Source organism: Charadrius vociferus, unplaced genomic scaffold (assembly GCF_000708025.1).
Source record: "Charadrius vociferus isolate BGI_N301 unplaced genomic scaffold, ASM70802v2 scaffold59, whole genome shotgun sequence".
Classification (NCBI taxonomy): Eukaryota; Metazoa; Chordata; class Aves; order Charadriiformes; family Charadriidae; genus Charadrius; species Charadrius vociferus.
The window spans coordinates 4,367,000-4,437,782 of NW_009661371.1; the positions used below are offsets into that span (position 1 = coordinate 4,367,000).

The window sequence follows — 70,783 nt, forward strand, 5'->3', positions numbered from 1 at the left end:
CAAAGGCTCTGCCTCTGCGTCCGGCCTGCAGGCAGCCTGGAATGGCCCGGAGGTAATCGGCAAAGAAAAAAAAAATCAAACTGTTTCTTTCTTGAGATTTATACACACACCCGCAGAAGGGCAGGGAAGGCAGAGGGATTTTTGATTTTTGCCTGGGTTTCTATTTTTATGAGAGAAATGGAGGCTTTGTGAAAACCTGTGACCAGGGAAAAACAGGCAAATTGTCCAAAGTGACGGTTGCTACATAAATGTTTAGAAATAACTCCAGTCTTCTTAAGGTCTGAAGGCAGAATGTGTTTCTTCCCAAAGTATGAATATCACGGTAAATGCTCTGAGGCAGACCATCTCTTTCAGCCACTTGCGTTGACCGAGGGATGTGAAAACCATCAACGAACTTTCAGGGCTCCTCAAGAGGCCAGATTCCCAAGCAGATGAAGGGGCAGCATGGACACATCCCGTGCTCACTGGCATCGTGAAAGCAAGGTGTGTGTTGAGGCAAAAGCAGAAAGGGCAGAAAAAGTGCTGGGCTTTGACTCTTGCAAAGTTAACAATCCCTGTGGCAATGCTACTGGTCAAAATGAGCCTCTCTGTTCCCTGGACTTGTCTAATCCATCCCAGAAACCACTACATTCGTTCTTTGATTCACTGTATCCTCCAAAGGCTTCCTCCTCTAATTCATGTCATCTTTATATGTTCGGACTTGAGCTTCATCAAGCTGGGTTTTCATCTCTCTCTCTGCATGCTCTCAATATTAGATGCGTCAGAGGGCAGTTGTAATTCCCAGATCGAAGGAAAAGATAAAGTAGCATTGATATTAATAACACTGCAGTCCATATGCTGCATTGTGATCATTCCCACAGCCTCTGTGCAGATGTTGGATAGAAAAGGTGATCAGTACCGAGTGCTGTTGCACATTGCATCTGGGAACCCTTAACAGAAGGAAGAGACATCTGCTACCATCTGGGAACACTCAGTGAGGAATCAGTGCAACCACACTAAGGCATTTCTCTCTCTGAGCCAGGTCATGCAGCTGTGTCAGGGATTTTGCATGCTCCACAATGTCAGAGGCCACCAGAGCTTTGAGTCATCTGTAAGTCACCAGGCATCTGGCCATCGTCACTGGTGGAGATATTTTTATCATTACACTTAGCATAGGTCAGGTGCAGTGGTGTAGGAGAAGTGATCTTGGTGAGGCAGTTGCTAGCCAAGTGAGTATGGTCTAGAAGAGATGTCTTTAGCAGACATCAGAGTAAAGTGTGCTTTGTTGGTGTGTGTCCCCCGCAAGAGCTGTTGGCAGCTTCCTCTCAGGGAGAAGCAGTGATTCATTCTTCCAGGAGCAGATTTACGCAGTCCCTGCAGTGTTTTTCCTGGCCAAGTTGGAATAGTCTAGATTCTAGATTAGTAATTCATGTTACAGTAGTTGCTCGGAAGTCCCTGTGTGGCAGGTACTTTAGAGGTACAAAGAAAGAAGCAATCCCTGTGCTAATTTGGAGATGTGAGCTGAACAAGAGAGAAATTAAGCAACTTTGTCAGTGTCAGTAGGAGATTCTGGAAAATATGTGAGCTGAATTAATAGCTCCCAAGCACTGCAATAGTGTAATTACTATGCATATTAATTTATAGTCATTGACAGATTGTAAAAAACAAGCATAGTGTGACTTCTGTCAATAATTTACTGAGTGATTTTATGTTCAAATTAATGTATTACGTTACACACTAAATTGATAGATAATCTCTTTCAAAGTCAGAATTACTTTAAAAAGCCCTCCAAAATCTCTGTTTTCAAGCAGTAAAATTGCCTTTGTGATTCTCTAATGCTTTGTGATCGTGTAAGTTAAGAATATTTCCTGTCACCAAAATATCTCTTCTATTTAGACACTTTGAATCGTTTACATAGCAAACAATTGTAAAGTGGTACATTGAAAATAGGCACTATAACTGAAAGGTCTGTTAAAGGTTTTAATTCAGATATTTATTTTTCTGCACATACAGCTTTGGCTACCCAGTAAAATTAGTTTGAATATTATCATGAAATAAACATGTGTTGGGAGTGCTATAAACTTGAAGCCGTTGGCTTCAAGTACAGGTCTCCACCAAGTACCTCATGCTTGCAGGAGTATGACACTTCAGCCTAATTGAGCTCAAAGATCAGAGAAAGTGATGTGGATCTTCTATGTCCAGCCAGGTATAAAATCTTCGTTTTCACCTTCCCTCTCTGACTAAAGAAGCTATTATTGATAAATGCACCGAAATGCATATATCATTCTAAAACTTGTACTCTGATGGGAGACACAATAAGCAAATTTATTTCATAATCATTCTAGCCTGTCAAATAGCATTCATGAAAGAATAAACTGTAAACTAAAGATTATTTATAATTGTTGCTGATTGTGTAAGGTGCGGAAATAGGTACACATTCAGACTAAGATTTTTTTGCTTTTTGTTTAATTTTCTCGCTCTTTTTTTCACCTCCAAATCTGTATTTGACACTGTGAAGAAAACGGAAGCTTGAACATGTTCATTCCACAAGAAGGTGAGTGCTTTGGCTCAGTGCCGAGCTGCCTTGTCCGAGCATATTAAAAGCCATTTTGGTTTGCATAAGTGTAATCGTGGGTTTGTGGGGTTTTCACTGGACTGAATTGTAGCTTCAAAATATGGTCCGGTGGAGTATTGATGGGATTCAGCTGACAAGCGACTGAAACACACACCTCACCAGCTTTTCAGAAGAGCTATCAAGAAGCTTCCAATATGCACTTTCTTGGTCACAGCCTTGGTAAGGATGCTTTCGCTGCTTGCGGTGAAACAGAGCAGCCGCTCAGCCGTTCCTGTGCTGTGTGACACACGGGGTGCATCATGTGCTATTCCCATGTGACCTGGCATGTCAAGCATGTCACCTTCATGAGAGAGACATGAGACAGGGGAGAGAGAAATAAATCTGTTTTCTCATCATCAGGCTTATTGTTCCCCATCTGCACCAAGTCTTTTTCTGCATAAAGCTGAATAAAGAAGTCCCAGATTAAACCCATACTGAGCGGTTACTGACTCTGAGCCGATTCCTCTAAGCTGAATTAAAATGCAATGTTAAACAATGAAAGAACCATATGTTCTTGTCTCAGGATGTTTTAAAAAGAAAATTGTCTACACAGAGCTGACATAATATGACAGAAATTGAAAGAAAAGTCATGCATTTACTCATCACCAATTTTCACATACGCTGATCCCTAAAGAAATGATTTAGCTGAGAACCAAGCAAAAATAAGCAGACTTTTTATCTATATATTTTGGCTCTGCTTAGAACATGTTTTAGAGGCAAATAACCAGAGTTGCCTTTAGGACCTCGGGACATGAGAAGTTGTGGCAGAGAGCGCCTACGACTCCTGATAACAGTACAAGCCATGGCTTGCAAGAAGGAGAGGCCCAAGGCGTTAGTTAGCCTCTGGCCGCTGTTGCCACAGTGCTGGTGCGGGATGTCAGTTTTGTTGCTGAACTCCTGCCCTCCCTTCTGATACAAATGTATGTCCTGTATATTACTGCAATTTCACTTAAAGGTATAATGCTGTTTATCCTAGTTGTCACCAAAAGGTATTAAAATATCAGTTATGATGACTGTATTCTTTATTATGTAGAAAGCCTTTTTGGTCTGCATCTAATGGGATGGATGGACTCCGAGGTGAAGTACATCAGCATGGGTGTAAAGACGAGATTGCAACCAGCAAATAGCAAGTCCCACAACAGATTTCGCCATTGAAAATCTGGGACACGAGGAGTTCCAGCTAGGCTTTGGATGGAGTGCCGAGCAGGAGGCTTAGAAGTACAATCTACCAATGCTAACAACTCTGTTGCAGAGAGGAACCAAAGCAGGTTCTGAACAAGAGTTTGAACATTCACAGGTATGTATGTCTTCAGGCTTTTCTGGGAGAAAAAGTAGTGTACCTTTGCTTTAGGAAATTTGACAAGATAGATAAGTTAACAGTAGTGACTTCAGAGGACCGTAAATACCTATTACCTTCACACAATCCTATTCTTACCATATTACTCCATATTTATATGATGGTGATTAAAAAGAAGACACCCCTTATCTGGTCTTTCTATTTTTAACACCAAAGGCTGTTGAAAATCAAATGTTTCATTACATACATCAATACTTCCCAGTGTTTTTGAAACAATTAAATGAATATTTCCCTTTAAACTGTCTTTCATTTTCAACTGACGATATCTTCTATGCAAAAAGACAGTGAAACTGCGTGTCTATATTAAGGCAGCACCTTTGTGGCACTGTTCCGGGGCTGAGAAAAGTTGCTGCAGCAACAGTGCAAGTTAGGTAACGCTCCGTTCAGTGAAGGATGAGTAAGCTGGTTTGCAGGGGACTGCAATCCCAACCTCTCCGCTGCTGTCAGTTTCTGTCCCTGCGTGCAAAGGGGAATACAGTTTACGATAGGTTTTAAAATTCTCTGTGGAGAGTAATTTAGACTTACTGTGCTAAATAGTAATAATAACAATATGAAGAGAGAATAATGCTAGGCGTTTCTTGACATCACATTTTACTTGGCATGTTTGAAGTGGCAATAGAAATCAGCTTTTATTTCTTTTGCAGAATCCAAAATGTTGCTGATGCATTGCAAAGGGTAGCAAGAGTCATCCATGTTCATGTAATTTACACAGCATGCGTCACCGTACTAAGCAGTAAATCATTAATGAGCATGCTGGATTAACAATTTTTTTGTTAAATCTTCAGAGTTTACCTGTTGTGGCCTCTGGTTTCTTTTTGTGGTTCCTCCAGAGCCTAGTTCTGACAATGGAGGTTTAGGAGCATTTTGGACTTGTGCGTTCGGGGCTGAGCAGGGTGGAAGGGAAGCAGCCACAAGTTTTATCCAGGTCTAACTGACGGGGAAGCTCAGTGTGACTTAGGAGACTTGGCTTTTCACCCAGCCTGCCCTGGCTATAAAACGTAGTTCCTCCATTTTCAGAGGAGAATCTTCAGAGAGATTTATGCTCTATGAAACACAGAAAAACTTCTCCGGCCATTCAGCTATTCCAAGATTTGAATGATTCTTTTTATGTATTGACAACTTTCTAACAAAGTCCCATACATTTCTGCTTTAAGAATCTGTCTCCTTCTCTGGCTGAAGTTTCATCCATTACCTTGTCTTTCCCTGCACATAAAGAGTCTGCCCCTTAGTCAGAATGTTATGGAGAAGGTTTTGATTCTCCTATGCCTGTATTTCCTAGAAGAGCGAGGGCTGTAGAAACACTATCTTGCTGTAAATGGTCTTTGCTTGACGGATGGTATGGCTCTTTTCTTTACATCTGCTTATATTTTATACTCACGGGTTAGTGAAAAATCACCACGGTTGCTTTGCCAGGTGTTCTTTATAGCCAAACTCTGTTTGGGGTTGGACAGCACGTACTGACTGTGAAAGTTATTTCATACTCCTTTGTTGAATCTGCTGTGCTTTTCCAGGTTTGGGTTGGGTTTTTTTTTGTTTTGTTTGGTTTGGTTTGGGTTTTTGGGTTTTGGTTTTTTTTTTTTTTTCAGAAATAACCTTCAGAACAATACAGTCTTAATGTTTTGTTATAAATTTCAGATCATAGTGACTGGCAGACACATTAACAGAAAATACTGAGAATTAATATTGCTCTGAGCATCACACAATATGTAGGGTGCATTGACACTACCATTTTTGCTTGGATCAGAGTGCATTTTTGAAGTCATTCTCCCGGTTGTCCTCACTAACTTCATCTTGCTTCACATTTTGCAGTGGTGTCTGGGCATACAAAGTGGATCACTTTCAGATGAAACTAAAACAGATGTTTTTCAGAAACATATTCAGTGCGCTCCAGCCACTGACACCCATTCTGCTGACAGGCTGAGAGAGTTGGGGTTGTTCAGCCTGGAGAAGAAAAGGCTCCAGGCAGACGTTATAGCGGTCTTCCAGTTCCTAAAGGGGACCTACAGGAGAGATGGGGAGGGACTCTTTATCAGGGAGTGTAGTGATAGGACAAGGGGGAACGGTTTTGAACTGAAAGAGGGGAGATTTAGACTAGATATTAAGAAGAGATTTTTCACTCTGAGGGTGGTGAGGCACTGGAACAGGTTGCCCAGGGAAGGCGTGGATGCCCCATCCCTGGAGGTGTTCAAGGCCAGGCTGGATGGGGCTTTGAGCAACCTGGTCTAGTGGAAAGTGGCCCTGCCCATGGCAGGGGGGTTGGAACTAGATGATCTTTAAGGTCCCTTCCAACCTAGACCATTCTATGATTCTCTGATAGGACCAGATTACAACCAGTCCAAAATAAAACCCTGTAAAATGTCTGTGGTGTGGACATTGGGCTCTGTAAGACAACTGGTTTAGTCTATGATTCTGCCCCCACTGGTCAGCACTACTTGCTAACGCAGATATAGCCACAGAGTGGCAGCCATGGTGTTTGCAACTTTTAAGTTTCTTAAGACTGTTCTGTGAGAAACACGGTCCGGTGCTTCTTTCCGGAGCTGGACGCCTGGATTGTCATTCACACTGATTACTGTGTCAACCATGATGTCTTTCATCTTGTCCAGCCACACCCTGCTATTCACTTCCCTTTCAGTGTACTGTCATCGCTGTCCCCTCACTTTTCTGTCCTTCAGCTTTGATTGAGTAGATTGACCTTAATGACCGGGAACATCTGGTGATGACGGTGGAAGTAAAGAATCAAAAGCAGTAAGGACATCCAGGCTGAAAGATTTATGTTGGGTGTTCAGTCTCACAGATGAAGTGGTTGAGAGCCTTCAAAGTGGTGAAATGGTGATCCCTTCTGAGAACAGGCCTCCAGACAGGGCCAGTCGAGCATTACAAGATTCAACCTGGTGTTACAGAGGGAGCAGCTGATGGGACAGTCTGGCCAGTTGACAGTCTTCTCTCGATTTTTATTTTAAAGAGGTCAGCTTCTCCAGCCACTGAAAAGCTGGCTCCGAAGCACCTCTTCTGTCCTCCACCTCTTTTGCCACTACGGGATGTTGAGTTTGCAACCAACTATTGTAATCACAGAATCATGGAATGGTTTAGGTTGGAAGGGACCTTAAAGACCATCTAGTTCCAAACCCCTGCCATGGGCAGGGGCACCTCCTACTGGAGCAGGTTGCTCAATGAACCATTCCAACTATTTTAATGATCTCCACTCTTCGTATCTCACCTCCAAGTTTGCTGAAAAGAGCAGGAAGCTGTTGTTATTCTGGTTTTGGGGTTGTTTTTGTTTGGTTTTTTTTGTGCACCAAGCTATGAAGCTCCCTAGCTGGTTAAAAAGGAGCATCTGAAGTTGAGTTCTCTTGGTGGGTGCGTGGCGGTGGCATCCTGCTGGTGGCCAAAACCACACGAACAAACCCTCTCCTCTGAATTGAACAAAACAAGCAGAAAGCTCTGAACGACCCCCAAATACTGCACCATTATCTAATTATTTGGTGAACAAAATAGACCGATTAAAGAGCGATGGGCGAAAACGGGCACCGTGCCAGCAGAGCCGCCTTCCTGCAGAACCGCTCCCGCGTGCCCGGTGGGAGGCTGGAGTCCGAGTTCAGATTGTCGAAGGGAACCGCAGGGCTTGGGTGTCTCTGTGCCGGGGTCTCTGTCCCGACGTCACAGGGACCGGGACGAGGAGAAAAACCAGATTAAAACTTTCCCGGATGGGGAGTTGTCACCGCGTAGATACACAGTTATTACCGGTAGTTATCACTATCGGAGATATAAAATACGGACAACATTTTTGCGCACAGCCGCGCGTGCAGCCCCACCGGGATGCCTCAGTCCCCGCGGCGGCACGCGCCCCTCTCTGCCCTGCCCTGCCCTGCCCTGCCCTGCCCTTCGTGTATATTTTACTTTAATGAAGGACTTAATACTGAAAAATTATAATATTCCAACACTCACCTATAATTTTGGGATATCACCACATAATTCCATTATATAATGTGCCCATGCCCTATAAAACACTCTAGCTGCTCTTCGTTGTATTGTTTAGCTCTCTTACCTGTTGTGCTTTGTTTGGTTTGGTATGACACTGCTGAATAATAACATTAAAATTGTGTGATTGTTGTATCGCTAAAATATCACTGCTGTTGGTCAAGTACTAATGAAAAATGAATGCAATTCCTCACCAAATTTGGACTGTCATTTTAAGAGCAGTCATCTAAAACCAGGCAGTGTTTAGAAATGCATGACTACAATGTTTACCCATGAAGAAAACAGTGTTTCTTAATATTTCTAAAGAATCATATGTCTCTTTTAGTAGACCATACCAGTTTTTTTTGTGCAGGCCAATAAGGGTCATTAAACACCAATGGGTCTCTGAGTCCTTCTTCAGAGTCAATGACATTGTAGGCTTCACCAGGGATCTCATTTTCCTTCTGCACAAGATCTGCAGGGCAAGGGAGGCAAATGAACTATGAAAAATATAATCTCTGCTTTTACTGTTGCTTTTTTCATCATAAAAATTCCATTTATTCAAATTCCATTAAAAAACACATTTGCCTGCTGAAAGCATAAATATATACTTTTGTTACATTTACAATTTTTCATTTTAAAACAGAGTTTTGACATTCTTCTGTGGGAAAAAAAAAAATTCTCTATAATAAATATTACACAAGCTTGTTATACAACCTTAAGGACAAAGCAAGTGGTTAACAAAGTAAATTCCTCTAGAACATTTTCTCAGAGGTGACAGGAAAATATTTCATAAGTACCTGAGGGGATTAGTGGTCTAACACTCATTTTCAGAAGCGACTTGAGCACCAATGGGGAGCGGGGGGGCGGCGGGCCTTCTCCGCCCCGGCACTCGCGTGGGGTGGCTGCGGGGACCCGCGTTCGGGTTTCGGCAGCACAGGAAAAAATAATGATTAGAAGAAAAAAGGCTTAATTATTGTGACCTAAATGCACGTGCACAGCCTGGTGAGCCACGGGGCGTTAGGTACCTTTCACTGCTTGTGGTACCGCAGATGCTTAAAGGTGAGATTTAGTGGCTGTGGCTACTTCAGGGCTTGAATATGTCATCTCTGTCTGATGCTGAACTGGTACTGTTCTCTAAACCCTCGGGGACAGCGTTTTGCTCAGGCTGGTGGTTTGGAGCTTTGTTACTTTTAGCATCTGTTGTGCTCACAAGACCGACCGGGTCCTGGTGAGCGCGGTGACTGTCACATGCGTGTCCGGTAAGCACTGTGTCTTTTTTTTTTTTTTTCTGTTCGGCATGAGTTGACTGGTCTTGTGATCAGGTTATATACAGGATTGCATTGGAATATGGGCTTCGGCTGCTGAAGGTGCTCAGAATGGGAAGGGAGAGGGGTGGAAAATATCTCGGTCCACAAAGTGCCATAGTGCCAAGTATGAAAAATGACAATCGTAGAGCCATTATGATTTCGAAGACGGTCTGTGTGGGCCATGGCCGTATGTGTGGCCAAAGTTGCAAGATCACAGTGAAAAATGGAGTAACCTCAAAATGGCATTAGGATGTTGGGGTTATAAAGTGATTCCTTTGACAGCGGCAGGACACAATACTGGTGCTGCATTCATGCCAGTGAACAGGGCTGATCAATTTCAGGAGGCTGTAAAGTCTACACGCTCTACTTCCTATTTACTTTTTGTAGCATTTATTCACCTTATGAATGAAATACCTACTTTAATTTGAAAGAAAACAAATACATTTTCCACATTTAAAATGAGTGACAATTCCCAACAAACTCTATTTCGCCTTGTACTTAAAATCTTAGCAAGTACTCTATATCAGAGACCAACGCTGTTAGTTCTAGTTTTAAGGTTATTGGATTTGCCAAGAGGCTCCATGAAGGCAGATTCCTTGTACAGTGTGTCCCCCATTAAATTCAGTAAGATTGCTCCATCTGGAGTATTTTGCCAGGTTAGGGCTTGTATTTGTTTTCTTCTTCTTTCTGTTTCTTAGGTAAGATATCCCATGGTCAGTTTTCAGTTTGAATAACATTTAATGATGTAACACTTCAAACAAAAACTGTTATCATTAAAATGCTATTGTAGGTACCCATCACTGGTTTTGTTCCCCATTTTCCCCCATTATCTTGCTATCTGGTTAGTTTTTGGCAAACTTAAGGTTATTTGAGGCATTTTGCATGTGATTTTTTTTTTTTTTTTTTTGCCTGTTAGTAGTGCATTAAGTTGCTTCCTTACGACTTCTAAATGTGCTGCGGTGCTTTTTCTTTCTTTCTAGTGATCTGTTGATGACCTGCAGGAGCATACTTACTGGGTCATAGAAGCTCTACTACAACACTTTTAGTAGACTTTCTGTTGAAGAGTAATCTCCGTTTGAACGGAGAGAAGTGATTGGGCCTAAGTAAAAGGGAAGACGTAATCCTTTGGTAGCTTCTGTAATAAGCATATGCTGTTGGCCACTGTTAGAGGTAAAGTGGCAGGATCATTTTCTGTTTTCATGGCAAGCCTATATTTTTAAGGATTTTAGTTATTTTTATTCCCCTTTCACATTTTGGTTCAAAAACTGCTTTCAAGTAACTTCTTATACATTTTTCAAGTATGCTGTTAGGAAGCTTTGCATTTTCTAATCTTGCTAGGAACACCAGGAGAAGCTCTGTTGTAGAAAGCCATCAACCAGGCTTGAGATTTGCCTGTAACAAGTACTGCGTGCGCTTGTTCTGTTGTCCCCTTCCCTTTAATAGGAGCTAAGGCTCGACCAAATGTCAGTGCTGCTTCCTCTCATGGGCTCTGAAGGAAACAGCAAGCTACAAGGTCCATGCTGCTTACCAGGATGAGCTGGCACAGCCTCAAAGAGAGAAAGAGACATGGTGCCTGTAGCTGAATGTGGAGCCACAGGAAATGGTTTCTTGGATGTATGAGCATTAACATCTTAATTTGGATCAGGAGTGCTCTTTTAAAGAAAACCTCTCAATTGTCTCTACTCACTGCACTTTGGCTCACGTAGCCAAGTGGCTTCGGTGCATAAACTGGATTCCTGTTGGATAGAATGAAATTAGAAAGTGTGCTCCAACCACTAATGGGCATTCAGTCCCTGGGACCAGACTACAGCTGGTCAAAAGTAAAACCCCAGAACACATATAGTGTGGGTGTCAGGTCCTTAGCACCAATTTATTCCCTCTGTGGATCTAGTCCCGTTGGGCTGCACTACATGTTCATGTAAATACAACCCTTATTTGCTGAGTGAGGAGAAAGTAAACATGAGGTGTAGATGTTAATACAGAGGCTATTAGGATAGTAAGACTTTCTACTGGCCTGTGCCTCCCTTCAAAATAATGGAAGTATGAAGTGGTAGAGGGGTAGTAGTTAGAATTGTAGAATATCTTAATTCTTTTTTTTTTTTTTAAAGATAAATTCTAAACCAGTTGGAGAACAGATGGGTATTAGTGACATGATATGGTATTTGTTCTAAGCAGTTTTATACACAGATCTTCAGCTTCTGTTTTCTATTACTACTGCTTTTTGCTTCCCTTAACTAAAAATATCTATATGTGTGTTTGTGTCTATATGTATAGTGCATACAGAAAAATATATGTACATATGCACGCAGCTTTTAACAGAGACACTTGAGTGACTGTAATTCAATATATTTCTTTTTAGCCTCTAACACTCTGAGGAAATCCTAATTACTTTGTGTGCGAGAAATGTGTATTTGTGTGGCTAAATTCCCCTAATATTTCTTATTTCCTTATCAAATGTTACTTCCCTTACAAGATTGATTTAGAGTAGTTTGTACAGATTTTTGGAGTGCTAACAGGGTCACGTGCTCAGCAGAATGGTGGCTATTACTGCAAAACCAAAGCATCCTACTCCCCGTGAATTTAAAATTTTGGGGCTGACGTAGAGTATTTTATAAGCACGTAGTATCTGAAGACTAGAATGTCTCGAGTGCTAAGCATATATTTGAGTAAGGTGTTGGGGGAAGGCTTTAAGGAAATGGATATGAGTTGCAGATAATTTGATTGTACTTAAATTTGTATCAGTTCCTGTGTAACTGTGTTTACCTGATTCTCGAATGAGAATTCACATTGGTGCTTTTCTGTACTTTTCAACATTAAAGATTGACATTATCCTTAAACTGAGGGCTAAGGTTTCACACTAGTTTCAGTCTTTGTTAGTTTTTTTGATGAAGTACCTATATCTAGGGATGTAAGAATGAAAAGAGATGCCTTGGGAGTTTTTAGAAGACTAAAGTGCTTCACTGCTCAATGTGTAATGTCTGCATTGCAACGTCTGATCAGATTTCTTTGATATTGGTATGTTTAGTGAAGGGATGTCATAAAACAGGGAATAATTTCATTTTATGTGGATTCTATAAAAAGAAAAAAAAAAAAGATTGTGTTATTTTGGCTGTGTCTGAAGCTTGCAAACGGGCTGCTTCTTCAGCTTTAAGTATCAGCTGCTCCTTCTGGTGTCTGTAATGGAGCGGATGTCATGTTGTAACTGCAGGATATCTATCTGGTAACAGTTTGTTAGCTTTGGTATATGAGATCATTTGTTTGGCAGCTGATACTAGTAATTCCTCTGGTCATAGCGCTGAAATGCTTGGTGAGATCCTACTTGCTAAGCATTATTTCACAGCATTTATTACCAGCCTGGCAACATTCCACCTTCTGAATAAGGAAAGAAAGTGGTAGTGAGGTTTGAGTCTGCTTGCATGTCAGATTGTTATATCTTTCTTAAAATGAAACACACCTCAGTAAATTCTTGTAGCCTAAGTGGGTTTCTCTTGAGCTTCTTGCAGCTTTGTAGACATCCATGCAGCAATAATGCTAGTGAGCGCCCGTGTACGTCTTCACACATGGAAATATCATTAAGCATCTAGTTTTAAACCCTTTAAAAAGCATTTGAAAGAAAATCACTATCTTATATGCTGTAGGAAGGGCAATGTGGCCCAGGGCCAGATCTGAGTATGGGGGCAGGGAAGGTTAAACAGCAAGTCTAAGCCACATACCTCTTCACTGACAGCTGAAGGTGAGCCTTAAGGTGCAGTATTATACCTCTACTCTGTCATTAGCCTTTCCTCAGTAATGAGAGCTAAAGAGTAAGTTCTGCAGAAAGAGATTTATGACAGTCTCATTCAAGAAAACAGCTTAGGAAGTGATTGAAAGTATGGTCTTTTGACATGGGAACCACACTTCCCCAGCTTGGGGCTGTTTCGAAGGAAAACGAGCCAACCCCAAGTCCTTTGGCTTTGAGGCTTTGCAGGAACCAAGGCCATTCTTCCTCTGAAATCGTTTGGATTTCTCCTTCCCTACACACTTCCGTCACTAAACAACCTCTTGGCTTCCTCTAGCTTTCCACTAACTCTTGTTCTCTCTTAAAGTTACAAGAAGACACACAGCCCTCACCCCACCCTCAAATGGCTAAAAATCTGTGTGGAAATACACAGGCTGCTGATGTTTTGAAAGACATGGATATACCTTGGTTATTTCGTTTTAGTCCATGAAAAGATGCATTCTTGCCTGACTGATCAAATTGGTTTTGCCACTGGGTTATCTTATTTCTGATTTACAAGTAACATCCATATGGCATAACCAGCTATTAGTGTGTTTCCTACATACCTGACTCTTAAATTGATGTGCAACTGGATAGTAGCTGTTTCATTTCTTCTTCTTAGGGTATTTTTAGTGTTTACATGTCCAAAACTGGGTAGGTGAGTACTCTGCCACATACTGCACTCAGTAGAATGTGATTTGGGGAATAGTGGCAACAGAAAGTCTTGGAGCTACCTCCCCTTCTTGGTAGCACAACTTAGAGCAGAATACACTACAGTCCACAGGCACAGCAATGATGCTAATGCTGTAGGGGAATATGTGTCTGTTGACATAAATGGATTTATGTGAGTGAGAAAACAGGGCTTCTTGGGGCTGAAAAATGTGGACATTCATTCATAAAAGCTGAATTTGTAGAGAAACATTTTAAAAGTTGATGCAGAGCTTTATTGCCCATAGAGCCTGGCTTCATGTAAACTTACATAAACTTTGTAACTTCTGTTATGTAAACTTAGTTGAAGTAGCAGAATAGCTTTATTAAAACTTGAGAGGAAAGGAAGATGGAAGAGGTTTGACAAAAACATTGTAATTGTAAGTCATCATGTCATCCCACTTCGACATTGTGGGATGTAGGTGTTCCAGCGCACAGTAGTGGCCTTCTGCTGTAGCTTTGGTCTGAACAGTGAGAAACACCAGGCTGAAAGCCCAGAGAATAGATGTGACAAAATAGCTGGGGTCAAAGGGGCCAGAAAATTGAGTAATTGTTTCCATAAAAGCAATTTATTTCTTGTTCTGGCATTTCAGTAATATTGAAGCTGCTGACGACTTTCACAAAGAGAATTCTTTGGATTAATACTGACTATGTGTGCTACAAATCCTGGTGACATACCTGTTCCTTTAGGTATTCCTTCTGACACTAATAGTCATGTGCTTTCGTCTGTAATCTACTTTGCAACTTGGTGACGTTCTGGGATGGCTTCTGTAGAGAAGACTCAGTTTTATAGACATGTGTTGTGTTTCATATTTGTCAACAGTTCTTTCTACAAAGTACACCCTTGATTAGGAGCACAGTGTCATCTTGCATGCTGCTTAGACAAAGTGTTATAAGAATGTTCTTATGCTATCTTAATTATCAGTATTTGCAATGTGAAGGTTTCCATGGGTACACTTGTTAGGCAAAAGATGAGGATTGCAGTTCTGTAGGGTGGTGGTTAACAGGCTGGCTAGAGAGTAAGCGAGGAAAGGAGGTTTTTGAATTGAGGACTTCTTGCGTGAGGGCAGCAAACGTGTCTGCGCGTTTGCATGCGCTTCCTGCGATAGTGTCAGATTAGTGCTGGTCTGACTACCAGGCATGTACCTGGCCCTGCAGCTTTGCCTGTCATGAATCATCTCCTCTGCCTGTGCTCTGCCTCTGCTTAATCTTCAGGTTCTTCTCCATTCTGCTTTCCCCTTTATCTTAACAGTGCTCGCTGCCTTTCTTGCCTCACTCCATTTGCCCTATTTGTATGCGTTTGTCACTCGAATACTGCAGCAATGTCATGTTTTTATATACAAGACTGAGGTCACAAGACAAACTTGGACTCAGACTGTAACACAAAGCATTCTTCAGAGGCACCGAGAGGACTAGCCTAGGAGTTTTCAGTTAGAGTGCCGGTGCCTTCCCCACTTCAATTAGAGCAAGTTTGGGTGCTTTTACATGACCAACAGCTGAAACATCTCCGTTTTGCCAGTCAGTATGCTTCTTGGATATTGGTGAGATTCTTAGCATTGCACTGATAAATGGGCACGAAGGTTTTACGTCACACTTGCTGCTGTTCAGACTGACTCATGACTTTCCTTCCATAGGCTGTGCAGAAGTGAAACTTGAGCTGTGTATGATGTAATTATTGAATCAGTATGGAGCTTTCTCTGCAGCATGTTCTCACCTCAGTGCCATACACTTCAGCTTTTCTCCTCCAAGGAACTCAGTGGAGTTTCACGCGTGCTAATGAAATCAGCTGTATTAAGTAAACAATCTGACAATATTTATTTACTTTTCTAATAGAGGTGCTAACAGGTTGAATTTGGTATTAGCACTTTCAAATTAGAACTCTGAACACTTTACTGCAGTATCACACTTTATATTTTATAATGAAGTCGGGAAGTTTCTTGCATATTTATTATCATGAAGTTTACTGACTTTTATGAAAGAAAACAGTGGCTCGAATGAACTCTGTGCTCTGGTTTTGTGTGTGAAGTCTTTGCACTGAATTCTGAATCTGTATATTATCCCATACCTAAAATGGCTCAATTTTGAGGACTGGGTATATGAATGCACAGTTTCCGGGGTACAAAAATCTGAGCAGGGTACATCACATGTTGTTTTTGAAGGAAATGCCAGAGAGAATGATGTACAGACTGTTGAATACATAGTTCTAAGCAGGTTGTTCTTAAATTGATATTTTTTCGCTGAATGTGGATCATTTTACACAATTTAATGTTGTAATGTTAAAGCCCTCTGTGGTCTGGAAAAGACAGTTATGTTTTTTGTTTTTTTTTTTTTTTTTTTAAATCTGCAACTCAATGGAATTAGCTTATGTTCAGAAAATTTTCTTTTGTCTGTCTTCTGTTTTTCTCTGTGGGCACATGAGCTCGTCCCAGCTAGTGCTGATCATCTGAGTGCTTGTATCTGTCATCTTCCCTTGCCTTTATTTTCATGTTCCCCCAAAATGACAAAATCTTCCCATTTAACACTCCGTGCTCTAGCTTGCACTCTAAAATGGCTTGTGCTTTTTAAGACACATCCTCTTATAGGAAAGGTCATGGGCTTTTTGTTTCTGAAGCCTGGGTTTGTTTAACGTGACTGGGTTGAACAAGCTGGGCAGAGACCCGTTAAGTTACTGGAGAGAAAAGTTGGTGACCCACTGCAGGCACAAGGAAGAAGCAAGTTGGTGCAGAAGCCACTTTGCCCAGCTGTACAGCAGTGGGGTTTGTCCGTGTGTGTTAAGGCTCTGGTTTTGGCAAATGGCTGCAGTGGTACAAGATGCTATTGCATTCTCCCATGCTGTGCTGAAATTGATTATTGGCTGGACGTTTGTCGCTTCCACAGTAGCGTTGATAGAAAGTGTTGGAGCCTTCCTTGTTCATGTCTGTGTAAAGGTCAGTGATATAACCATCTCTTGCGGTAGTTTGGGTTAAGCTGTCAGACTTCATGCAGAAACAGTTATGGAAGGCTCATGTTCTAGTCTTCAGCTGTGTTGAGAAGGTTGTAATAAAGAGCTGGGAATTGGTAACCACTTCAGTTCACTTGGCAGACAACTGTAGTGACATGCATCTGAGCTCTTACTTGATTTTTGGCTTTTAGCCTGGAGGAAGGTTGCTCTCGCATGGTAGCCAGCCTCAGGAGCGCTATCCTCTGTCTTACCAACCGTTAAAAGAGTTTCTAAATCACATCAAGTTAAAGAGTTGGAAAGATTAACCCTCTCTGATTACAAAGATATTTGACATCTGGCTGTGGATATATAGCAGGCTTACTAAGCGCTAAAACAATTTCACGTATGATTCCAAGTTACGGTAACTGTAAAATGCCTATGTATAGCTGTACTGGATAATGGGCCCAGGGGTAGGTATGCAACAGAGAGGAAAATGAGAACAGAACAGTGCGTTTTGTAGTGGACGTGTTCTTTTCGAAGCAATCAGTCAACTCAATGAACCTGTGTATGCATTGATACTACATCTGCCTGATTTCATTGTTTTCAAGCAGAAAACACCTGGGTGGAATGTAAAAGATGACTTGAACCTCTGAACTAAACCTTGTTTACTGCTTAAGGAAATAATTGTATATTTGTATTGAAATGTGATGGCACATGTACTAGAAGTCCGATGGAAGCAGTGACTTTTCGTTTGCATTGCTGAAGCACTAAAAGTTGGCTGGAGTGTAGACTTCATTAGAGTGGTATCCTTGGGCCCTGTTTTGACGAAAAAGAAAGTGAGAGTTTTGTTTGTTTTTTAGTGAAGTTATCCAGAATCGGTAGTAGTTAAGAAGGCTCATAGTGAGTCTGCTCTGGTAACCTTCATCTCGGGAGAAAGTCAGGTGCACTATAAAGAACTTTCTTATACAGTGTTTTACTGGGGAACACTGCAGGAGCTTTACCAATTCTTACCTTCTCGTGAGGAGAAAGGTTTCTAATTTGTTGAAATAGATAATTGCTCCATAAGCTTGCTGACTGAAATTTTAGTTAGTTGCTATCACTGAATCTTCAATGTGTCAAGCATTTTCCTATTGCATGACAAGATTGCAACTGCCTCTTTTTCTGTGATTTTTATTTTTTTGTCCAGATATGTCATGATTGACACACCGCGATTTGGCAGCCAAAACTTAGTGTGTTACTGGGTGTGGTCAACTGTAATTATGTATAAACCTGGCTGTATAAATTTTTAAGTCCAACATAATACCAGTATTTTTGAGAAAGCGTTTAGGATCCTAGGTGAGTAGTTGGAGCGGTTGGCCTGCTTTAAGGAGGAGGCTATTTCATAACTTAATGACTATTTATACATTCAAAGTCCTACGCAATTGGTGGTAAACACAACGTAACTCTCTTGCAGAGTGTCTTGCAGCAAGGTTAGGTTTGCCCATGCCAGTCAGCTGCAGGACTGTGGTTTATTTGGTTTTGTGTGTAGTCTTTTTCATTGAGAAGGTATTATGGTATGAGTGATTTAATTACCGTGATCTTCTGCACAAGGTTCTAGGATGTAGTTCCTTCTTCCCTTTCCAGTGAAACTTGAAAATAAATATATGTAAGCCTTCAAGATTCGGTGCTAGTTACTGGAAAGCTACCTTCCATGCTGTCTACAAGAGAGGGTTAAGGAAAGTGTTTTGAATGGAATAGACAAATGATCATAACAACAAGAGGAGCAAAACATATTTTTGGCTATAACTAGTGAAAAATGCCGGAGCTGACGTTATATCCGTCCATGTTATCACTTCATTCAATCTAAGTCAGGATTTCCTGGCATTCATCTAGACAGAGGCGATGGACTTTGCTGTTCATGCTATAGCGACTTTTGGGTGATCAAGCATGGCTTCTTGTGTATGTGTTCTTTCTTTCCCATATCCTTGCCAGTTGGGTAAATCAGTAAATTTTCATAAATATTCAGTGTACTTAGTTTTTCATTCCCTTCCTGATTATTGCAGGCTAACTTTTCAGTTACAATCTCTATTTTAAAAGAATCAAAAACCGTCTTGCTCTTACAACAGTTTAACATACCCATTTACAAAGGACTCACCAATATTGTTAGTTGATCAAAAAACCTGGGCTGCTTCAGCTCTCAGCACTTCTAGAGAGCCACATCTGATAACTTTGATTTCATATATTAAGAATTTGGGAGGATGCACCTAGAATCAGGTAACGTTTAATATTTTTTTTGTGAAATTACGCTACTGAATATGCATTTTGGGGTTAGTTGAAACTGACCCCTTCTGAAGCAATGTCCCTTGGAAGAAGGGCATGAGGTCCCTGAGTAGCACTTGCGTCTAGCCCTGCTTGAGAGCGTTCTCTTGTGCGGTGGGAGTGTGTGTTCAGAACAAGGATGAGGAGGGGATTTGCACTGCTTTGCACACCCCTGGAGAGAGTACCCTAGACTTACTTGGCTGAGAAGTTTGAGAGAGAATGCCACGTCCTCTGAGGTTTACAAAGTCCTCTTGTGAATGTAGCCTTCTCATTGCAGGACTGGAGGAAATTTGTAAAGAAGTTGTTTCTGCTTGTATGCAGGTGTGTTTAGGTACTTTGAGCGATGGTGTTTGTGTGTGTTTTAGCAAAAGGAGTATTTTTCAGTTAACTAGAAAAGAATTGGGGGGGATGTTGAACATCAAACATTGTGTGTATCTCTGTATCAGTTGGCATTAATTTCTAATAAATAATATTGTTTCTTTGACATGTTTTTTATTTTTATAGTTTAAAACTATGCCTTTGAACAGGCTTGAAAGCTGCATACAGACTTTTTCTTATTAAATAAAAATAAAAAAATAGGGCTTTAGAGAAGAGGGAGAAGGAACAGGAAAGAGCAGGGAACCAAACCCATGCCTCAGGATACCATCCCTAAGGTGTGGTGGTGATGCCTGTGCTAGTCTGCTCATTTACGCAGGAGATATTAAGGTCTGAGATCTGTCAGTACTTTCATACAGTGTGGAAATACAACAAGAGCTGGTACAGTGTTTTAAGTACCAGATTCTGCCTCGTATTATTGCTCAAAGTTCTCCTTCAGATGTGTGATGTGTAGTTCTGCCTTCTGTTCAAGAGAAGGTGGGGAAAGGCAGAGGCAGTAAAGCTGGTAGGATAAGGGATTTCTATTCATCTCATTTTCTGGCAGAGGCAGTTCTCGGACGTGCCTTGGCAGTGTCTGTATTTAGTAGCTGTGTTCCTGGATGCTGGCCCAGTCACATGGCGCCGCTGGAACAAGTGACATGGGAATGATGCGTTAGCCGAGAGCCGGCGCTGCGTGCCGGAGGAGGTGGGGTGGCCCGGCCGGCCGGGTGGCCCGTGGCCCGTGCCCCGGCCCTCGACAGAGGCTCTGGATCCCAGCACCACTTGCTCCCAGCCAGCTGCTGCTGTTTGGCTCAACCTGTTTGGCTCCAGCGAAAGCTGGAAGTTGGTTACTGGAGGTGCCTTTAAAAAGATAAACAGGAAAAAAAAAAACCCACACCCCAAACCCTAAAGAGTGTTAAATGAACAAGTAAACCTTCAGTTCTTTGAAGTGATAAAGATTATTACTATGAAACAACTTCTGCAAAATACTTGACTTAATTTAAATCAACTGAGGTTTCCTAGCTGTTAGAAGCTGGGGGGGGCTTGGGGAGAGAATGGGGTGGAAGGGAGAAAGTTGATTAAGATCATGCAAGGCTTTCTGTATGGAGGAAAGGACTAGGTTAGGTGATGGATCTAGGGTGCTGACCTTATTGCATACTTTACCTTTCTTTGTTTAAACTCCTAGTTTAACAAAGATAAACAAGCTTTTCTGAAGGGTAAAGCACAAATATGTGCATTTTTTTTCATGCAATGGCAAGTCTTGAGCTCTTCTCTTGAGCTCTTCTCTTTGCTAATGAGGAATTCTATTTCTGGGGCTAGCAACTGAGAGCCTTCTCTGTGCTTTTTATGGTAGTACTTCAAACACATCATTGTTGGCTTTTTTGTTTGGTTAGGTGTGGGGTTTGTTGTTGTTTTTTGGTTGGTTGGGTTTTTTTTACATTATCACTGGGACACTGTATGAAGCCTCGCTCCCAAACTTCTGACTTGTAGATAAGCCAATGAACAGTGTATCCAAACTTATGAAAGTTGGCTGAGTTGTGAAACACTGGTTTAGTAGGCTGTTCCTGATGTTTGTGGAAAGCTGATGTGTGCAATTTATGGTGACTTTAACTTGGATGGATCTGGTTGTTAGCCTTTGTCAGGTGCGTGTGGGTTTTGTGGTCACTTTTTTTGTGCATGCGAGTGATGGTGTTGCTTTCTAGCAACAAAGATAGTGAAAAATGCTTCCAGCCTTGTAAAAATACAGTATATTCTCCTTCCCTAAGCAGGGAATCTGTGGAATTCTAACTTCTCAGTGAACAAATATATCCAGTGTTGTTTTGCAGTAACATAGAATTATCTTTGTTTTAAAAAAAGTAACCTTTTTGTACAGTGATCTGATATACAGAACTTTATTTTTCTCCACTACATAGCTTTCTACAGGAAAATCTGAACTGAGAGAAGTGCTGCAAATAACATGTTCCTTCACTTGTTGCATGACTAATCTGCAATGTATCCCGCCTAACTTGTGTGAAACTAGTAACTATGTATCATGCTTGAACAAGGTGGTTCATCTGAGGTTAATAGTGCTTTACCATATTAGGAGTACTTTAAATCACTGTGGAAAAAGAATGTGGTATGGCATCAGCACAACTCTTCCATATCCAAGGTTTTAAAAAGAGGAGCAGCAACACAGGGTAAATACTTCAAATTGGGAAGGAGGAAGGGAACCTGCATCTTCTATATAAGCTATTCAGGGAAATTCATCATTAAGCAGTCCAAAATAGATTCCACTTCACCTTTAAACATGTGTTTTGGCATTCATCCTGAATGTCTGGGTCATAGGCATTTTTTTGTGTATCAATTTTGCTAAGTGTATGTTTTGCAAAAACAAATGTTTATTGAAACAGCAGGTATGATTCAAACTTTCTGTTTTCCTAAGTGTCTCTAGCCTGCTTGTAAAAGCTGTTTAGGAAATAAAACCTTACGGGGTGGGCTCTGCAAATATTCTGTTAGCTTTGAAAACAGTGCTTAAGTTCTAGTGGGTAGCTGTAACTTGTACAGAAAATTATTCTTAATTAGATAACTCCATCATATATATCCCCTCTTTCCCCCACCCCAAATTTTCTTGCTAAAGTATTACCTTGAGTTGAAATCATTTAGGCAGTTGTCTCGCAGGGGAGATGAAGGACAGGAAGTGACCTACAAACAGAGCAGGTGACATGCTGTCACACAGCCTAGAAAAAGAATCATTAAACTCTGCTTCCCAGGGGATTGTATCTGGAGAGCAGGACATTTGCTGCTTCTTCTATATTATCCACTCCTTGGACTCAAGGGTGGGGTGTGGGGTGTCCATATGTGCCTTCCCCCCCCCCCCCCCCCCCCCTGTTCTGTGGGGTTTTGGTGGTAATTCCCCAAGTATGTTGGGGTTTATAGTACTCCACAGATGACCTCATCTACAGATGAGGTAGTGTCGTGAAGCACGTCTATTTAGTGAGCTTACAGGAGATTCTAGTTCTGGTCTCTGAGGTGAATCCAGTATTGTGGTCATTCACTGAAGGTTTCAGAATTTTGTTTTTGTTTGGGGAAAAGATAGAACAGAAGCGAGGGCTGTCAATTGCTGATCTTAGTCGAAGTGTAGGAACCTGGCCATCAGTTGCTTGTTTCATTTGCACTTCAAAGGTGACTAGGAACCCTGCTGTTTGAAGTAGTCCTCCTCAATGAGGTGAGGGCGAGGAGTCACCCTCTCCTAGATGGTTTGGATAACTTGAGAACAGGCCAAAGCTTTTCACTTGTTTCCCTTACTTGGGAGGAGGAGTGATTGTGATCTAGTACTTGTCACTACTCTGGGAATTGAAACTGAGCTGCTTTTTGTTGCTATAGGCTTCTCTCTGCAACTGAGCAAGTTGTTCCACCTGACCTTGCTCTAGTTTTCTGCTTGACTTTTGTCCAGTGTTTAGAGGTTGGGGTTTACTGAGATTACAAAATCCTTTTAAGAAGGGTGCTGTGCTATTTAGCTGGTAGCATGTAGCAACAGGTTTTGAAATCTTACTGTGTTTTCTGACTCTACTGCTGTATTTCTGGGTGACCATTAGTGAAGTTATTTTCCCTTTTCAGTCTGGAGGGGAAATAGCACTACGGCTGTCATCTTATAAAATGTCTAAAATTGTACTGATGGGGGAAAGAAAGCTGTGTAAGACATGACAGACATAAGCAGATATGTATGGGTAACTTCTTTTTAAAGCAGGCATGGGGAAAAGGACTCCTCTGCAGTGGAATTACCTGAGCCTGAACAAAACTGACAGGTTCCTTTGTTCTCTTTAAAAACTTAAATGTTCTTGGTCAGAAGTATTTTATTAGATATTTCTGTCATTAGTATTGCCCTTAAATTGTTTTGATAGGCACATGACTATAAATTCTCATCAACCAACTTGATGTTCTGTGACAAACTTTTTTTGGTTGTTTCCCCTTCTGCTTTTTTTAAAAAGCTTTTCGAAATAGTGGTTTCAGATTCTTGGCCAAGCGTAACTACTGCTTGTCCTTCAAAGTAAAAGCATTACAGTGCAGAATATCTAGTGTGTTTCTTGGTGTTGGTCTTTTTTTTTTTAAAGTGATAACCATATGGCAATGATGACAGATTCTTATTTGCTCCTAAGCTATATGAGGTTGCTAGGGGTTGTCAGATGACACTTGCTCACATGAGAGCCATTAACAGGGTGTTGTAGCCAGTGTTAGAACAACCTTGCAACTAAGGGCGAGTCACTGCAAAAGCAACTATGCTTTTTTTTTTTTTAAGAGGCCATATGGTTCAGTCTTGTGACTACATAATTGCCAGCTACCTAATCACATACCAGGAAACAAACATAGTTAAAGTCAATATTAGCTGTTGTATCTGCTACAGCTTTGTGCCAGGCTTGGTAGGAAAAACTCCTAACAGCAGCAAGAGCAAGTCTACGATGGCTTCTGAAACTTGAAAGTCATGTCTACTCCTCTGTCTGGAATAATTGCAGCAGTACATTAGCTACAGCCTTCTTTCTGCATTAATGGCTTATAGAATATATGAAGATCTCTTTGCCTTTTTTTCCCCTAACAGGAAATTCAGCAGACCATATTCCTGTCTAGGGAAGAAAGCTGATGGTAAATTGCCATCGTTAATGGTTGATCTATAGTAAAGAAATCCACTTGAGTCTATATCTCTTCAGCGGGTATTTAGTTTCTTTGAGGGAGCTTTACAAGAGGATTTGTAGCAAAAGAAAATGTGTGGGGGTACACCAAAAGCTACAAATGGCACAGGGGGACAAATTGAAAGAGCAAGAAACAGCAACGATGTGCCACTTGGAAATAATCTCTCTTGTACCAAATTGGATGAAAGGATTAGAAAACCTTTGAGAGACCAAAGTGTCAGCTGTGTGAGCAAAGTGACTAGACTGCTGCAAAACAGGTATGCATGAAACTTTTTTAATATATATGATTTTTGACAAATAATGGACTTTTTAAGTAGATATTAGACTTGTAATCATGTGCCTGAAAGGCTGTTTTGTAAATAATTGGAAAAATTCTGTTAGAAGCTTATTTTTGCTGGTGATGGTAACTGATACTCCAGAAAGTCTTCCCTGTTGTTTGAAACTGAATCTACAATCTTGACTCTGATGTGTAAGATTTATGTATATGCAAACTGAGGCATGAAGGATAATTACTTTTCTTTTCAGTTAAGGTTAAATAATCTTGCCTTCTCTTTCTAGTTTTCTAATTAGTTCCCCTCTTATTTTTTTTGCCACCTCCTGTGTTAGTGGGTCAAGTAGTATCAATGTGCAGAGCAGACAGGAGAGAATGCTGTGGAGGAGGAATGCAGAGGGGGGAACCCTCTGCTTTACTTGTAAATGACTTCTAGATCAAACATTACATCAAAGTAATCTGGACTATGAATATTGTTTCTTTGACTTTTGTGGTGTCTTTTTCAGATGTGTGCCAGCATGTCTCAAATGTCTGAGTCTCTACTGCTGTGTAACTGTGTTGAAAATATGGTTCAGGGCAGCTTTTTCCAAATTCTAACACCCAAGGGCGTTATAACAAATATTCTACATTCAGGATTGCTGATCTAAGAAGCAGAAAAATATAGATAGCTGTATAGGTGTGTTTCAACCTCTTTATTTCTCTAGCCTAGAGATGTTACACTGAAGTACTGAGTGGTTAGTCACTTTCAAAAAAGTTTTAAGGTCAGCTGAAGTAGTTTTTGAATGTAAATGAATAAGTCACTCTTCAGTTATTGCATGCATGCATGCTGATTATTATGAAGGTGAACCAAAAGCTTTCTTTGTAAAGATCAGGGTTTGGAGATCTATATTAACTGAAAATACTGATTCAAGGCAGAATGGGGCAAATTTTTTGTGACTTTTTTCCAGAAACAAATGAGTCTGCTTTCTCCTAAGTAAGAGAGATCTCCTTGTCTCCATGTCTCTTATCTGTGATGGCAGAAATGTTGAACAAGCCAAAGAAAAGTAGCTTATATGCCCATTCAAGAGAAAATAAAGAAAACAAGCTTAATATGGAATCTGGGGAGAAAACTTGCCAGGATATCTGCAAGCTGTTCCAAACTTGTGGCATTCTCTCTCTCTCAAAAAAAAAAAAAAAAAAATATCTGTGGTGTTTTAGTGTCTTTAGTAGACCTGGTTTTCCTGTTGTATGAACGTAGACAGCTTGATTTTATTTATTTTGACTTGAAGATGATGTTTATTAGTTCTAGCATCTTCCACATGCAGGAAGGATCCACTCTGAAGGTGAGGCTAGATAATCTGAGCTCTTCAAACAGACTGCTGATGAAGGGAGTAATCATATTGCCTATTCTTCCTTTGCTTTCTGGCATATTGCTCTTGTCCTTTTTCCCTTTGTGCTGGCCTTGGCCTTTCCAATCCTTTTGGAACTGGTTCCCCTTAGGGAGTCAGTTCAGCTAACTAGGCAGGCAGAAAACTGGCTCGGGAGCAAGAAAACTCAATTAACATTCTAACAGCCTCAATACTTATTTGGAATGTATAGGGAACGCTTTCTTTGTGCCCTTTCCTAAATGTACAGGATGGATCAAGTCAGTGTAACTCATGCTGCCACCAAGAGGTGGAGGTTCCACTGCCTTCTGCTTCTTGCTTCCTTTTTCCAGCTCCGTTTCTGATCAGCTTTCATGTGCTGGGACAGACTTGTGCTGCTGTGGAGAATTTGGTTAGCTTACAGAAGGGTCCAGCAATTACCAGAGCAGACAAGAGTAATAGGAGGGGTCACGTAGTTATGAAAAGAGGAGAAAGGATATGTGGGGCTCTTATTTTTGTGGTCAAATAAGAAAATATTATGTTTGGTCAAAATAGCCACATTTAACTTGAAATATGAGTGTCTGCACAAGCTCATATTAATATAATTCAGTTAAATTTTAAGAATATGCAGGACATGACATAATGTATTGTTTTTAAGACGAAGTGAAACATTTCAGTTAGCTGTCAGTCTTTTCACTTCCTTACCTTTCTAGGGTGTAATGTTATCAGAAGCCTGTTTTGTCATTTTGCAGTATGTTGACACTCAGGTGGCTAAAAAACCCCACTCTACTATAGTTTTATTCATTTCATTTGTAACATTTATTTTATAAGTCTTAGCGATATGTATTCCTTCAGCACAGATCTTTTATCATTCTATTTATTAAGTAGTTCTTAAACAGGAATTGACCATGTGAGTTTGTTCTTGTGTCAGCAGAATGAGAAAATTTATATAAACAGGGCTAAAGCAAATGATGTTTCAGTTAGTGTTTAGTGAAACTTACTTTTGAAGGCTTTTTTTAAGCTGACTGAAAGAAGCAACAGTTGTTATCCAAAAGCAGTGATTGTAGCACACTTATTCTTGCTAAAGTTAGAAATATGAAGCTTACCCTGGGGATTACGGAGTTTAGTTATCAGAAGTAACGCTTTCAGCAGTAGGTACATGTGCAAAACGACTGATATTATATAACTCTCACATAGCTTTCTGCAGTACTTATGTATGGTTGGGTACACTGGCTTAGACAGAAACAGGGAAAAGGCAACAATCAACAGTGTGCCAGTTTAGATTTTATGAAATGAGTATAAGGAAAACAACTGAGTCTTGAGACATGAATTAAGAGAGTGTCAGGAGTGGTGGTGAAGAGCTGAAAGAGCACTTCTGATAAGAATAAATATTGGTATTTGTTATAACTGGACATGGAGTAGACTGTTGGAATCTCGTAATATGGTGCAACTGGAAAATAAGGGGCTTTTTGTAAGTATGTTCAAGGTTTACTTTCTAGTCCAAAAGTGGAAGAATTAATAATTTTGTTACAGAATAATGTTCAAATTGTGGTGCAAGCTTTTAACATAACACTTTTATAATCTCCTCCTTCCTCTTTAGAATCTCCTCTACCGATCTCCGACAAATGCATCGTATTTTTTTTGTTGCCTTGAAGTTAACATTAGTTCATATTGTGGCCTTGGAGGAGGAGGGGAAAGAGTCTGTTACCTCCTTCACTATTTATTTTTGGAGGATAGAAATAGATATCCCTTGGTCAAACTTGGTGGTTGAAATTGATTAGTGAATTAAGAAAAAATTGGGCAAGGTGAACCTGCATGCCTATAGGTTGCCTGTGAGCAAAGGAACCTTTTTTCCTTATGAAAAGACAGGCTAAAATATTTGTTGCCTATTTCAGATATTTTGGTCTTATTTTTAGAAATAACTGATGGAAGAGTGAAAGGTTTTTTCTTCTTAGTCAAACCTTTAAGCTATTACTTTCTAACATCTAAAGGAATATGTGTGACAGTTTGTAGTATTTTTTTTTCATTAACTGATATTTAGTGTAAGAGAATCTTATCTCTCTTTCAAAATCCGTATGTGAAGAAGAAACAAATAAGCAGGTGCCTTTCAGCATTGCTAAATAAGCAAGAAACTGACACAGAGCTAAGTAAGGTTTGGGTTTTACGCATGTGAAAATGGAGCTGACCACTGAGTTTGTGTATTATCTGTGTTCTTCAACACTCTGCTTTTAGGAGTTGATCGAATACTCCTGCTGTCCCTGTTTTGGGGGGCTATAATAAGCTGGCTTAAACAATAGAGGGTGGAAGTACTGGAAGCTATCTGCTCATCAGCTTTTGTGATTGGGCGGGGGGGGGAACATCCTGGTCATCTGACTAGTCTTGGGCCTGGTGCTAGATTCCATGTGGAAGTAATGAGACTTTGGGATTATATATGCCTGTATAACTTGCCTATAGATATGCTTGCTCTTACCAAATGAGGTTTTAGTAGGATGGATTTCTTCTGTGATGGGTAGGGCTGCTGCAGGAACTGCATCTGTGTTCTGGGTAACTCAAAGCCGGAAAGCAAAGACTTTATTAAAACATACATTTGATATTTGCTTGGTACTATAAGAAGAATTATCTGCAGTTACTTCCCTGGATTTGGTCTATTAGTCACATAAGGCTCTCTATGATAGATTTTATGTAACTTCTTAGCTTGTTCCTGTCTGGTGCTAGAATCTGTTTGAAGTTTTGAAAGACTGCAGCAATCTTTAATTCTAGCATGCTGTGTGGAAAAGGCACCTCAGCAGGCTGTGAAATTGGCTTTTACTTCAGCATTTGTTATAAAACCCAGTTCACATCTTACACAGAAGTTGGCACTGCACAAACACAAGAAGTTTGATTTAGTGCAGAATGTGGGAGTTCACCTGCTCATAAAGAAACCTAAATTCATGCAACACAAGTATTGAGCATGCTTTTAGCAATGGTAGACAGATACAGGGCTGGATTGGCTCAATTCGGGTCTGAAATGAATCTTTCTCCGTTTAGACTTGCAGTCCTGTGGCCTGAACTATGGACCCCGCTGTGCCAGTCCTGGAGATAAGCAAGGTTTTGATCGTGCATACAACTCAAATTACAGCCATAGAGATGTACCTTTTCTTTGTCATTAAAAGGAGGGAAGACCTGTGGCCTTGTTAAGAAAGCAGCATAGTTACTTCAGATATTGTCTGTTGCAGAAAGTCTGTAAGTAAATAGGTGGCTGTATAACTGAAGAGGTATCGGTGTATCTGGTGCTAAAGAGCATCAGATCCATGCGGCAGACTAAAATGAAGTCTATTGATGGCTGTGACTTCTCTTGCGTTCTGTGTAACTGGATTTTGTAATAGCATTGCACAGGCAGTGGGCTGAGAAACTTGTAACAGACTTTTAAAACAGATGGTGTGGTTGCAGTTCTCTGTATATGTGAGGTGTGTAGGATCTTTGTTGGGCAACTATCAACAATGGTATCAGGTCTGATCTCATGCAGGTTGACTGAATGCTGTGACTGTCTTTGAAAGGGAAGACTTGAAAAGAAATCTGCCTGGCACTCCTAGCATTTTGGAGGCAACATGTTACAAACAAAAGTTTCCCCATTGTTTGATGGCAAAACAGCCTTTAGCGTCGTTCCATGATCTGGCTTTGATGTGTACTGGACCCTTGTATATTATGTACATAGAATATATTTGTATAAGATTGCCTTACAATGGACACAGGTGCCTGGCTTATTCTGTCCCAAGGTATTTAAAAATAGAATAAAACCTTCCAGATTGATGAGACCTTTCAGCTTTGAAAAAGGTGCCTATTTAGGCTTATTTTTCTTTCTAGATATATAGAAAGGGGAGTTGATGTCTGAAATGCAAGATGAAGCACAAAGAAGAAATGAAGCTGGCTTTACTTATGATTATTTAAAATTTGCAAGTCTCTGAGTGTGCTCCGAAAGCAGTTGCCCATGGTTACCTTACTGACTCTAGCAGGAGTTGATGGTGTTTACCTCACTATTGATTTATGGCTGTTAACAGAGCATGGAATAAAAGAAATAACTTCAGAAATTCTTGTATTTCAGCTGTACAGAGATTTTGTTCTCTTCCCTCAATTCTCCATTTCCCTTCTCTGCAGGGCATAGTTTGGGAAAATTCCTAAATGAAACATCTTTTTAGGTGGGAGATCAGTGTGGCCTTGACTGAAGCCTGTTATGCAATTTGTTAAACCAACAGTTGTACTCTTGCCCCCTAGATGCAGTCCATTCAGGTCAGGGATGAGGCAATATGACTGAGCACCAGTGCTGTGTGGCACTGCTTTATGCAGTAGTAGGTTTTTTCCATTAGTTCCAGCTCGTCAGCTACATAACATGAAAACCGTTTTCTGTAGCTGAACCTGAGGACAAGCAAACCTCAATGCTCTGACATGCAGACCGACTCCCTTTGGAATTAGGAAATAAAGTCTCTTGCCATCGCAGCCATGATCAGTTGTGCTCCTCAACCTCCTGTGGTAGTGCAAAGAGGCAAGTTGTGTGCCATGGCGTATCTCTGAGGAACGGGCAGATTCTGGCTTGAGAGAGTTGTTTTGCTTCAGGTTGAATCTCAGTGGTATCTTGGTTTCATCTACTAAATGAGTTTCATCGTAGTCGGAGATCAAGTCTCGGTAATCTATGATTGCTCTGTAAACCCTGAAACATCTCAGAAAAGAAAGGGGAAAAATAATGGAACAACATAAAGCTTGCCTTTCAGTTATAAGAATTAAACTTGGGAAAAATCATAACTTATATTGACAGGAATAGGTCAAAAGGAATTGGGTTTGTGTCATTTAGAGGAGAGGAGAATGAGGGTGGGTGTAAGCCTTGATCTTGTGAAAGGCTGCAGTAAAGAGGATGGTAATCCATTGTTCTTTATTGCCACTGAGAGAATTGCACAAAATAATACACCTACCTTGCAATAAGGATGATCCAGACTGTGTATGGGGAAGGGAGTAAATTTAAGGGTAGTTAAGCCCTGGAGCAGATTGCTGAGACAAAGTTTTGTGTTCCCTTTCTGGAAAATTTTGAAGAAAGATTGGATGAAAATTGGTCTGGCTGTACCTGCCTGTGTATGAGTGACACCATGCTTAGATCCTCCTTTCAGTTCGTTTTTGGTCAGAGTTCTGTGGTTACAGCCTGATTCTTGTAAATGCTGAGTAAAAGATGTATTTGCCGAATACCCATTTCTTCACTTAAATAAGCCTGCAAAGTAGTAAGCACAGTATTTTAACATCTTGTGTTCATAATCTGCAGCTGGTCCTCTTCAGAGTTTGACTTGAACGAAATCCGCCTGATAGTTTACCAAGACTGTGAGAGGAGAGGCAGACAGGTCTTATTTGATTCCAAAGCAGTCCGCAAAATTGATGAAGCTGTGGTTCAGGTATGAAATGCTAATTTTGCTTTTGTCCTACTGCTCTTTTGTTTCCCTTCCCAAAAGCAGAAATTCTAATATGACAGCGTCAACTTCTTAATCTTCCTTGTGATCTTTTATTTGACCTCAATTCTGTGATAGCTGCAACAGGAGTGTGTTAGATTCCAAAAAGGCTATGAACTCATATCTAGTATTTGGTATTTATAGTATAAATATGGTATTGAAACTTAAGAACTTGAACCTGATTTGCTTTCAAACAAAGCAATCTATACCTCTTTAAACTAAACTGAGTATTTCCTCAGCCTTTTTAATGTTGACTGGGATTGCTTTTTGTTGTTAGCCCTGGTTGTGCAGTCCCATTCTTCCAGTGATGTCTAGCATGTCTCTAAATGTGCTTGTCTTCCTTTGTTTGGATTAGTAAAGTTGTTGGCTTTATGTGAATTAAAACAACTCCGCTTAAGCTAACCGTGCTGTAGCGTGTAAGACTGACACATGGCAATATATGGCCACATAAGTTTTTAGGACACACATAGAAGCAAGAGTAGATGCTGTCAAGATGCAAATTCTTTCTGCTGTTTTCCAGGCACAGAAATTGTGAAGTAATACTTCAAGCAAGCTTAAGTGATTTTAAGACAAATAAAACAGTAGTATTTTATGTTTTGTGGTAGTTTTGTTTTTTGTTTGTGTTGGGTTTTTTCCTCTACTGGCTCCGTGTTTCTCTTCTACATTAAATTATTTCAATTTTTTTGTTTGTTTTGAAGTCTGTTACAACCAGCAGCTTCAGCCTGTCAGACTAGCATGGTTTATTGCAGAGTCACTAGCTATATATGAATAGTTGTGACTTGTAGAAATTGCTTATGAAGATGCTTAAAAAACAGCAGTACTTACTTCAGTCACACTGCAAATATGCCACTGTGCCAAATCAGTAAGACTGAGCATCATCAGCTGATGACTGATCATCTGCTTAAGAGGGTAAATGGGTCAGACTGGTCTGTTGATCTTGCTCTCCCTTTTCTCCTCCTCCTCCCACCCCCCATCGAGGTCATTACTTTGTATATTAAAGTTGATTAAAAACACACATTATGTGAGAAAAATATATTTCTGGCTTCATTTAAATACTCAAATTATTCCACTTGCTTGAACACTTTAAACGTTAACTACAAAATGTTCTATCAGTAACTCTATGCAAGACTTAAATAAAACAGGTTATAACCTCCCTCGTAACACACAATACCAGCTATAATCTGTTTTCTAGCCAGTCACTAGTCTAGGTAACTAGACTAGTTTTAAAACAGCCAAAGCACTTTGAGTGGCATGGCAAACACACAGATGTTAAAAGTGATCTTGAATGTTTTGTTGGTTGTTTGGTATGTTATCAAATAGCGAACCTAAAACTTGATTCATTTAAAGTTAAGGCAAAATTACTCTCAAGCTCAGTCGTGTTTAAACTAAAGGCAATAAAGAGTGTGTGTATATACTGTGCACTTACCCCTTTTCCTGAAATACAGTCAAGCTTACTCACACTGAATATTCAAATGCGTTGTTTATCTCTAAAGTATATAATAAACTTACCTGGGGGAACTAGCAGGTCTGTATTCCATTTAACCCTATGTTTGCTCACTATACTGCATTTCTTTTCAGTGTTCTTAATCTAATCTCCAATTCTTTCTGCAGATGGCATATATCAGACCACTTTTAGTAGGCACTTTTTGTCAATAGCTCATTCAACACGTGACTACAGACACCGGTGCATTTCTAAAGTGTTAATGACAGTCACATTGGGATTAGATAAGCAATAGCACATAAATACTATGCCAGGTAAAACTGCACAAAAGGAGTGCAAATATAGGATAAAATACAGAAGTCTGGGATTACTTTTTTTCAACATGCTAGTAGGTTTATTTGTAAATTGGTAAAGGAGATCTACTATCACTGTAGTTTAAACTCAACTTTTCAAAAAATGACAGATCGTCTGCTCTACTTTTCTTGGCTTGCTGGTCTTTTTCTTCTGCATCTTTCCTTTTGCCTATTTCATTATCTTGACCTTGTGACTTGAGTATTCTGAAACTTACTACAGTTATTGCACTGTAGTATTCAAAGTGTTCATCTTGAAAATCAGTCTTGTGGAATACTGGATTCTACTTTTATTTCCATTTAATTTCCTGTTATTGTTCTTTTCTTGTCTTGCTGAGTGCAAAATATGGCTATGACTGCTCTTTACTAGCATCTACGTTATTACTATTTCTTTTTGCCTGCTTGCTTGTCCTTTCTGTAATCTATCTACATGTACCCTGTTGACATTTTAAAAAAAAAAAAATTAGTTGATCTCTCTCAATGCACGTTCCCAATGTGGTAAACCATGCTGGTACAAAGTGAGACTTATAAAAAATACACTTCATTCTGATGTGCACCAGATGAATGAATGTTTACATTAATACACATTAAATATATGTTCATTAAGGGATTTTTAATTTCTTACATATATAAAAAGTTTGAGTGTGAGAGAAACTTTCTAAGCAGTTTCAGTTGCTGCAAGGTTACAGTTTTGCTCCCTTCATATAAACCATTCAAGTGCATGTTAGAAGTATTTTTGAAATAATGTGGCCTTTTTAACTGACATCTAATGGACATTCAAATTGGGGCGGGGGAAGGGGGAAGCAGGAAGCAGCCGTCAAAGAAAACAAGAAACTCATTAGGTTTTGTTCAAAACTGTATTAAGCAAATGCCAATGAATTCAATGCAGCTTGTTTTATGAAACATGTATGAATACCATTAACATAATCAGTATCTTTCTGAGATTTTGTTAAAACATAGTGACTTAAGAATAAACTTTGAATTAAACAGTCATCTGGATTTAAGCATTTATTTGCTTGTTTTTTGTTTTTTTTTTGTTACACAACTCCTTTACAGGTTTAACAAATAGTTTTTATAACCCAGTAATTCTACCAAATTATGCATTGTTCACTCCTTGTTTTTGCTGGTTGTTCTTCTGTTTAAGAAATCTGTTAATCAGTTGGAGAGCAAAAGTTATATGTAATTCGAGTGATTAATTGTGCAAATGATTACAGAAATTGGTTTGTGAGCAACCCATAAGCTGAGATTTTGTTTACAGAAACTTTGGTGAACATTACACAGAGCAATTCATAACAATTGGGAATGATCTGCCAATGAAACTTTGACTGATGTGTGATATACTTGACTGATAAAATAAATGTGAGAGTAGATCTGCACTTTCTCTGATGCTGGTCTTTTAAAAAAATCTCTTAAAACATACATATATTTTTGAACCAAATAAGGGTGTCTTTTTCATTGTTTACCTTTAGTTTAAGAAAAAACTTGCCATGGTATGTTTACAAATGGAAGTTCTCATGTTTGCTTTGTTTTCATCATACTACTCTATTTTTACACAGAAAATGGCAGAGGATGCTTCTATAAAGACTTCTGCCAAGAACTGCCAAGCAAGCAATGGGAACAACAATATTTCTTCCCATAGCCCCTCGATAAGCTGTATGCAAAATATCAAAGAACAGATACCGAAGTATCAGGTAATGTTCATTACTTGCTTGTATTTATCTGTTTTACTAAAGAGGTTTGTATATAAAAGCCTTGACTTATATGCATTGAATGACTAGGTATGCTTTCAGTATAGTACCAGTTAACATTAACCTTGAGATATCCACTGTATCTTTAAAGTGTTGTAGAGTAAGAATGTGTGGGTACATCTTAACCTTTTGGTCTACCTTGGTCTTGTCTTTCAAAGAGTTACAGAAGATATTTAATAGCATTATTATTTGTGAAGGTCATAAAGCACTATACCAGTCTCTGTTCTTGTTTTGAAAGATGTCTACCTGTGCTTCGTATCAGTTCTGAAAAAGCTGTTGAACATGGTATATTAAAAGTCCCTTCAGTCTGTCTTACTATAACATGAAATTTTTAAGAGAACTATTTTTTAGGTACTCTGGTTGTTTCTCAATAAAGGCATAAACGTTTCATCTAGAAAAATGTAATTTGAAGCATGTGTAGATTAAGGCAGAAAAAATATATTTAACTAGAAGGTAAGCAATTTCCTTCAAAATTAACAAAATTCTCTCCATATTTGCTATTGAAGATGAGTCTGAAACAAAATAAGAAATTGGTCTGATTATATTTTGGAACACAGCCTTCACAAATTATTTTCCAAACAAATATGTTTCCAAGAAGCTTTCTATAATGGCAGGGAAGGAGAATTTACTCATTTGAATGAGGAAGACAGTTTAATGCTTGGGGATTCAGACCACAGACTCTAAGTCCTGTGAACACCTACAGGTTTCATCAAATACTCTCTTATATGGGAGTGTTGCTGGACACAGCTATTTCTTTTGGAAATGCAGTACATCTTTTTTCTTCTTTCTTGCCTTTGGAGGTCCCCTTGTAACAAGGGTAACAATGCCCATTTGGTGAGCAAAACAGAGTACGTCTTCCACTTGTACTTACTTTATTTGCCCTCACTGTGTTAGAACCACACAGGATCTTAGTCTGCCTGGGAAAGCAGAAGTTACTTGTATTCTCCATTCAAAATGTAACACTATGGCACTATACTAAATTGAAGTATTATGCCAAGTTTTTACTGACTTTGCTCTTCCCATCTTCTTGTCTGTGTAGTACACCAGACCAGCCTCTGATGTCAACATGCTTGGGGAAATGATGTTTGGCTCAGTGGCAATGAGTTACAAAGGCTCCACCTTGAAAATTCACTATATACGGTCAGTGTTCTTTTCTGTGATGCACTCTCCTGTCAGGCGCTCGGAACTGATGACTCACTGAAATGACTGTTTATCCTTTCAGCTCTCCCCCACAGCTGATGATAAGTAAAGTCTTCTCAGCCAGGGTAGGAAGCTTCAGTGGAAGCAACAATAAGTAAGAAACTTTCTTTTTTTTTTTTTTTTTTTTCTCCTGTTCAATGCAGTTGTCTTTCCTTTTCTCCTTTTGTAGTCCTTTTGTCACTGCTTCTAAAGTTGCCCTAGCCGGAGTGGAATAGTCTAGTAGAAAATCAGAAATGGCAGCTGTGGAGAAGATACTCTTGGCCAGGCCACCCAAGTTTAAAATCTCTCAGAGTTTCTGCTGCTTAATTTGTCCAGGAGACATGCAGTAATCTTCAGAGGTTAGGTGCTTTGGACTATCAAAGCCTCTGTCTCTTCCTGCTGCCAGAAGGGTGAAGAAGGGGTATATGTTAAAAAGCTTTGTGTCCTTGTACCCTACTTCTGTTTCCTTCAACAATGACAGAAGAGATGCTGTTTTTCATCTGTTTCCTTTTTCCTTGTCCCAATATGGGCAAACGTGGATAAGATGAATCCCAAATGTGACATTCAGAATACCTACTGGTCCTTGAGTTTGATTGTAAAGTTAATCTTCAACCTTCTTTTTTCCATAAAATGAGCCTAATTCTTAAGCTAATATCAATGCCTGTTGATTGTATTCTTAAGGAACACCGGCTTTTCCCCCTTTTTTAGCTTACAAGATAGCTTTGAATACATCAACCAAGATCCTGGTCTGGGAAAGCTGAGCTCGAATCAGAATGGTTTGGGAACCTGTCGCAGTGGAAGTAATTTAGGTAAATATTTCCAGGTTCTATGTCTTTCTGACAATGAGGTCATCTGTTTGTTCAGTGTGTGTGTTTTGGTTTTTTTCTCCATGCATCACCTTCTTTCTTTTTTTTTTTTTACTTTTTTTTGCATTGCATTTTCTCTACATTGCTTTTGTTTCCTAGGTGTGTTACAGCTGTGTAGCAGCAAACTGCTGCAGGGTGTGTCTGAAGGAGGTCCCCTCCGGCTCATCCGCAGTGCTTCTTTCTTTGCAGGTTTGTGTGGAATGCCAGCCACAGTGTGACCCATCCATATGCACACACAAATCCAGCTCCTTCTGGATCCTTGCAGGACATACATAATTCCTCTCTAGAAACAGAAAGGGCTAAAACAGTGGCAACGGATGTATCTGACTTATACTTGAAAACCTTTCTGCCAAAGAAATAGCTAAGTTAATGGGTTTTTGTTTGTATTTCTTTTCTAATTCCTGTGTTTAATTTTAAAGGTATTTTTATGTAGTGTTTAATAATAAATGAGCCCTTATGTTTCTTAGAGAACTTATGTTTCCTGGCTTATAGCTGGTTTCTTGCTAGTGTGCAGGTGTCTTGCTGGTGTACAGCTTTTTCTTCTCTTACCTCTTGCTGCTTTTTTTTTAATTTGATGGCAGACATTCGAAATTAATTCTTGAGCTAAGTCTGGGAGGCTTTAAGGTTTTTTTCTTTAACAATATCAATTTCTTTAACTCTCAAAACTTTAAACTACATAAAGTCTCCTTTTACAGGCATACTGATGACCCATGCAGGTGGGTAGATCTTAGGCCCAGTTAGTTCTGTTAATTGCAAAAATGTGGACTGGAATACCAATGCAGTTTCTTCACAGCCTTTGCAAATCTTGCATGCTCTACAATTTGAGTGACTCTGCACTACTAACTTCAATGTAATACAACATAGGCTGAATGTTTCTTTCTGTGAGGCTTTGTGGATAGTAAATCTCTGCTTGGGGAGTGAATCAGAAGCTTAATGGACCTTGTATTTGACTATTTCATTATGATATTAACCTGTGTAGAATGACAGTCTTGCACACACAAAAAAAGTCAAGGTAGGGGTACCACCAGCCTTCATTTTCAAAGCATATATGATTTTTTTTATGATGTAGGCTGTATTCAGGTTCTTAAGCTTCTTAGAGATGTTTTTAGATTGGGGCAAATAACCGACTTCCTCTAGTAACATGACACTCAGTATGGGAACTGTTTGCTGCCACCTCTGCTCACACCATACTGCTTATTTGGAATAACAGTACAGGATGTAACTTTGCTGTTTTATGACCTTTAAACTTAAACACTTTTTTAAATGCTGACAAATAGTATGATGCGTTATGTAATATTTTCTATTGATCTGATCTGTTTGTTTTAGCACACAGCACGCCTGTTGATATGCCTAGCAGAGGACAAAATGAGGACAGAGACAGCGGCATTGCTCGGTCAGGTATCTGCTGTCTTGTTTGCCTGCTTTCGTAATTACAATTCTTTGGTGCAGTGGTTCACCTGAAATATAGGCACCATATAACCCATAAATCCAAAAATTTTTTGAATCCGCTAAGCGGTTTCCATTCTGCATTTGCCCCGAGCCTTAACACAAGAATATTTGTAGTGATATTCTTTGTTTATAGCCATCATTTTCTGGGTTCTCAACCAATTTATAATTTGGAGAAAGAACTGTCTGGAGCCTTTACTAAAGCAAGGGAAGAGAAGATGTTTTTCCACTGAATAGGAAAAAGGAGACCAGGAGATCTGTCCGTTGTAATGGGAGGGCAACAGCTCTTAGGACGGAATGCTTTTAATGAGAAGACTTGTAATATGTTCTAGTAGGGAAGATTTCTGACTTTGAGAAAAGAATGTGCTCAGGCAGCGAGATTTATTTAAAGTAATTGTCTCTCCTGTTGCAAGTGAGTTATGTGAAAAAGATCAGCAAGCAAGAGCAATATTTGTGGGAATTTGTTCCCAGTTAGAGTATGAACAGAAAGAAAAACATTTAATCAGCACTCTTTCTAATTCAGTATATGTGGGGTTTCTTTCTTAATAGCGTCTCTGAGCAGTCTTCTGGTCACGCCTTTTCCATCTCCAAGCTCTTCATCCTCATCTTCTAGCAGCTACCAACGGCGCTGGCTCCGAAGTCAGACAACCAGTTTAGAGAATGGAATTATTCCAAGGTGGTGAGTACAACACTTTACTGCCAAACAGCTGTTGTATGAAGAAATTTAAGCTAAATAGGGCTTAAGCCTCTTTTCTTTAAAAGGACAAATCCTGTTAAGTGCTTTCAATTCAGTCTGATTTCTGTGCATGTTACATACGGTTGCCAATATGAAGAAAGATCAAGGTTTGCCTGAACATGAACTGCAAGGCCCGATTTGAAATATACTTATTTTTATTGAACATAGAGCTGATGTCTGAAGCCACACTCTAGAAAGCAAATTAAACTGTGTCTGAAGGAGCAGAGCATCCTGTTGAGATGAAAGGGATTGTAACAGCACTGCTGCCATAATTACATTATACTATGATGAAGTCTGACTAGTGAGCAGTTACTGAAATTTTGGAGTAATAGCCCGTGACGACTCTCTTGGCTGGTACAGGATGTTCCTGATATGACTTCTGCCAAAACAGGAAGAATAAAAAGAGCTGTGATCAAAAAGCTTGGCTTCTGTTTTGGAATTTTATTAGCTTTTGTAGCTTGGTGGCATAACAAAGCATGGAATGCAGCAGACCTTTCATAGCTAATAAGCAAATTCTTCCCTTGTCAGTTGCAAAATAGCAAATGGTTCTTGATGATCTGCTCGTATGCTCATCCACCTGCACCCAGAGACAGCATGGAATTAGAGGAGAGCTGCAACAAATTCCTACTGTTTGGCCTCTCTCCTTCTTCAGTGTTTTCAGTTAAGAGGAGCATAAAAGCTGTCAGTTAAAATATGTGGTCAGTAAAAAACAAAAACAAACCCTCTTTGAAAGACTTCTTTCCCAAGCGTCAACACTCAAAGCTTTTTCCTGGATATTCTTACTAAATCATTTTTACCGTGAAGAATTGTGCAGTAGTGCTAATGTGGCAGTCATGCCTTCTAAATCATGCTTGCAGTTAAGAATAAGCTAGTAAACATTTTGCTTTCAGTAAATTGAAGTACTTTTTAATCTAGTTTCCTAAAGAAATAAGGCTTAGAGCAGTGCATGCAAAAAAAAGTTTAAACATTTAGGATAAATAAGATAATTTCAGCCCAGTTTAAGAAGAAGCCAAAGTTTCACAAATAGAAGATTTCCTTAAAGTGTTACGGAAGTAACGCATTGTTTAGAGGAAAGTAGTCTTTTTGGGCTGCTTTTTCACTGTAGGGAGCAGGTTGTGTTTCTTCCACATTGGAGAATCTATCCTGGGGAGAGATATTGGAAACAGGAAGTTATTATTTCCACTATCTAGAACTACTTGTGAAATGGGGTTCTTCCTAAGCCAGAAAGCCTCTTCAGATACTTGTTGTCTGGTTACTTGCTGGAGAAACAGTAGGCTTCTGGTTGAATACTTTAGTGACAGCAGAGTTTGCACTTCAGCTTGTACAGCCAAGATTTTACAGTCTCTGTGACTGATGTGTTAGGCCAATAGCTCAAAGAAAATGAGATGTCTAGCTGGAACTCCATGTAGCCAATTGGCAGGCAAGCTAGATTAGCAGCTTTGTTGAAAAGGCTTCTCTCACAGACCTAAATTCTTCAATTTCTATTCCTGGGAAGCAGTACAAAAGCTTGTGATGTTTCTTAGATGCTGACTGACCATCCTTTCCCAACTTCCTTGGGAATTTCTGTCTCTGCATGCAAGTTCCTGAAGTTCAAATGAGGTTATGTTTTTGTCTTGAACTCTGGTTTCCCACAGGCTGTTTTTTGCTGGGGTTTTATTGTGTGTGTTTTTCCTGTATTCCTGGACTCATACCTCTATGATGAGAAACTTCTGTATATTTAACTTTTTCAAACCAATTAAACGGCAAACCACTTATTTTTAGAATGAACTTAGAATGAATGCTTAGCATTCAGGCTTTCCTCTTGTTAATTATTTCATAGTGGTCTATTAATGCCACAGGCTCCATTTCAAGATAATTCTGATATGAAAAGCCTTCAAGCTTTTAATTACCACTTGCTGATATTGCAGTCTTAACTTACAAAGAAACTCCAAAACCAAGCTATTTCCATATGAGCTACTGCTCTGAATGTCTCCATTTGCGTTCTAATGGCTTTCTTGTCTGTCTTTACCCTTCTTCCCCTGTAATTTCTCAGAGGATTAAAAGCCATTATTCAATTAAAATTCCTTCTAGAAGACATTTTGACCATACTATTTTACTCATTAATGTAGATAGTATTTAAAGGTGTTTTTTTTCAGTGAAATTGATCAAGAAAGCAAGAAAAAAATAGTAGTTTTTGAAATCCGGCAACATCAATATCTAGCACTGCAATGCAAGTATTTATGGAGGAACAGGGTGAGGGGATTGCTACCCTTTTGTGTAATCACAGGAAAAGCTTATCCTGGGCTGAGACTTCTGGGTATCATCCAAATCAGTTGTCTGTAAAAAGGACTAGCTTGGAATTTAGATCAGGTTGCTGTGGAACTTGTCTAATTGAGTCTTGATAATCTCCAAGGATGGGGGTTCCAAAGCCTCTCTGGACAGTGCCCTCCAGTGTATTGACCATTTCCCCCACTTTGGCATCATCTGCAAACTCTCTGAAGGTGTGTTTTGGTCCACAGGACGGGCTGATAATGAGGCTATTGAGCAGTATTGATCCTGCTATCAACCCATGTGTAATATTGAAAAGTGGCATAACTGTTGAAAGAAATGTGGCAGGACTACCAAGTGAATAAACAGAACTTGGGGAAATAATAATGCTTGCAAAATAGCCACTGTTTATTTTTTTCTTAGCAGAAAACAAAACATTTTAAACTGAAGTATATCCGACTTTGAGCTAGGCACGCATGTATTTGTAGGCGTTAAGTTTGTGTTTTCACAGTAATTACTAAGTGGTGACATTTTTTGTCTTCAGTTAAAATAGAAAGTTTGTTTTGCATGGTTAAGTCCCTTAAAACATCCATCTTAAGATGCTGAAACAGTACAGATAGCACGTTTCCCAGCTTCCCTCATGAGCTGCAGAACAGATTCAATACCATCATGGACATGCTGCTGAGCACCTAGGCAGGATTTTGAGTGCTGGATGCAGTTCACAGCTCTGAAATGAAATTTAACATTTTTTGCTAATGATTGTGTTGTGTCTCCATTCCCTTTTCTTAACCTCCCTTAAAGATAAATGCAGAAGGAGGGATTTTGTAGTAGCTCTGTTTCAGAGGAAAGTGTTCACACTACTTAAGGAGCTGACCTCCTTGCAGGTTGCCTTCCTCCTATCTGAGCAAACGTAGGCCTTATTCATCAAAACATTGGGTATCCTCTGTTCAGAGACAGGTGACAGCAAAGTTTTATGTAGTCAGTCAAAGGAGAGTTAAGAATGGATTACCCTGTACTGTATAGAGAGATATGGATAGAAGATGAATTGCCTCTCAATACATCTGTAACTGTCCTAACAAATCTGTCTTACAGGTCCACTGAAGAAATGTTTAGTATGGCTGATGAAAGCTGCAGCTCCAATCCTGCAATGGTTCGGAGGAAAAAAATTGCAATCAGCATAATCTTTTCTCTGCCAGAAAAAGAAGAAGCCCAGAGAAACTTCCAGGATTTCTTTTTCTCTCACTTTCCTCTTTTTGAATCTCACATGAACAAGCTGAAATATGCAATAGAAAAGGTACAGAATACTAGCTTGGCTTCATGTGGAAAAATGTGTCAAACAGAATGAAGTATTCTAGAATCTGGTAGATGAAGAGTGGGAGAAGGTGCGTGGTTCCAAGCTTCCCTCACTCCTTACACATGTAGGCCTGAGCCCAGTGTAGGAATTCAGTATTTGCTGAAAAAGAGGTGCAGTTTCTTTTCTAGTCAGAATGAGAATGGACAGTCTTATGCTACGGGTGGTTTTTCTTTGTCTTTCCTTCTCACCATATTTCACAATGAGGTTTTCTTGACTCCCTGGAGGCTGTGGAAATGATGGTGTTCTATCCTTTCATGTTTGTTGCTGTATTCCCCTTACTCCCTCAAAAATGTTCTCTTCTCTTCTCTCCCCATGTCCAGTCTTACAGATTGGTCTCTCATGAGGTGGAGGGAGGTTGGCAACTATTGCTGTCCTGAGTGGCTGTGTAGCGCTGGGACTAGATTTTAATTATTTTGACAATTTTAATGAAGCTTAAAAAGATGAAGAATTCAAATCCTTTAAGAAGCTGTTTTGTGTCTTTTACTCTTAATCAAGGCCATGATCTCATGTAGAAAAATAGCAGAATCCAGCCAAAGAGTGCAGGTTTATATCAGCCGTGTCATGGATGCCTTGGGAGAATTCAGGTGAGTTGATGGAATTTTGAATTACAAGGAGAGCTCTTCTTATGCCCCTCTAAAGATACTTGTCACTTCCAGTTATGAGCAACTGAACGTAGGGTCTTATAATTTAGCCAGTCTTGAAATTAGTGTGAATGAATTTTTCTGTGTTGGGTATTGAGTAAATGTTTTTAGAAAACTTTAACAAAGCAGCTCAGCCATTTTCAGAATGAGAGCAAAAGTAGTTCTGTTGCGCTTACCTGTACCTGGGACTGTCAATTAAAGTCTTTAAGATCTCATCAAGAGTTGGCTTCTGCTGATACCTGTGCAGATGAGTGGATTGACTGTTGTATTCAGGCAGATGAACTACTAGCCATACATGCTGAACACTAACTGACAAGAAAGTTGCCGTCAAAGGCTCTCTTTTTGATACTTCAGAGGAAGGAATTGCCAGATGCCGAGAAAGGCAGCTCAGAAGAGAGACAAGGCTTTGGTGGCATGGAGTGTCTGTATGTTTGGAATGTGGAATCAGATCAGTGCAATGAATAAATGAGTTCTATCCCCCCTCAAAATGATTTCCAAACAGATTCTCTGAGTACAAATACACAGGGGAATGCCACAAAGGGAAGACGAATATGTAATATTTGAAGACACTAAGTTACTGGTACACTGAATTAAACAGACTTGTATTCGGGGACACTAGTAACTAGTGTGTATTGAAAACTGTTCCAGTTTGTTTAGTTGCCTAGATCTTACAAAAACTAAAAAATAAAATAAAGTTAAAAAAAATATCGGTGAACAATAGAAGAGGAAAGGGACTACTTGTATTTGCAAGATTGAAAAGTGCATGTTAACCCTTACTTTTGGGGAATTTTCTTTGAACAGAGTTACCATCTGGAACCTATATTCTGTTCCAAGGATTGCAGAGCCTGTGTGGCTTAATATGATGTCCAGCACCCTGGAAAAGAATCAGCTATGCCAGCGTTTTCTTAAAGAATTTACGTTTCTGATAGAACAGATCAACAAAAATCAGTAAGTCTCATCTCCCCCCTTTTTTTTCTTAAAAGAGCTTGTGTGCTTCCCAGTGCATGTGGATGTATTATAACACTTAAGGTATTCTTTTGCTGGTGTTACTTTGGTCATATTCTTTTTCCTAGGTTCTTTGCTGCTTTGTTAACTGCGGTGCTGACGTATCATCTGGCTTGGGTCCCAACAGTAATGCCGGTTGACCATCCTCCCATAAAGGCCTTCTCTGAGAAGCGCACATCACAGTCTGTGAACATGCTGGCAAAATCCCATCCGTATAACCCTCTCTGGGCACAGCTTGGTCAGTAGGAAATGCAAAACTTCAGGCTTCTTTATAACTAGCACCTTTCTGCACCCACTCCTCTTACCTGAGAGCTACTTGTGATCCAGATCACACGTGCTGATTTGCCTTGCTGTAAGCTGGGCAGAGCTACGCATGGATGTCTTGCACCTGATTAAACAGAGTATTTGGAGGCCTGTTTGCACAGCCTGAGTGCTCTGCTTTTTTCCTTGGTCGCTTGTTGTCATCCTGTGTTATGCTGCCTGGTTAAGTAATTTGGTATACGAGTGTTAAGGCGGTGCAAGTGCTGTGAATGGTCTGAGCAGTTCGGGAAGAACAAGAAGAAACAGATTGGATTGAGGGGAGTTCTCTGGGCCTTGGAGACCCTTTGTAGTTGAAACTGCCCTGGCTACCTCCTTTTGTCTCTTTCTCACAGAGCTAGGATGGACACCAAGACAACAGAAGTCTGACAACTGGCAGTGCCTCCATTCAGTTACATGAGTGGGCTTGGGCCAAGATCTTCGTTCCATGCCCGGCTACTCAGGCTGTTGTTCTCGGACAAATACTTCATAGCTTATAAGTTATCTTGATACAGGGGGTTAAATAACTGCTGTCAAATGGGTAGGTGAGTGAGAGCTGAGAGAGTAACACTGCCAGTGGTAAATCCTTGAAAACTGCTCCTCTTGGCAGCAGCTGAGTCTGACATCAGATCAAACTTTAACTGAAATGCTATATTGCCATGTAAAATAACACACATGCATGCTAAAGCAATGAGCCCAAACAACGACACTTTTACACTGCACAACTGGTTGTGTTTCTTACTAATTGTTTCTGTTAAGTTTGTTATTCTCAGCAATCTTTAGGAAACTAGGAATTGCTGCCTTGGCCATGTAGTTGTAGTGGAAGTGTTTCCTGTTTTAGGATGTCTTTAAGATGTTATGCAGAGGAGTAATGGTTAGACTTGGAGGGGAAAATAGAAGTTTGCTCAGGGTGTTGGGGATGGATCCAGGCCTAGGGTTATAAAAACCAGCTGGACTGGAGGCGTAAGATCAGCAGTAGCTCTTGTGGTCACTCCCAGGAGCCACCACTGGTGACTAGTCCAGACTCTGTTTCTCTTCTCGCCTCCCCAGGCTGTATGTTGCTACCAGCATTGGTCTAGCCAAGTTCTCAGTGCCTGAACTCAAAATGCTTTCTCATTTTCTTTTGTTATAAAGACCAAAAGCCATTATCAGGTGGCTGCAGTAATTGACAATGAAAGTAAGATGTTGCCCTCTGCTGGTCTGCTTCTTCAAAATGGGGGGGGGGGGGGGGGGGGGGGGGGGGGTTTAAAAAAAAAAAAAAACTAAAAAAAATAAATAATAATTAATGGACCTTAGTGCTTTAAAATGGAAATTGCTTTTTATTAAGGAAAGAATTTTGATCTACCTGTTTTTCCACCTTCAGACTTATGTTTTTATTACATAGTTATATCAGTATGTAATTGTAATTGATATATAATGTAAGTACCACTGTCAGGAAGACACAATACTGTCTCTGAAACATCAGCTTCAATCTGACCATCTTAAGAGTAGGCATTAGTATGTTTTGAAAACCACATTTTTAACTTTTTTTACTGTCTTGCTAGTGTTGGTTTTATATAAAAGTCAATTGTGCAAATGAACGCGAAGCCTGAATCTGATTTCCATAGCAACTGTCCTCAACTCAAAAGTAAAAAGATATCTTCCCATTTCCTTTCCAACTTGCTAGTCCTTGTGGTGCACCAGGCATTGAGGTTAATTTCAACTGAGTAATATGAAGCCCATTTCCCATTACTGAGGAATGAATTTGTTGGCGTGTTAGGCTATGGGGCTAGTTGCAAGGGTGTTCTTAACTGGGGGAAGACAACACACTGATGCCACCACACAGCAGCCTCTCCAGTGCATCGCTGGCACCGTGGGAAATGGCAGATCTTGGCAGGGGAGACAGTAAGTGAGAGCAGTGGAACTCCTGTCTCATTCATTGTTGTTTTGCAGGAATGGAGTCAGGAGCCTTATTCTTTTTATGTTCTGTATGGCAAAGAGGAGGCTGGGCATAAATGTGTTGTTTGGGTTTTGGTTTGGTTTTGGGGTTTTTTTCCTGTCTTTGTCTCTTCATGTTGAAACCAGAGGTCCTCTTGCCCTTGGTAGAAACTTTCCTGAAGCTCTGATTATAACTTTAATTTAGTTTTGCTTCTTGAGGTCTAGTACAAAATCCTGGTGGCAAACTCAGTCCAGAACATTTGAGCAGCCCTGAGCAAGGACTTAACACCTGAAACAATCTGGTAGATAGCAGGTAGCTGATAAAGCCTCAAGCCAGAGAAGCCTGCTTTCAAGTTAAACACTTCAGTGGCTAAAGAAAATGGAGCTTTTGGTGGTTGTCTCAGCCACAGTTTGGTTAGACAAAGACAGTTTAGTGGGTGTTCTCTAATCGGTGTCAAGTGAAGACAATGGGGTTAGCTCAGTAGGGTACTAGACATTTCTTGAGTTAACCCATCATAGAGCATATGAATGTTCCCTTATTAGACGGAGCATTTGAACATTCCTTTATTGGCTATCTGTGTTTATTTCTCCCAGAACTTTGGAGTAGAAACCCTTCAGCTGAGAGAGGATTATAGGCAGCTGGAAGATAGTTACCACTCTCTCAAACAAGTATGTTGAAAGTAGGATATGTATGACCTTACTTCTGTTAAAAAAGCAGTTCTTCAGGATAAAAGAGCTAGCAAATAAGCAGTTCTTTGGGGGACTCAAATTGTCTTGTAGTACCTGCCTTTCACATTTTAAGTAGTGAATATATTTTCTAGTTCTTCGTTACCCCCTGCCAAAGATAAATGCTCGTGTTAGCGAGGCTGACTCCAAGTACATAGAAGTGCACGTGCTGTGCCTGATAAGGTAGTTACATGCCTCTTTTTTCAGAAACTTATTTATTAAGCTAATATTGAATCCTTTTTTGCTTTTTGATATCTCGGTCCTGAAAAATATAATTTAGATTTTATCTTTATGAAAAATCCTGTTTAACAGAAAAAAAATAACTGCAATAAAACAGAATAACTTTGATGTGAAAGAAAATGAGTAGAAAAATAGAAAACAGTATAGCTGGCTTCAGAGTTCAGCTGGGTCTGTATTCCTTTTCACCCCCTGTTATGTCAATTTCCAAGTGATAATATCTTGTGAGCAACATTTAAATAAAAACCTTTGTGGCTTTGGTCAGAAAGAAACTGAGTAATAGCAACTAATCCCTCACAAAACCACCAAAACCCTTCTGGACACAAGCTGGGTATAAGAAGAGCGAGTGGACTACTTGTGTTATTCTTCATTTTAAACTTCTATGAACTTACTGTGAAAGAAATTAACTGTCTGATTTGTGTCCATAGTAAATACTGTTTCAAAATGTGTTGAATTTAAACAGTATAGTTTATATTACAACCAAACATAAGTGTGTGAAATTTTTATTTTCCTGTGTAGGTGATCTCTACGGTGCCATAGGCTCTCCAGTTAGATTGACTCGAACTGTTATTGTTGGAAAACGCAAGGAGTTGGTGCAACGCTTGCTTTATGTTCTAACTTACTTCATTCGGTGCTCTGAGCTGCAGGAAAATCAGCTGACATGGAGTGAGAAGGCTGGGGAAGGAGAGCAAGTGCTAAATGGAAGCAAGATCACAACTGCACTAGAAAAGGGAGAGGTAGAGGAGTCTGATTATGTGGTTGTCACTGTTAAAAATGAACCTGCTCTTGTGCCTCCAATCCTACCTCCAAAGAATGATGGAAGTAAGAACAATGGTATTGCAGAATGTGTACATGAACCGGAAAGCGCTCATGCTGTCCCAGCGTCTTCAAAAGAAAAGAGAGAGGCAATAGGAAAGGCCAGTCAGAACTCCGAAGCATCTGGTGACTGTCTAACTAGCAGTTTCCGTAAAGGAGCAGCTGATGGTAGGAAAAGAACTGTCACTGATACAGGAATCGTGTCCTACCACTTTGAAGAGCCATCTAAATCAGAGGATTTAATGGATATAAAGAACAAGAACCAGAACGAGAGAAAAGTGGAAAAGCAATTGTCTAATAGGTCATCCGCCTTACCTTGTCCTGAAAGGTCTGGCCACAGGAGTTCACACTTAGAAAAGGTCACCTTTCATATTGGGAGTTCTGCGTCACCAGAGTCAGACTTAGAAACTCATAGAAGAGAAATGGAAGAAAATCTGAAGGCATTCAGAAAAAATCCAGAGGTGATACACTGTGCCTCAAGTTCCACAAATCTGACTGTGGATGCTTCCCAGAATCAAAAAGAAAGTTGTGAAGCTGCCTTTGTACCCTTGAGTAAACGTAATGCTTGTTATGCACAAATCCCACCTTGTGAGGGGAAGGAGAGTACACTTAACCAACATATGGGAAGTAAAGGAACTGAAATGAATTCAGCAAACACAATATCTAGTGAACCACTTTTGCCCACAGATAACATAGAAACTGAAAAATTGCCAAGCCTGAAAGAAACTAGAACTTTGTGCTCTGGCAATCTGGAGAACTATTCCCCTGGCTGTGTAGAAGTAGGTTCTGCTGTCAAACAGGATTCCCCTAAAGTAGGTGCTAAAGATGTCCCCTGTGGGGATGCTGGAAGGAAAATCCCCTTCAGAGTTGAAGGGGACATTCCAAGGAATGAGAGTTCAGACAGTGCTCTTGGAGCCAGTGATGAAGAAGGTGATTGTTGTATCCCTGACGAAGTCCATCATGATAACGTCAGCAAAAGACTAGAAGAGTTTGCAGAAGTGGAACTTCCTTTACCGAGGTAAAGAAGTTTTAATTAACTTAGAACTAAATGGAGTGAAAAGCTGCTGCTACTTTAGGGATGTTCAGGGTTTCAAGTCTGAAGTCCTCTGGGATCTTGACTAAGTTCCTTGCAAACAAATCCATAGCAGACACTGGTTTGGTTAGGATTGTTGTAAACAGACTTGGCAAAAAAACCCCAAAAAACAAAAAAAAAACCACCCCAAGATGGAGCAGGTTTAGGTAGTGAAGTTTTGTGACAAAGGTGTTCTTCAAATGTCTAAAGAAAAAAAAAGTGATCAAACTTTGTTTATATTAACTGCTTGAAACATTTAATGTAGAAGTGTAGACAGAACATCTGAGGACAAACAAAACTTGAGCTTTCCTTAAACCGGTAATTGTTTAGATTTGACATATTTGACAAACCAAAGACAGATTTTAAACAAATAGGTTGCCCTTATTTAGGCTTTTGGGCTTTACAGGTACACATGGAGCTTGCTGATGCTTAAGGTAGGTAGCTAGAAAGAGTTTGCTTCTTGGGCTGAGTTGAAGAAAACTCAAATTTAGCAAATCTGTTAGCTGCAGAACAGGGAGCAGAGCTCATACATACCACAAGCTCTAATACATGTAGATTTGCCTTTTCATAAATTTATAAGGAATCAATATTTTGTTAAAGTTCAGCTTTTAAAATCCTTTTTTTCAAAGAGCACCAATAATTGGTTTACTGTATTTTGAGTACAATTGTTGCTTAATATTTGGAGTAGAAGCAAGGGTGATAAACCAGACTTTGCATTCATATGAAATCTGGATGCAGTTTGTCAAGTAAGAATCTTACCTCCTTTGTATTTCTGTATTTCAGGTCAAATACAATCAGCAGTCAATGCGTGAAAAATTTTGGAAGATCGCTTCTAGGTGGTTACTGTCATACATATATACCTGATCTAGTGCTGCATGGAATAAATAATGATGAAAAACTCAAGCAGTGTCTATTAGCAGACCTACTTCATGCAATGCATGTGAGTTAAAGTACTGTTCTGAGTCACAGTAGGAGTTGTGATATTACTGAAATCTACAGAAATGGGTTCTTTGAATAGGTTTCTTTCTACTTACCTGTTCTTAACAGCCACACCTGACACGTCTTCCTTCTTGAAAGATGTAAGCCCTTAATTCATTGTGTGCAAAGCCTGTTCACACAAGAATCACGTGATACTCTCTTAAGGCTTCTCTTCAAAGATAAACAGAAGGAAAATTGTTTGCAACTTCAAGTTACAAATGAGGAAAAAACCTCAAACTACTTCTCTTTTCAGTGACAATAGCAGACAGAATTATCTATATTTCATAAAAAGGCTACACAGGTTGAAACACCTTATTTTGCCACTTAGTGGCATGCGTTGCAAGGGAGATGAAGTCTTTGGAGGCCTACTGTATTATACTAGATTGTAGCAGAAATGACTGACTACAGAAAGTAGTTGTCTATAGGTAGAACTTGGTCATGTTCTTATTCTACTTTAGGTACTCCTAATTTATATAATTAATTTATAACTAACCTTTCACTAAAGTAACTGTGTGACCTTAGCAATTTTAAATGTTTATCTCGTAATTGTTAACAGGTTCTCTCTATAGCAATTAAGAATCACCTTGCTGGAATGAGTTCATGTACTATCTGAAACAGTGGTGTGTATATATAACTTCAAACAACATCAGATTGGTCCAATACAATACTGTCTCTTCATACATACCCTGATGTGACTGTTCATAGTGGTGAAATTCCTCACATATATCTGAAACATTAAATATACTTTCACCATCACTGGATCAGTATAATTATTACTCTTTTCATTTTGGAAGAAACTTATCTTTTCAGGGAAAGTAGAATACTTGAAGAAAAAAAATATTGGAATAGTGATTTTGAAGCATTACATAAAATCAAATGCCTTGATTAATTGGCAGTTAAGACTAAACTGACTTGATGTTGCTGAATGCAAACTCTGTCACTGAAGTGGGTGTTACTTGTCTTTTTTTGAGATGCCTTTGGTCTCCTATTGGACAAAAACATTCATTGGATCACTTTCTTATTCCCTGCCTCAGTGTGCATGAAAGTGGAACCTCAAATTAAGTTGTGGAAATGTATGTGAAAGTGTGATATAATGTTGGTATTTTGTATCCGTTGCAGCATCCAGTGCTAGATGAGCCCATAGCAGAAGCTGTCTGCATTATTGCAGACACGGATAAGTGGAACGTACAAGTAGCTACAAGCCAGAAAAAGATGATGGACAATATGAAGTTAGGCAAGGATGTTTTGGTTTCGAGTCAAGTATCCAGTTTATTGCAGTCTATTTTACAGCTTTACAAACTCAACGTCCCAGCTGACTTTGTAAGTATTTCTTTACTGCAGACTGAAGCTAATGAAAATTGCGTAGCTTAGACAGCAAGAGTTATGTATGCAGTGTTGTGATACCAGTGAACTAATGCCTGAAATAATGCAGAGTTGGTGCAACATAGTTAAAAGAACACATGCTACAGTCCAGGAATAGATACTGTTTTATCTGTAATTTACATCTAATAGATCAGATTAAAGTTAACTATTCCAAAATACATATGCCAAAACTAAAGTTGTTTAGGCAATTTTAGCATGGTCCTTGTGTGGTTATGATTAGGACTCTTAAATTTGTCTTTTATTTTTTTGTTTGTATAATTTCCACACTTCTCTACGCTATGTTGGTGAAGCTTCTATCTACCCAAGTCTGTTTCTAGCATACAGCTTTCTATTCTTGGGCTGTCGATCCAGCCCTATGCAGTGGATGCCTTTTCTCTCTCCTCACCCAATAATTGTGCCTCTGTGTGTTTACCTGACCCTTCTGTGTTAGGCATATTTTAGCCAACCCTGTCAGCAAGTGCTGTCTCAGATAGCCTTGCCCGTGTCTCTGTAAAATTGTTGGGAGGAGACTGAAACCTGAAAACACTTGGGGGCGGGTGGGTTGCTACAGGGGATGTTACTCTGACATATTGCATACTCTCTATTCCACAGCATCCTTCCCTGTCCTCATTAGTAGTAGAGTTCATCAGAGCAAATCAGTAATGCTGGTTTTGCTGATTACAACAAAATTACCCACAAGTCTGACAGTGGTAATTATAATACAGTTTTTTAACGTACAGTTGTAAGTGAGGGGAGATGGGGGTGTGTTTTTTTTTTTTTTTTTTTTCAGTAATAACCCCTTTTTCAATTAACAGAATTGGTTTGTCTTTCAGCCGGGTAGCCTTGGGAAAATTGCGGTGTAATCACTGTGCTAGCAGATGGAAGAGGAAGACAGAGCCAAATGCTAACAGCTGTAAATAGTATTAGTTGGCACTGTTTTGGATAAAATTAGTGGTATTGATTACACTAAGTTCTGGAAGTCATGTGCTAGGCAAAATATGTGGGTACACTGTCAGTGTTGTCTGGATTCTTCTGGGTGTTGAAAAATACGCAACTTTGGTTAAAATTATATCCTAACACTTGCACAGTAACACCTTAAATTCTGGCATTTTTAAACTGAATAGTTGATTCTGCAGCTGAAATGTTCTTTCCAATGTTGACTTGGGGTTTGTGTATGCAATTTCAGTATACTTTGTGTGGTGTGGGAGGGGTTTGGAGATGGAGTGTTTTTTCAATTTTTTTAATTTTCTTTTTCTTACAAAAAGCACAGGGAAGCGCCAGTGCTAGTAACCTGTAAATTTTCTGTAATCCATGTTAGAGACACTTTGATCCTTCTGTCGGTGGATTTTACAGCTCTTTGCCTAAATAGAACCATCGGTGCATGGAAGTTAAGTGTTCCACTAAACTCTAGGGGGAGAAGTGTGACTTTTTTATTGTAGTGATTCTATTGATTTGAATTTTGACAAAACTGTATGTGCTAATATTGATCAGAGATGAGCATAATGCAGTGTGGTGGAAGTTTCCTTTAGGAGTGTATGTTTCTTTACATGCAATTACTATTCAGATGAATAAGATTTTTCAGGTTTTTTTTGTTGTACAACAAAAAACAAAATCCAGCTTGAGACTGAATGAAAGGCAGGTGGTGATATCTTTGTTGTGGCACTTCGGACTGGTAACCATACTGCAGAGAGCTTTGCAGTATGCCAGGTGAGAGGGAAGTAATGATCGCAACTGCAGCATGTCAGCAATATGTCAAAAGTTTTACCTGCACCTTTAAACTCTTTTTAAGCTACTCTTCTATTTTTTGAAGTGACTTGACATTTATTTTTTTTCCCATTTAGTCAATAAGAAAAGCTGCAGAGGAAGCTAACATAAAAATACTTCTGTACCTCGCTTAATGTGGACATTTTGAACAAAATGGATTCATGCACCAAGCTTACGGGGGAAAATGTCTTTTGATTCTTTGGCATTCAGAAGGAGCAGATAATCCTATGTAAAGAATCTCTTTTAGAATAATGTGGGATTCTTCCTTACTTGCTCCCTCACAACTTAAAATAATAAAAATCCATAATCCCTTAGCACAAGTACTGGAATTGAAATATATTGAACTGCTACTTTGAATCATCTGTGTGCTCCCCTGAACCACTGAGGAAGTGCTCATAGGCTTTTTGCGTTAGGGTTACCTGTAATGGAAAAGATGAGAATGTTTCCCTTTCAGCTAGAATCAGAAGTGTTATGACTATAATGACTTGAGTGAAAAGTTGCTTGAAGCAAATACATCCAACTACTCTCAAAAAGCTTTTGCCTTTCCTCAACTGGTGGCAGTGATCTTATTCTACAGCTATGTAGCATGCTTTTTAAAAGCTTCATCTTGCTGCAGACCATCAGACAAACGCATGGTAGGCTACCTACAAGCATGAGTCTTTTTTTGGGTTTTTTTTTCATTATTTTTTAATTAGCAAAACTGGTTTCACAGGATCTCATTTCTAATACCTGTAGTTTTTATTCAACTTGGAAAGTACATTGGACAATGGCCTGAAGTTATTTGCCACTACTGTTTCTAATTGCTGTCTATGCCTGCCGGATAATTATACATTTGATAATGTGAGGTTCTGCTTGTGCTTCCTGCTTTCATCTCCTGGAGTTTGGAGAGCTGAACTAATTTAACTTTTTTGAAGTGGTCATCCCTGTGGAAAGAAGCAATATTGAATTGAATATACCTTTTGTCCTAGAATAAAATACCTGAGACATCCTACCTGCTCACCTTGTGAAGACATCGTACCTACTGACCTTGTCTTACCAAAAAACCCCCCCTCTCTCTTTGAAGCTAAGGTTCATCTGTTCTCCTGCAGTTGGTGTATGAGAAATTACCATATGTCACATGACTGTATTTAAAAATGATATGCATCTCTAGCATGCTACTGCTGAAAGAAAAGGGGAGTGATTAAATTGGTATTTCAACGTGAACCTTTTGGCAGACAGCATCAAACGTTTCAGCAATTTTAAACTAGACGTACCTAGGACTAGTAAAAACAAATGTCTGAAAAAGATTTATAACCTCGCTTCTATGGCAAAGTAGTGAGCAAGAGAGCTATAATTTTATGATGGATAAGATAGTGGTGTCTTCTACTTCTTAAGTGTTAGTTTTTTGAACAGCAGATCTGTAGAGCTGGAGTGCTAATTTGAGGAACTGTTGTCTAAGCTGAGTCTTTCAGAAAAAATGGTACTGACTTATAACAAAGACATCTTGATCCAAGTATTCTGATTTGATTCTTAGTAAGATGCCTTGAGTGTCTTTGAACCTGGTTAAAACTATGTAATTCAGCAGAAACACTGTGGCTGACTTGAGTGGAAAATGGATGTACAGTTTGTGCAACAAACTTGCTGCCCAAGAAAGCTGGAATGCCCCAATTCTCTGAGCGGGGTTCCCCTTTGAGGGGGTGGGGTAACTTTTTATTGTTGCTAGCACAGCTGTAACAAAACTAATTGCCTGTCCTGGATTTTGGAGTGGAGATTTAGTTTGAAAGATGTTCTAGCTAAGATAGAAGCTAGAAATGATATGCTTATGTTTCTGTAAAATTTGCATGCCATCGCTAAAGCTGCTCTGAGGTTTTTGGTCTGTGTTTACAGTGCATAATGCATCTCGAGGATAGACTACAGGAGATGTATCTCAAAAGCAAAATGCTTTCAGAATATCTGCGAGGACATACAAGAGTGCATGTAAAGGAACTAGGAATTGTGTTGGGGTGAGTATTGCAGGTATCGGTCTTCACCGATGCCAAAACTTGGGGCAGTTATTTTCCTTTTCAGTTTCTGAATGTTGACATTTTGTTCCCATGAGGACTTGCCTCTTACTTCATATTTAGCACTCTCCTCTTTCATGTGCCTAATAAAGTGTAAAAAGTGGGTTTTACTGAGCCATCTGTAAATCAGGAGGAGACAGAGTTTTACAACAAGACCAAATTACTTGTCATTCTTAAATCTTCAGAATGGAGAAAGTTTGGCTTTTGGTCATTAGGAGGCTATCCACGCATTCATCTGCACTCTTTCTGTCTCTGTCCTTAATGAAAGCTTCATCCCAACAAATACTTGAGAATTTTTGGAAGTTTAGGTGGTGCAGTTGTATCTGGAGGGAAGAGGGGTTCTCAAAAAGCAGGTGTAGGAAAATAGACAGGTGTCCTGTTTGGCAGCTGCCTTCTAATAATAGTACTTGATTGGCATACAACTTTTTGGGATGCACCTGCTGACAGCAGAAGAGGGGAAAGGGGGAACAAGTGAACACACACTCTCCCAAGAAGATGGGTTTTAGCACTGTATGTTAAACTTAACTATCATTTTCACAACTCTTCAAGATTTCGTACCAGGGAATGTAGCTGTAAATAGTGAGACCCTGAAATAAGCGCTTTTCTCACTGTGTGTATAAATATATACATATGACCTGGCCTCTGAGCAGCTTTACATTTGGAAATGGTTGCAAACTGACCATTGCATTTGAGAGATGTTCCTGGTACTGTTATTGCATTATAATTAATTCCAGCCTTTGGTCATTTTTGGTAAGAAAGCGCTACTATATGGTGAACTGGGTTATATTCAATACATGAAATGTAGAGTCTTCCATAAGCTGATGTTTACTGCTTTCTTAAACTGGGCTTATTGGTGCCTACTGACTGGTAAGACTACAAGCTAAGGCGTGTGGTTTAGCAAAGAAATTTTTTTTATTTAAACCGCAAAAGATTATATGCCACAAAATGTAATACCGCTGTCTTTTGACTCAAATGGTAGCATACTTCTTGGTTTTGAACATTACCTACGTTTACTGGTATGTTATGAGTAATGGCAATAAATAATAATTAAACAATGAACTCACTTATAGCAAGACATTTCCAGTTTCTTTAAAGTGGATGAAAAATATCTTGTTTTTCTATTCTTTTTTTGAAGGTGACTGTATATTTTAAAGTCTGTCTCTCTTTTTTAATTTCTAGGATTGAATCCAATGACTTGCCTTTGTTGGCTGCTATAGCAAGTACTCATTCCCCATATGTTGCTCAAATACTCTTATAAATTACGATCTCAGGATAGTTATTCCCTTAAAGTAAAATAAACAAAAGGGGAATGTTGAATGAAGAACAGAGATGCCAAACACTGGTAAAGGGGAAAACTGAGGAAAGCAGGTGATGACTGACTATTCTACCACCTTTCGATTCTGATTTCAACCGGATATTTTATTGGAGGACTTCAGTTTACATAACGTAAAAGGCATTCAGGTTTTTCTTACAATCTCACTTCTGACTTAAATCAAGAAAGTGACTGCATCCATGCATTTTATTTTTATTCAAAGGACAAAAGTTAACACTATGTGGCAGACCAGGAGCTGCCGTCCAAAACGCTGCTCGAAACCATGAAGTAGCAGGTAAAAGAACAAGTGGGTTAGAATGGATTTTGTAATACTATGCTTGTGAGTGTGGTGTATGTTTCTTTGCTGGGGAGAAGGAGGAGCTGTAAACTATGTATATAGCATTCCTAAACACAAGTGTATTAGATGGGAGATGATTTTCTTGCAGACCATACGTGTGATTTTTGTATAGTAGAAGTGATGGGCTCGGAACAAGGAACCTGGATTCAGCAGCCAAATGTTATGTGGGAATGGAGGTGCGCATGAGGTGATGTGACTTTTCCCTTTAAGGACAAGAGGTTAAGAAAGCTGTGGCTGTTTCTGTTTTAATGAGGAGGCATTCAAATGAGCCCATGGCTAGAAGTGGAATGGAGTGGACTTCCAAGACAGGGATTTTGTGGGAAAGCCTTATGGAGTTTCTGCTACAAGTTTACATTTGTTGCTGATGCAACTTCAATAACTCTTTTGAGTTTCCATATGACTGTAGTCCTGGGAACTAAACCTGTATCTTGGTGTCATCAAGTATTACTATCTCCGAGGAGTATGAATTTGACAAACTTCTGTATGATATCAGTGCTGTTAGTGCGTGTCTGTGCGCAGGTACACCAAGCAATTGGCACAAACTGAAGACAATCTTATTGGGGAAATACAAGACAACAAACAACCTCCCCCCAAACTTTTAGTCGAAAGTATTACTTTTTTCCAGCTACTAGTTGTCACTCTAAGAAGGAATAGAAGATGAGCATTGTTTGAAGTAAAACGAAATGTAGGGGGCAAACCCCAATATTTGATATTACTATGAATGTTTGCAATTACCCTTTTTGATTCTACAGAAATCTCGAACTATCATCTGGGTGCCTTTTCTTAATAGGTTAACTACTTTGAGACCAGAAACTACTTCTCCACTAGTTGATACTGGCCTTCTGTCTTTCTAGAAAGCAAAATAAAATTTTGTATTTTACTGTTTTCATGTGGTTGATAACATGAATGTAAAAAAAAAAAAAATTAAATAAATTACTACTTTTGCATAAAGCACTGTTAAGCTGGATATGAAACTATGGACCAGACTGAGGAGAGAACAAAGGATCAAAACAAACATTCTTAAAGAAACGGAAAACTCAATGTTGGACCGTTCTGTTGTGAGCCAGCATGAATGAGGTGTCTGAAATTGTCAGCTTGCAAGCAAATTGCTCGCAACACAATTGCTTGGGAATAATGAATTCTGATAAGAAACTCCTGGTCACCGGTCGTGAGTTCTCCTCGTTGGTGATTACAGATTTTTAACACTGAAGGGACACACTTTTATTAAAAGTGTTTTTATTTCCTACTACCTTGATGTTTGGAATTTTCTACAGTAAACTTTGAATGATTTGAAATAATGAAATGTGCATATTGTGAGTTGTTTAAATGTGATAGGGGTCTTGATTAACCTTGTGTTGCTTTTTGAGGGAAATAGGTAGACTGACCTACTGTGAAGGGAGGTTGTTTCCAGGTGGAGGAATATTCTTAATATTCTGATACAATGCATCTAAAGCTGTTCCTTCTGTGCTGGGGTTCTGACCTGACATTCCAGATGTTTCTTTTATTACATTTTCATACTTGGCCCTAGTATTCTGCCTAAAAAGGCTAAAATCTTTCTATGGTTCAGGTTTTCTCCTACTGCTTTATAGTTAAGCAATTTTTTCATATCTTTGGTCTGTGAATCCTTCTGTCTGCCGGAAAGTAAACTTACTTCTGCATATACCTGTTAGCAGATATCACTCTCTATTCCACAAGGTTAAGACAAAGAACCATAGAGCAAGTCACATATTCCTGAACTACCCCCGTGATGGAGAATGTGTGCGTGCGCATGTGTAAGACTATGAAACTGCTTCCCTGAGTGTATATAGAAATCCTCATGTACTTTCGCTATTTCATGTCACTCTTAAATAGTAGCTGAGTTCATTAGAAGTCAATTCCAGTGCTCTTAAAGTATTAGTTGGGTTTTTATCTGAACAGACTCTGACAATTCCTCAAAGAAATTTGTGCTAACGTAGAAATATGTGCTTTTGTTATCATAACTATTCTAAGGAAGTCAAAGGTCAGCCAACGTTCAGTGATTTCAAGGCTAGTACCATGATCAGTAATGCCTGATTTTACTACATCAACTATTTAAAGAATATTTTTTAAAAATCTGCCTTTTGGCAAGACATCAGATTAACCTAGGGGCGGCATGTGAGCCGATGGTCAAAAGCACTTGGATTTTCTTCAGCCCAGGCTAAAATTGAATAGTTCTTGCTGCTTTCTCTAACATTTTGCTGCTCTTCAGAAATTACATGATGAACTATCTTGTTCTCACAATTTTAGTTTTGGGGGGAAAGAAAATCCAAAATTATAGCCGTTTATTACCTTTAAAAGGCTTTAGTCTCAAGAAAGTGAAATACATATTTTCCCCTCCACCAAATGTACTACCTCAGTTGACAGGATTCCACCTTCTAGGGCTTTTTTTTGACTCTAAGTCTTTAACTTGTTTTTGGTAGCATCTTGCTGTTTATGTAAATTAGTGTGGCATGACAGGGCAGTAAGTATTTACAGATGTGTTGTTAGACATCTTTAGGGCATGTTTCTGTTTTTTATTTTAATAGGATGAAAAGTGATATGAATGTACAGATGTGTTTAAAATTGATAATGTAGCTAAATTTTCAAATATTCCAAAGTTGTTTTTATCAGTATTATGTAGGTTTTTGTAAACTTAATACATACTTTCTTGGTTAAGTGGGAGTGCACAGTCTTTCCAAAATCCCACATAAATGCAGTTTACACAGTGCAATTTAAAGAATGTATGCTTTTTTCAGGCAAGACTAAACCTTCATACACAGAGGGGAGGAATGAACTGCTAAATTGAAGTATTTAATCTGAGTGAATTCTTTAACCCCAAATGATACCAAGAGCTAAACATTTTAAGTAGGTACTCTGAACTGATGTATACAACTTTCTTTTGCCCAAAAGAAACAAATAGACACTGATGCTGTAATTCACATTTCTAATGGCATCCTCCAGGGTTACAGGTTGATCTTCCCCACTCCCCACTATGTGCATCTTTACTCTTAAAGGCAAAAACCCCTTTCAGACACACCAAACTTGTAGATAAAGTTTACACAAAATGATCACTTATCCCTCAAGTATAACTTCTTCAGTTAAAAGGACCCAAATCAAAATTGAGTCTGAACTGCTGAATATACTCCAGACTTTTTTTTTTTGAGGTCAAGTGGGCTAATTTGACATACATAGCAGGTTTTCCATAGTAGAAAAAAATGTGTGTCGCTATTGCATGTTTGGAAAGCATAGGCTTTTTTAGGAATGACTGAATACCAATGTCAGACTACATGGGTTTTTTTTCTTATAGTTGTTTATGTACGCTATCATTTTGGTCTATTTCTTTGCGGCATTTGGTGCAATAAACTTTCTGAAATGAACATAAGTGGTATTTGGTATCTTCCTTTTTAAACCTTACTTCTGAAATAACTTCATGTTGTTGTAGCTGACATCTGATAGTGTGTGGACATCTGATAACCCATTACTGGAGTAAGTAAATGTTGCAGGAAATGTCTAACAGGAAGGTTTCACAAAATTTGGAGCCTGATTGAACACTGCTAGCATTTTTGGAAGCTTTACCCTACCCTACTTGGATATAAACAAAAGCTCTTAACAGTGTGAAAATTAACTGGGGAAAAAAAAAAAAAGGAAAGTGAAGATGCTGACTGTTAGAACAGGTCCTGCAGAGGTTCCGCACACGTGTGTGGCTGGCTCTTAGCTCAAATGCATATGAAAAGAGCTATCTGAAAAATATGTCACTATTACATAATATATTCTATTTTAAAAATTACTCAACCTAATAATGGGAATGAGTGACACCTTGTGTCTACTAGCTTGTGAGTTGGTTGATGGACTTCACAGGAATTAGTTTTAAATAAAGAAGTCTTCAATTTGTGCCAAACTCTCCATGACCTGGATTTCTATTTAATATTCTGCAGCTTACTGGAAAGTCCTTATTTATGAAATAAAAATGGAGAAGAGATGATTGACACTAATTATGCTGAACATCTTTGAACAGGTCTGAGGTATAGTCTGATTTTGTAGCGTGTAAGCACTTCTTACCTGTAGACTGAAATGTTTGGGGCTTGCTTGTTGGTCAGGCTAACAAGGATTGGAAGTAAAACAAAAGCCCAGGAACTTTGGGGTCAAGGACTTTTCACAGTGCTCTGAATACAGCTTCTGGCTGCAGTTATTGTCAACTGTGGAGCATTTGGAAGTAAATCAGTTTTTTTTCTCATGCTCAAAGGTGCTAAATGCTTGTGAGCATACACTTGAAATAAGGAGAAATGCCTGTTGCGTTGCCTGCTGTGACTCCCGTGTAATTTTTGCTTGTGTTCATACTCTCGCACAAATAGTAACCTGTTACAGAGGTTAACCAAATTTGGTGTTTATGAGAATGAAAGCTTTTTAGTGTGAAAAGTACATCAACTGATGGTGCTGTGGTGAGCTGTAATGTCACTCCACCTCTCTTGCCAAATTGTGTAGCTGTCTCCATCTTTCAAAGTCTGTGCTTTCATAAGAAGGCTTGAAAAAATTTAATAGCTAACCCAAATAACGAGGGAAGACCCCATTACTGTCTGGTCTTTCCTGGTGTCATGCTAGCTATGTATGCAAGTTGCTTATGCTGTGGCTTGCTCCGGTGCTCATTGAATCACTCCCAGACAGGTGCAGCATGTCTGCAGAAAAGAAGCTGCTGATGGTTGTCTGCTGGGTTGACAAGTTGATTTTGGCTCCAATAAGGGCTAGTGTAAGAGCAAGGGAGGAGCGTAGGACGCCTCGACGGAGCAAGAGAGAAAAGGAGTGAGGTTGCTCCAGCTCCTGATGTCTTTGGTACTTGTGGGCCATTGGACTGGCTCAGGGGTTTGTGCGGGGCAGCAACCTGGGCTTCCACCAAGGCTTGGTAAGACTCCATGAAGCTCCTCTGTTCTGACTTCACTACTTTTAAAAAAACCTGTTGTTAAGCTGTTGGTCATATCAGCTGGTTTAATGTTTTTCTGAAGAACACTTAGCCAATCTCTTTCAGAATTTGGATGATTGGGACTGTGGCAGGTTAGCAAGAGGCAGTTGCACAGGCTGACTGGTATAAAATGACCAAGCACGGGGAAAGGTGGGAGACCTGTATTAATAAATACTTATGTGGTATGGCTGAGAGGGCTGCCAAGGAGCTTTTAGAACTGACAGCTGCAAAAGAGAAAATAATACCTAAATTTGAAAACCTCTTGAACTCTGCAGTCAAATTCTGTGATTTGTTCAAAATACGTGACTTGAAATAATACCAATATTAGTGGTGAGCAATTGGTTTAACCCTTTTTCCCCTTAAACGAATGGCAAGGAGAATCACAGAACTGATGAAGAGCTATTCTCCTCATGTAACAAGGAGTTCAAGGCCACAGCAGGCATAAGTAAATGTGAATTGTATCACAAAGTAAAGAAGTCTTGTGCCAAATTTCTGCTGGTCTCTTTCCTTCCTTTTCTCTCTAAATCAAAAAGTCCTGTAACATAGCAAAGGTTTCTGCTAGTCGTCCATGCACAATATTCTTTGGTTTTCTGTACCTGTACAGTGAAAAGGGTATGACTGAAAACAAGAAACAGGATTTTGGACAAAAAGGATGTGCAGCTGAGTGACAGACCATGAGACTGTGATCTACAAGGCTTCCGATCCCATGTAAAATTAGCTTAAGTGGCCACATGCTCATAATCCACATGCTGGAAAATGACTCTTATAATAGTTGCAGTTGGTTGTCTGTCTGGCACAATCCCAAAGCTAAAACAGTTTAAGCAGCCCAAGTCGAGTAGCATCTTGTCTCGAAATCTTAAAGGTCAACACAAGGCCGAAGGGCTTATGAGTGACAGTCAAGCACTTAAAAATAATCTCATAAACTGGATTTCGTCTGTTTGGAGCTACAAGAGAGATTCCACTGTGATCTGGCAAAACGGTGTTTGAGAGAGCGCAGACTCCCCTGAGGAAGGAGTTTCTCACGGAGGAAGGGAGCTCCCGCTCCTACAGGCAGAGGAATGTTTGTGGATGTGGAAATATGAATTGATACTTAGGTCTTCCCAGGGAGTGCTTGTGCTGCTTGATAAGAGCGCTGTGGGGTCAAGGGCTGGCACATTTTGGCTCACAAAAATGTTTTCCCTTCCATTGGATGGATTTCCAACCCTGTATATAACAAATTTGTTTCAAATAGGACCTTTACTTTAATTACCGTTTTAACTATTTTACTACCTCATCTCTTTTTCCCCAGGCAAAACAAACCTGGAGAATTTTCTTCTCTTTTCTGCTCATTACTGTCACATAAATGTTTTCATTTTTTGTTTTCTATGGTACTGTATCACCTTATTTTTTTCTATTTAAGATCTGCACAGGCACTGTTAGCCTTAAGATGGACAAGTGTCTTAAAATTGTTCTCTTTAGCTTTGAAAAATGCAGGGGGTTTTAATGGAACGTTTTTTGTTGAACTGTTTGCAATTCCCTAGAAAGTGTAACTTCTTTGACCTCGAAACACAGCCACGCCAGAAGCAACGTGAAACTAAAATTCACGTTTCTAAACCATCAGCTCCCCCTGCCTTCTGCGAGGGGTTGGCTCGTGTCAGGGCACTGCAGTCTGGGTGCAAACGCTTGAGGTCTTCAGCTTTGTTTCCGATAGAGAAAACAGCCCTTACATCCCTTACCTTCTTGATCTGGGAAGCACAGCTGCCTGGGATGCCCAAATCATTGCAGCCTCTTTGCTGCGTGACTGAAGACAACCTTCGTAGCTGCTCGAGGCCCAGGCCAGCCTGGCCCTTGCCTTGTGGCCTCGTTGGTCAAGAACGGAGGGAGCGGGCTGCCTGGCAGGAAGGGAAAACAAACCGGAGTTAGCGCTGCAGGAGAACTTTTTTTTCCTTTGCCCTGCTGTTTGCCACAATTGCACTTCCGGCTGTCTCCCGGTGGGGTCTGACATCCCTAATGTGAGAGGGTGACTGAATCCGAAGGCTTGTTGAGCAGGGTCCTCTGCGCGCCTGCCTCGTGTGATTCCTGATGTGAGTGACGCACTGACCTGTGTCACTGCAGTACAACTTGGGGACATAACTTGGGCACCAGTATTTCAAGTGAGTTTGTCAGGCCCCTGGTATCTAACCCATTTGTGCCAGACCTGGCTACGGCTACACCCCGAAGGTAGCAGCCGCCTCTGGTTTTCCGTGTGCCATTTTCTTCCCACAGGAATGCAGTAGCCTCTCCTGTTGCTCAGCAGTGGATAAACACCACCAGCAAAAGATGCAAAGCCCATTTGTAATGTTGCTAAATAAATTCTGAGTGTCGTAGGTAATGTGTTGGTGAGTGGGAGCGGATGGAGGAGTAGTTGAGCAGTATTATATGCTTGAATTAAAGAAGCTCTGAAGAAGACCTGGTGAGTGCCTATGCTCATAATAGACAAGGAAGTTGGTAACTCAAGAAAGCTCCTCTCACCTTCAAAAGGCTCCTGTCCTGTCCCTTGTGATGTGTAAACTACAGTGCTGCGAAGGAGCTAATCTAACTAGTTCATCCCTGGGATCATACTAAACTTTAGAGGAAAGCTGACTTGCCTTCTCCCCCCTTGCTTCTTTTTAAACTAGTGTTCTCTGCTTTTCTTCTAAATATATGAAGCTGTTTCTGCATGTCTATTTTAGTGGCTAGCAACTGCTCCGCCAGCCCTGGAGAAAGCTGGTATGGACTTTACAATTTGTTCTGAGGAGATTTCAAACCTCAGTCTGGTCAGAGAGCTGAGAGCTGGGTGGTCCCATCGCGGGAGGCAAAGCACTTGGAGCAGGGGTCCCTCGAAATCACTGTCCCAATGAACTTGAGGGGCAAACTGCACCTGCAGATCATCTCACTGCGGGTTGCTGACTATGGCTAAGTGTTGCTCTTTCCTTAACAAAAGGGGACTACTCTAAAAAGCATGTAACTACAATTTTGCAGACAGATGAGCTCATTAGCGGTCTGGGGTGAAGTCTCTGGCAGCATCAGACCACTCTTTGTGCTGCAACGCTTCCACTAGTTTGATGGTGGTTGGCTGCCAATGTGCACACCACTCCCCTTTTCCTGAGCTGTGAGGCTGAGCTGGGTTCTGTTGTAGTTAAAGTTCACAGTCATGTTTCAGCCTCACAGTGTGGAGGACTTGCTGGAGTTAAATAGAGTTTTACGCGCTCTGTGATGATGCTTGGCTTGGCAGCGTAGCACCACACGGCAATACTGAGATTGTCTCTGGACTCACTAAACCTGTCTCTGGTCACTCGGTAATGCATCTTAATCTCAGTACCGTGCTGAGTTAACCGTGCTGATTAACCATTCCTAATTCTTGATTAAGCTTGGCTGGTGGCAGGTCACGATATTTCACCCTGTGTCTGTGGCTCAGCATAAAAGCAGCTCCTGTTTGTTTTCTCAGCATTCTGGTAATTACCACCGTTCATTACCGAAGGATGAGGCAATTGGCCAAAGGTATGCAGGGACGCTGCAGCAAAGGTTAGTACCTGATCTTCCCAGTCCTAAAATAATGTCTCCATCATTGGACAGTCCTACTGGCCAGGCTGTGGTGGTGGGGATGCATACATCTCCCTTTTCCTCTCCTGGCAATTGCTTTAAAGAGCCAGAGGCATAGTGTCTGGCATCCAGACACCTGTCTTTTGGGAAAGAAAAAGAGAAAAAGAGCTCTTGCATTCTTATATACTGCCTCAAAAGCTTATTGTGTACGATTGCAATTGTGCCTATAAGGATAGTTTAGCTGAACGTATCTAGTACATGGATGCTGCCAAAGAAATGTATTTTGGTTTTTCAAACACCTGCTTCTGTGCTCTTATGCATCGTTATTTTTTGCTTGGGATGCATGAATGATACTGGGAAAAGTAACTCATGACAAGCTGCTGAGCAGCGCTTGGTGAGAAATAGCAGGAGCTGGTAACCACTCAAGAGAAGTGCTAGTTTTCAGAAAAATAGAGGCGGAATTGAAAGATCAAACTTGTCTCCGAGTGAGTTTCTTGTTTGAGGCAGTGGGAGGGTGTTACAGGCAAGCATGTGGAGCATACAAGATGTTAACTTGCTGCTTCACAGAAACAGCTGATGCGCTAGCTTTTACACATTGGCGTGCAGGTATCTGTAATGAATGTTCTGCTGTGGCAATGCAGCATCTTTATGGCTGTCTGTTTTAATATAGAAAATAGTGATATAATGTGGTTTTGTTCTAAAGCACGCATGCAAGCTGAAATACTGTAACCAGTGTTATGGTTTTAAACTGTGTGAAAGGGTAGGGGCAGGAGGAAATATAAGAAGAATGAGCAAAAAAGTAAAATTATAGGTCATAAATGTCACTTAACTCTCTACCAGTGTCTGTTATAAGTTCCTGATTCAGTCTTGGTGCTGCTTATTTTAATCCATGTGGTGGGAATCGGAAGATGAAAAGCAGCCATGACCAGACAAGATGTAACTCATTCCATAAGGGGATAAATTGCTGTGGCAGTCCTGGCCGTTGTTGGTGGGGAGCTGGCTGATTTTGGCCAGCTGCTGGGTAGCTGGAGATGGTGGGTCCCCTTGAGGATAAGGTGCCTTTTGGATAATTAGGCAAACATACAATCTGTGCGTCAAAACAAAGGATATTAAAGTATTTCTTTCTGCTACCTGAGATTAAGTAGTGGCTCTTGTTGTGGAAATGAGCGGTTGAGAGGCACCACTGGTTTCTGAAGGACAGCAAATACCAAACCCAGTTAGAGCGTGAGTTTTTCCCACATGCCAGGGGGAGGAAATGCCAGGTTTGACAGCAAGAGAAAGGGAAGGCTGGGTGCCTGCTATGGAAGGGAATACTGCTTATAGAATCATAGGATAGGTTGGGTTGGAAGGGACCTTTAAAGGTCATCTAGTCCAACCCCCCAGGGACATCAACTAGATCAGGTTGCTCAGAGCCCCGTCCAACCAATAAGCACAGTATTTTGATCTTTGTGCTCATCGGATGAGGTTGGGTCTCTGAGCTCATCGCCCGAGTGTGCCGGTGCTACTGCCAGTGCAAGGGAAGAGGCTGCGGCAGGTGAGGAGGACAACAGGTCTGCCCCATTCAGCCTGGCTCACTTAAAGCAGTGGTGAAATGGGAGTCCCGGGCAGTGGGTTTCACATGAGTTAAGCCAATCTACTGCTGATCCACTTGCGTTTGCGGATGGAAATCCACCCTTACCTATCTGCTTGCAGTAGGGGTCAGATGAGAGCTACTACTTACGCCTTGAGAATGCATAGCCAGGTGTTGAGGATGAGAGGGAGAAGCACTCCGCTTTCCAGCATCGCCTGCCCATTACTTCAGCTTAGCTGTAACATGAAAACTGCACCCTGAAGGACTGGTGAAGTAACAGATCTACAGCTGGCTGTAATACCGAAACGTGTGTTTTGTGGGACTGGTGCCAATTCAATTCTCCTTTTCCCCAGCTGCAGTTAGTGTAAAAGCTGGTTTCAGATTGCTCGCCTAGCTCTAGATTGGCATCAGTTTTGCAGACTTATTACCCTTCACGGTATGTCGTATCAGACCTGATTTTTATTCCACTGGAGACTGTCTAAGGTAACCTATTGAAATATATCCTAATTGTTCCCTTCCTCACCACTAAAGCCCCTTGTGAGGGCAGCTGTTGTTCTTTCTGACCTTAATAACACTCTAACAAGAGGAGCGATTCCTGGAAAAGTGCAGAATATAGTCATTTCATTTCCAGTTTGTGACTCTACTTCCTGACCATTACATAGCATCGACAAGGACGTGGGGCTGGCAGTGGGCAGGAGCGGGACCCCGCAGTCCAGCCGAGCATCTCCCACAGCTGTGAAAGCTGTAGAAGGGCATCATGTAGCTCTTGTTTCCTTCAAGAGTGGAGTCCCGGTTCCGTGTGAGTTATGACCACTGTTGTCGGTGCTTGGAGCACTGGCAAAGCAAGCTGCTGATAAATTAGGTGCAGTAGCAGCAGCTGCAAAATCGCTGTCCTGCTGGCTGGGGAAAGGCAAAGTCATCAGAGAATTAAGATGAACTGCTAAGCACGTTTTGCGCTCAGAAGGCAGCTTTGTAGGAATTATAATGCAGGCAGCGCCATATAAAAGTTTTCCTAGCTTCTGCTGGAGCTACAGCTGTTGTTCTTCAGGCCTAATATTCTTCCACGCAATGAACTGCCCCCACTCAGCTTCTTCACATAAGATCAGAAGGGTCAGCCAGGAAAATCCGTAAAGAGGTGGAACAACTCAAAGAAGAACGCAAAGGTTTTGAGCAGTGGCTGCTCAGAAACCAAGGTCAAATCATGCCTTAATAGCTCTGGAGTACTCTCCAGAGTTCAGATGCCTTAAATCAGACCCTAACAGTCATGGCTGGTACATGACAGGAGTCCACATCTCTTTTGAAACTCCTGTCTAGTACATGGAAAAGTGGCTGTATGCTGCCAACAGAGAATAAGAAAATGTTGTCTTCCTCTTTCAAAGCTTTTTGCTGATGTGAGATTGAGGCTTCAGACTAGCCATCCTATAAAACAATCAGTAGGGAACCCCAAAGTAGCAGTAACCACTCAAGCTGTGCTGTGTTCAGGACGTGGGAGTCCTGCTGGAACTGGGACTGGGTCATCTTCTTAGTTTAGACAAAATTATACTAATGATACCAACTTTGAAATTGTTTTTCAAACTTGTACTTCAGTGTAACTTGTCCTCAGTTAGTTTGGTCATGTGTCCCTCCAGTTCAGGACTTGTGACCACTATAGTGCTATTTTTACCTTTTGCAGTGTATTATTTCAGTTATACATTAGCTTTGCAAATCTTAAGTTTCTGTAATTTACTTTGCAGCTAGCTTCCTTTGCCCAAGCTAACTGAAAGCTATTAAAAACTTGCCTTAAAACCAGCAACAGAAATAAAGCTGCCTTCTGTTTTTCACTCTTGCTGGCACCCAGTGCTTCCTGGCGCAGTCAAAATTCAATTTAAAATTACCTGTAAATGTGACCAGCTGCACATCTGAACTCTGAAACACTAAAACTTTGAATTAAAAGCATCGTTAGCGTAGCTCTGATACTGCGCCATCTTCAGAAATTGCTTGGACCTAAAGAACCCGGCAGAAGTCTGTTTTGCTGAGCAGCTGACTTCTACCTGGTTGATATAGAGTAGACTTTAAGTAGTTGACCTTTAAGAGTAGTTCTCTATGCGTTTCTCACTCCAGAGGTCATGAGCAAGTCATCACAGGCTCCTAAATCAAAAGACAGGACTCTTCTAAATCAGCTGTCATGAGGAGTGGATGCCCAACTACGGCCTCTTTGTCGGGACATGGTTTTTCCCTGTGTGTTGTGTGGGTGCCTGCAGGGCTGCAGTGCAGCTCTGGGCTTGGCCTTGGCCTTTCTCCCTCAGGTGTAAAACCAGGCTGTGGGCTACGAGCAGCACGGCCCATTGTAAGCGTGTGTGTGTTCGTTTCCCCTGTCTGAGCCCCGAGATGAATCCTCCCCTCTTGCACTGGCAACGCGATGCTCCCTTAGCACAGAAAAGGGCAACTCAACTGCAGGCGAGCGGGTGGTGGCTGCCAGAGGCACGTGAGCGAAGCAGTGATTTAGCCCTTTAACTTGACAGATCTAGGCTATTTCACCATCTCCGTCTGCCCTGGGATTGTGAAACCTCTTAGCACGCTGCAAAATTCCTCAACAATAGTAATTCCTCTTTCCCAAAGGTATAATAAGGTGAAAAGCTGGCCCCTCAGCCTGTGGTTCAGCGTAGCTGCCATGAGGCTACAGGGCAGAGTACGTGGCTGATTCATTTCTCTTTCACAAGACTGCCTGCGCCGCGGTACGAAACTGCCTTATTCCCAGGGGCTGGCCTTGCCGAGGTTAAATATGTGCCTGCCTTTATCAAACCGCTTTCTGTGATTTCTGCGTGTTTCACGAGACGATCAGGTTACTGGGGAGTAAAATTTACAACCTAAAACCTCGGCCCCTTCAGAGGAGTTACAAGGCATTATATGCATTTCAAAAATGAGGTTTTACATCTTCTGACATGCAAGTTTAACTGATGCTGATGTCAATGTTTTTGGTCAGTTTGTTTTGGGTTTTTTTTTCATAAACTCTTTGCAGCTGAAATATGTGATCACTCCAACAAAGCAAAAAGCTTAACCTGCAGAAATGAAGCGCCTGCAGCCGGCACTTTAGCTGTTTAATAAAGTCCCTCAGCTAACAGCCTGTATCCGTGCTGTCTTAGTATGTGAAAAATGTGCTCGATGCCACAGTGATGTCATGGACCACGGGGCTGATAGCTGCTTATGGCTTCCAGCTGGGCTGCAGAGGGCTGGGAGGCACCGCGAGCCAAGCAGATCCTGGTTTCGGTGGAAGCAGCATCCAAAACCTACCTCATTTCCAACATCTTTAGGCCCAAATCCCTGAATAGTTAGGAAAACATTGACCTTCTCTGCTATAGCTCAAATGCAGCAGCTTTCTGTTCGTTTTTCTGAGGGCCTCCCCCCCCCTTGCTGATGGCTGCAGTTGGCTCAGGTCAGGGGACCTTTCTGTGGCGACGCCGGTGGTCAGTGTCCTCGATTGCAATTGAAATCTGAACTATTGGAGAAGGTCTGATGTGAGGCTGGCTAAGAGATAGGGGCCAAATTTAGGAAGAATTCTGATGAGAGGAGAAACGTTGGAGAGACATTTAAACACTGCAGATCAAGTGCTATTAGTGTTAAAGATTTTTATAATAATGAAATGTCACGCTGTGTGGACGTGCACTTATCGAGTTACTCTGTTCCCTTACTGGCCAGAATCCTTTCTTTGCTAACACTACTCTTTCTATAATATTTTTTCCTCGTGTTCATCTTGGCGTATCTAAAATTAGATGACCAGCTTTCCCAGGCAGGCACCTGTCCATGCTTATAAAGTTTCTGGTGCACTGTTTGAAGGCCACAAATAGATTAGTTCGC

General features: G+C 40.3%; 1 protein-coding gene across 1 annotated transcript; it reads left to right on the plus strand.

Annotated features, from left to right (window-relative positions):
• Positions 1-23,990: 23,990 nt before the first annotated feature.
• FNIP2 (folliculin interacting protein 2) lies at positions 23,991-56,476 on the plus strand. Its single transcript, XM_009893720.1, has 18 exons — positions 23,991-24,175; positions 30,817-30,943; positions 34,345-34,479; positions 35,576-35,676; positions 35,759-35,830; positions 36,424-36,524; positions 36,681-36,770; positions 37,908-37,979; positions 38,577-38,706; positions 42,103-42,304; positions 42,860-42,948; positions 43,807-43,953; positions 44,079-44,248; positions 47,707-49,021; positions 49,859-50,015; positions 51,173-51,373; positions 55,046-55,161; positions 56,398-56,476. Exons 1-18 carry the CDS (start codon positions 23,991-23,993, stop codon positions 56,474-56,476), a joined length of 3,489 nt encoding a protein of 1,162 aa, XP_009892022.1.
• The last annotated feature ends 14,307 nt before the right edge of the window (positions 56,477-70,783 follow it).

Bases quoted from the DNA above. Each gene is read 5' to 3' on its own strand.
- FNIP2 (XM_009893720.1), top strand. From the start codon at position 23,991: ATGTGTGGGGGTACACCAAAAGCTACAAATGGCACAGGGGGACAAATT. The intron at 37,980-38,576 runs GTATCTGCTGTC...CTTTCTTAATAG, and splicing joins CAGCGGCATTGCTCGGTCAG to CGTCTCTGAGCAGTCTTCTG. The intron at 50,016-51,172 runs GTGAGTTAAAGT...TATCCGTTGCAG, and splicing joins ACCTACTTCATGCAATGCAT to CATCCAGTGCTAGATGAGCC.